General features: G+C 30.5%; 7 protein-coding genes across 12 annotated transcripts; 3 read left to right on the plus strand and 4 right to left on the minus strand.

Annotated features, from left to right (window-relative positions):
- Positions 1-3,640: 3,640 nt before the first annotated feature.
- On the minus strand, positions 3,641-9,014 carry LOC124823133 (protein CORTICAL MICROTUBULE DISORDERING 2-like). 2 transcript variants are annotated; one of them, XM_047295271.2, is made up of 4 exons: positions 6,928-9,014; positions 6,399-6,698; positions 5,636-5,727; positions 3,641-4,772 (listed from the first exon to the last, which is right to left on the minus strand). In XM_047295271.2, the coding sequence occupies exons 1-4, from the start codon at positions 7,891-7,893 to the stop codon at positions 3,905-3,907; spliced, it is 2,226 nt and encodes a 741-aa protein (XP_047151227.2). In that variant the 5' UTR covers positions 7,894-9,014; the 3' UTR covers positions 3,641-3,904. The 2 variants fall into 2 exon arrangements, with proteins under 2 accessions (XP_047151227.2, XP_047151226.2); XM_047295270.2 differs by having other exon boundaries at positions 6,916-9,012.
- Positions 9,015-15,222: 6,208 nt separating this feature from the next.
- On the minus strand, positions 15,223-17,526 carry LOC124823139 (RNA-binding (RRM/RBD/RNP motifs) family protein). 2 transcript variants are annotated; one of them, XM_047295279.2, is made up of 8 exons: positions 17,282-17,526; positions 17,117-17,200; positions 16,940-17,020; positions 16,426-16,565; positions 16,200-16,314; positions 16,052-16,112; positions 15,594-15,656; positions 15,223-15,514 (listed from the first exon to the last, which is right to left on the minus strand). In XM_047295279.2, exons 1-8 carry the CDS (start codon positions 17,341-17,343, stop codon positions 15,437-15,439), a joined length of 684 nt encoding a protein of 227 aa, XP_047151235.1. In that variant the 5' UTR covers positions 17,344-17,526; the 3' UTR covers positions 15,223-15,436. The 2 variants fall into 2 exon arrangements, with proteins under 2 accessions (XP_047151235.1, XP_047151234.1); XM_047295278.2 differs by having other exon boundaries at positions 16,200-16,317.
- A 1,993-nt stretch (positions 17,527-19,519) lies between these two features.
- LOC148201793 (uncharacterized) lies at positions 19,520-23,420 on the minus strand. Its single transcript, XM_088108981.1, has 10 exons — positions 23,316-23,420; positions 22,652-22,735; positions 22,355-22,563; positions 21,116-21,394; positions 20,968-21,026; positions 20,769-20,805; positions 20,609-20,680; positions 20,333-20,483; positions 19,975-20,106; positions 19,520-19,864 (listed from the first exon to the last, which is right to left on the minus strand). The coding sequence occupies exons 1-10, from the start codon at positions 23,418-23,420 to the stop codon at positions 19,520-19,522; spliced, it is 1,473 nt and encodes a 490-aa protein (XP_087965107.1).
- Positions 23,421-26,493: 3,073 nt separating this feature from the next.
- On the minus strand, positions 26,494-31,698 carry LOC124823140 (uncharacterized). Of its 2 annotated transcripts, XR_015785266.1 has the most exons (8): positions 31,148-31,698; positions 30,188-30,287; positions 29,539-29,598; positions 28,335-28,449; positions 28,093-28,175; positions 27,760-27,877; positions 27,152-27,213; positions 26,840-26,917 (listed from the first exon to the last, which is right to left on the minus strand). XR_015785266.1 is itself a non-coding variant. In XM_047295284.2 (7 exons), exons 1-7 carry the CDS (start codon positions 31,321-31,323, stop codon positions 26,809-26,811), a joined length of 705 nt encoding a protein of 234 aa, XP_047151240.1. In that variant the 5' UTR covers positions 31,324-31,692; the 3' UTR covers positions 26,494-26,808. The 2 variants fall into 2 exon arrangements, 1 of the variants encoding a protein (XP_047151240.1); XM_047295284.2 differs by lacking the exon at positions 27,760-27,877 and having other exon boundaries at positions 26,494-26,917; positions 31,148-31,692.
- Positions 31,699-32,294: 596 nt separating this feature from the next.
- On the plus strand, positions 32,295-37,218 carry LOC124823152 (U11/U12 small nuclear ribonucleoprotein). Of its 3 annotated transcripts, none has more exons than XM_088108427.1 (9): positions 32,295-32,534; positions 32,662-33,004; positions 33,110-33,193; positions 33,725-33,790; positions 34,223-34,295; positions 34,784-35,160; positions 35,409-35,449; positions 35,964-36,091; positions 36,359-37,218. In XM_088108427.1, the coding sequence occupies exons 1-8, from the start codon at positions 32,371-32,373 to the stop codon at positions 36,040-36,042; spliced, it is 1,227 nt and encodes a 408-aa protein (XP_087964553.1). In that variant the 5' UTR covers positions 32,295-32,370; the 3' UTR covers positions 36,043-36,091; positions 36,359-37,218. The 3 variants fall into 3 exon arrangements, with proteins under 3 accessions (XP_087964553.1, XP_087964554.1, XP_047151258.1); XM_088108428.1 differs by having other exon boundaries at positions 36,441-37,218; XM_047295302.2 differs by lacking the exon at positions 36,359-37,218 and having other exon boundaries at positions 35,964-36,245.
- Positions 37,219-44,868: 7,650 nt separating this feature from the next.
- Positions 44,869-52,862, plus strand: LOC124823145 (protein NLP8-like). The gene is made up of 6 exons (XM_047295296.2): positions 44,869-45,191; positions 46,104-47,182; positions 47,644-47,688; positions 49,987-50,724; positions 50,984-51,107; positions 51,436-52,862. Exons 2-6 carry the CDS (start codon positions 46,226-46,228, stop codon positions 52,473-52,475), a joined length of 2,904 nt encoding a protein of 967 aa, XP_047151252.1. The 5' UTR covers positions 44,869-45,191; positions 46,104-46,225; the 3' UTR covers positions 52,476-52,862.
- A 1,234-nt stretch (positions 52,863-54,096) lies between these two features.
- Positions 54,097-56,898, plus strand: LOC124823141 (peroxisomal membrane protein 13-like). The gene is made up of 5 exons (XM_047295286.2): positions 54,097-54,212; positions 54,542-54,766; positions 54,878-55,158; positions 55,742-55,834; positions 56,257-56,898. Exons 1-5 carry the CDS (start codon positions 54,194-54,196, stop codon positions 56,476-56,478), a joined length of 840 nt encoding a protein of 279 aa, XP_047151242.1. The 5' UTR covers positions 54,097-54,193; the 3' UTR covers positions 56,479-56,898.
- Positions 56,899-57,237: the final 339 nt, after the last annotated feature.

The raw sequence follows: 57,237 nt of genomic DNA on the forward strand, positions 1-57,237 counted from the left end.
TCCTTGTTTTAATTATTTTTTGTTTAAATATTTTGAGATACAATTGAAAATGTTATTAGTTAAAAATAGGAAACTTTCCAATAAAGTTGAATTATTGAACCTGACTAAAGACATTTTATTTTTCTTGAGGAATCTCTCACATTAAGTTCTACAAAGGTATTGCTTTTCTTTCAGAAAAGAAAAGTTGTAACCACATTTACTAAGTTTGGTTCAATGGGAAGATGGCTGCAGAGAAATATTGGTAAAGTGAGTTACATTGCTTTTATTAATTCAAATATATCTCCATAATTAATTATGTTACTTCAATGATTATTTTTAACATCTTGAATTATAAGTGATTAGTGCGGATTGGATTTGATAAAAAAAAACAATTAAATATGTTTATAGTTATTAAACTTTGTCGAAATTAAAATTTATTTTTATTTTAAATTTTAATATATTTTAGTCATAATTTTTTAAAATAAATAAATACATTCTTTTCAATTTAATATTTAAATTGAAAGTGTTAAATATGTAGACAGTTAAAATATCAATTTAAAACATATTAAAAATATTTAAGACGGTTGAGTTATAAAAATTATATATATTTATTTAAAAAAAATTAAATAAAAATACATTAAAGTTTGAGACAATAATAAAATCTAAATTTTATATCAAAATTTTGAAACTAAAATTATATTTATTTCTTAAAAAAAAATATAGATAAATTTGCAATTTCATATAAATTGATATATCTTAATGGATCAACCTTATCTGACAATGTGGTCAATAAATAAACTATCACTATCCATGTTCATCTGATAATAGATATATCATCCCAATATTCTAACTTGTTTATTTAATATTTTAAATATTAATTATAAAAAAATTGTAACGAATAAAATATGATGTTATGAGGTATTTAATGTTAAAAGGGTACAATTACTTTAATATCAAGATAGAAAGAAGTATCATTACATAAATATAAAAATAGTAATTAGATAAATATCAAATATTAGATAAAAGAGTAAAAATTATATTAAATATGTTTTAGATAAAAAGAAAGTTAATATAAGTAGTTTAAATCATAGTAAAATAAATTTGTTTTAATAATTTAGGATAGAAAGGAGAACAAAGACATATATGAATACGAGAATTATATATATATATATATATATATATATATATATTTCATTTTTAATTTAAAAATTATATTTATATTCATTTTCATATCTCGTTAATGATTTTTTATTGTTTAAATAAAAATAAGTTTGATAATACTTATCATAATATAGTTTTTTGTTATCTTAATGTTTTGTTTATTTGAATGGATTTGGTATAAATGAGAGTGGATTTTGAAATAAAATTTATGAGAATTAGTGTAGAATTTGATCGATGTGACAGATAAATAAAATTTGTTTAATTGATAGAAATTGGGATTACCAAAATGCCCCTAGTTATTAATGTAATATAAAATTATAATTATTAATGCTATATTTAATTGTAAAAAAGTTTATAAAGATGAAAAAAAATAAAAACTGTCTTTTAAAATAAAATAAATATTATTTAAGTAGAGTGAAATAATTATGTTTAAAAAACTAGTTAGAAGTAAATAACAAGTTTTATATAATAAAATATAATTAAAATTGATATAATATAATTAAATTTATGTAATACAATCATCTAATTATAATAAAATGAAAGTTCCATCTTCGTGAATTTACGTGACAACATTTGTGAGGTGTTAGCGTCTTATCAAGCCATGAGTTAGTGTGAAATTACATGCATATATTCATTACATAGCTGAGGTTATATAATTAGACACGGTGCAACACTATGTTGAAGAATAAGAAAATGAGGAATTGAAGAAAATTGAAATAGTTGAAGCACCACTACGAGACTGGTATGACAATCCTATAAGGGAAAACAAGAGATTTTCTTTTCATTCCCTTCAAATCGTTCCAAATCGTGGAGATAATGATACTTTGAGAACATTTTTTTACAACATTTTAATATCATCTACGTATCATTCTATGATTGGTCCATATTGGTATTTATGATTATTATTATTATTGATTATTGAGTAATTTTGAACTAATCACATAAATGATGTTGAAATGTTGTCAAAGTATCATTATCCAAATCGTGACATATTAGAATGGATGCGAAAAACCAACATTCGGCAGTTACTCGCTTTCAAAATTATTGAAAATAAACACGAATTTAATTTACAAACCGTGCGAGCAAATTTCCGTGCACAATAAATTCCTTAGAACACGTTGTAAATGAAAATATGCTTTAGTTAAATTTAGAATATTGGTAATTTTATGTTTCTTACTTTTCATTTTGGTAGATAGATTATATAATTCTTTGTTGATATAAATAAAGTGAATTGGAGTAAATCCATCACTCAATCCTTTAAAAAAATATGTTAATCTTTCTCGAATTTTGTACTCTTTTTAAAACTCATTAATGTTCACGCAATAATCAATTGAATTATGTTGATTAAGCTACAATCTTTTTTAATCTTTGTTAAAAATTATAATTTTTGAATATCTTTTTGTTATATTTTTTAAGAAAGTTTAATTAAATTTTAACTTCATGATCAATCTAAATGTTTTGAATTAAGTTTCTATTAAATAAATTTGTTATATCAAATAATTTAAGATTTTTATATTTTTTGATCGGGTTAACTTTATTTTGGATGACATGACTCTCACTTTATATTATCCTTTTTACATGTCTTATGAAAAAAAAAACTCAATTAACTTTTACATTTCTCACAAATTGAATATTTTTAATCAAATTTATATTTAAATTTTTTATTTTAATGAGTATCTAAAATCTTTGATTTTTTTTTTCAATTTAATCTTTATCACAAAAAATCACGAAACGTTGACCATAAGAAAAATGAAGTAATTGAACCCTAATTAATTTTATAAAAAATGACATTGTTTCCTTTTATACATTTAATATTAAAACGAAAACCAAATCAACCATGTGCAAAGATCAAATGATGACGTTTTGTAAAAGAAGTTCCATAACTTTAATTTTTTATTGTTTAAGTTTTTAGTGTTCTATTTGAGACCACAAAATAAAATGTCATTCAATTTAACAATACGAACTAAATTGAAAAGTATAAAGATTTTAAACATTCAATGGACAAAATTTGTTAATAGAAACTCATTTAAAATGTCAAAACTCAATTAAAATACTCAATATAACAGACTTTTTTAATAAAAATTTAATTAAAAATATCCAAATTTATCATAAATTTAAAAATTAATTAAACCTTTCTACAATAACGTTTAAAAGAAGACTATATTATTTAATATTTAAATAACTGAATAGTTTAATATTTCAAGAATAAATATTTAGTTAATCAAATGATGAAATAAATTTAGTAACATGAATATTACTATTGTTATTAATATCATTATTATTCAAATAATTTTAATGTAATTGAAAAAAAAAACGACTGCAATTATTGGGGTTGTATTGGATGGTGTTGAGACTCCAGCTTATACAACCTTATGAATATAGTGATGTCCGTCGTGGATTTTATATATATATATATATATATATTCGCAGATACTAGTATTTTTACCATTTCTAGTCATGATTTGATATCCATATAACAGTTATTTGAAGGGAATCACCATAATCATGCAACTGTAACTTCTGCTTATATCTGTCCACTGTTTCAATTTCTGTACTTTGATATGAGCAATAACTTAGTAAAAGAAAAAGAAAATCATCACAAATCACAATGCTACTTCCCCACATAAACATATTCTACATCCCAGATCACATGCAGGATCTATGTACAAAAAAATGAGTGAAAGGAGAGAAATTTTGTTGAATAAGTTCTGGTGACTAAATATCATAAACAATGCATCCTTAAGCTAAGCTATGTACCTATTCATCACTTTTTGGCTTTGATCTCTGAGGTTTGGATTCCAGGGGATGATTGTGATCCACCAGTGAGTGCTGCTGCTGCAGATTCCACATGTGTAAGAAGATATTCATATATCTTCTTCCTCAACCTGTCAATTGTCTCTGCTGGTATCTGCCATGATTCTCCTTCATTCTTGCTTGATCCTATCTCATCAAGCCAATCATTCACACTTTTTAGCTGAGTGAGCATACCTGCTATTTGCCCATTATTTGACAAGCTAGCAGTGTCCCCATCAGAGTCCAAGAATCTCTCAACAAACACCAGAAACCAATCTCTTGACTTCACTTGCAGCATGACAATTAAATCAACCACTTCATCAAACCCATTTCCTCTGACCCAATCCCGTGGTGATTGGACTAGTTGTTTGTGTCCATTTGATAAGGCATCACCTGATTTGCGAGGAGTTCCTTGCAAGGCGTGTTTGGAATTAGCCGCACGGATTTTTCCATGAGATTTTGATGAAGTATCTTCACTTGAATTTTCTATGACCAGCATTGGTTTGCTTCCCATGATATTCTTTTGGTTTTGAGAATTGGTTGATGCTGGAAGCCTGGATGATAGAGGTTCTCGGTTGTAAACAGAAAATGGTGATAGATTGGTGGATAAAGCAGCCTGGACCCAATAATTTGCTAGCTTTTGTCTGTCTGATTTGAGTTTTAGTTCTTCTTCTGATATGATTCTTTCATTGTCTAGAGAAGAATCATCTGGAATGGATTTGGATAACGAGTCAGCAATCATTCTTGCACTGTTTAGGCTACCATGAAGAGTTAGGAACTGCTCTATTGTACGCTGCTGGTTTTGTTCCTTTGCAGAATTACTTAGCTCTGCATATACACTGCCAGAAACATTGCAAAAGAAATGTCAGAAAAAATCTGGTATGCTGCATTGCAGAAGGGTAAGATAGAAGAATGGCTGTGTAAGAAGATGTATGGTAAACATCTATGGTTAAACCCCACTTTGAGTGTAAAACTCATTAATTAGATTTTACCTGAATGGATTGTATTACAATAACTTTAGTTGGCATGTGAAATGTTTACATCAAATGAACATGAAAGAAAATTGAAGTCATCCTTTTAAGTTGGCAAAATATAATGAACAGTTGAACATTCACTGCATTTATACGCATTGTTCTTCACTTTCATTCAGATATATCCAACAAATATAGAAAAACTATACACCATGATTGCAAATGCCAAGGGTCTTACGTATCAGAACACACAATAGGCCTCACATGATTCAACATTAACCCTAGCCTAGCCCGCAGTTTTTTTTGGATTATTAGTCTACTATACGGATTTACAAATAAACATTTAAATCTGTATTGTATTAAGAAGCACGCAAGAAATGATTAGCATAAAAAGACAAGACAAGTACTATATTTATATGACTCAATATAATGTAACTCCATATAACAAAATAAAAAGCAAATCCGTATGTAGCATCATTATTACTAATGTTTAGGATGCAATTTGCCATACCAAATTCCATAGTCATTTTGATAAACCACTTCGTTTTTTGAATATTCTCTAGAGGTGCTATGATTTAATGAGCAGCAATTTTACATAAACCATATACCAGTAATATATCTTGGTTCAAAGTCTAAATTTCAATTTCCATACATGAGAAGTCCAAAATGTCAACTGTATTAAGAATCACTAAAGTTCGGAAGTACTGATATGTCATTAAATATATTCATACCTTAGACATTGCAGCAAACTCTCAGCAGCAGCAGCCTCTTGAATAGCCTCAGTTGCTGCCATCTGTGCTGCATCTCTGTGCTTCATCACTTCCTGTGCAGGCATGACATTACAAAATGACGATGAAACCATACTTCTTATTCAAACAGAATGACCAAGAAGAAAAATAATCTAATAAATAATGCGTCCAGTGGGCAAGGAGATCATGCGCAGAAAACATTTTGCTATGGAAGACTCATAAAACAAAAGAATAAACCAATCGTATGATCTGACAGTTGACATAATACTTTTTGCATACTTATTATATACGCATTTATGATGTCATAACAATAGCTTTATAAAACTCATGATATTCATGTTTGTTTAACGTTGCAAAGAAGTACCAGGTTGACTTTGTCCCATTGGCAATACCCTCCTGAAATGATCTTAATTGAAAGTTGGAGAATAAATACAACACTTGCAAGGCATGCCTGACAACATCTTTGATCAGTTCTTACTATTTAACCAAGTTTAGAAACAACCTAGTGTATGAGGCTCACTGATTGGGGAGGGTATTCTCATAAATGATGTTTCTAGATTTAAACCAATTACTTCAGGTCATTAGGAGTATACCCAATTGCCGTGCTAAGGCTAAATTTTAAAAAATGTCAGTGAAAATCACTGTTGAAGATTGCATAAAATATATTAATCATTCAGCAGCATGCATATACAGCAAAGAGTAAAAAGCTACAACTGGTGAAAAAATGTGTTTTAAGAGGATATACCCTGCCAAGCTTTGCAATAGATGATGGCAGTGAAGCCCATTGAACACTTGCATCTGTCACTTTTCTACTGCTTGGAGAAACTTTCACCAAGTTTCCAGGGAATCCAGTGTTTGAAAATTCTGACGATTTCTTTCCAACAGATACTCTTGGCTTGCCTGTCTTTTCTTGTTCTTCCGTAGTTCCATTGGCAACAACTTTCTTTATAGTTGTTTGAGTCCTGTGCTCTTCCTTGGAGGACTTTGTCAGCTTGCTCTCTTCTTTAGAGGAAAACTTTTCACTTGAAGTACTTCTCCTAGGAGTCTGGAACACCACAAAGTGACAGTAAGAACATAACTGTTGGATTGCCTCAAAAGATAAAGGAAATTGAAAATGAAATGCAAATATCTTACAACAACACTATCCCACTCGTATGAAACATTTTTTTTTCTGGAATGAAGGAAATTAGATATAAACAACACTTGTGGTTTGAACTTTGAAGTTAGAAGCTGTTCTAGAAGAGAAATTACGAATCACTTACTGAGCCACGAACCTCAGGCTTAGGATCAGACTTGGCAGTCCTTGATTTTGATGTCTCTTTATTCTTGACTTCCATATTCCCTTCCCAGCTCTTACGCAGCACCTTAGCTCCAAGCTCAATTCCTTGAACCAAATTTCTAATCGGGTTTCCCATGGAAATTCTCTTCCCGGTTGGACTAGCTCCACGGACACCCTTTCCTATTTCCAGCACTCCCACCTTCGCAGTTAGCTTGTCCACTCCCTTGATGTTTGCCTGATGCTTGACCCCGTTGGCAAATTTCTCAAAGGAAGTAGGCAAAGAATAACAACTAGTGGGGGAAGAAGGAATGGCCCTTGAATTAAATGACTTCAATCTTGCCAATGGTTCCTTCTTCACATCAACAGTATTGGCTGTCACTGCTTTTGTTGTCTGAGATTTACTCTTAGCCAAAAGAGCTGGTTTCTTGTCTAACTGCTCTTCATTATGCAATCTTACTTTCTCCTTCTTCTCCTTCTCCCCAACGTGGTGATTCCCCAACACTTTCCTAGGAGACTTGGATCTCTCTAAGTCCAAGGGACCAGAACAAGCACTGTTCTTCTTAGCCTTAGCGTTACCAAGGAACCCAAGAGAGTGAGTTGTTGCAACAATGTCCTCAGGGGTTCCAACACAAGCGTGCCTCCCAGGAATAGGCCTAACCCCGTGAAGAATAGGAACTGGTGAAGCAGCCTCCAAACGATCCACAAAAACAAACTGCCCCAGTTGAATCTTGTCACTGAGGATGAGATCATCATGTTCATCAGGGAGAGAGACATAGGTGGCATGCAAGGAATCAGAAACCTTGAGATAAAAGCCTTGATTTGGGAACAACTCACCCCCGGCAAGAGCTGGAACAATGCTCACAACTTGCAACAGAGAGGACCTGTGCTCACCAGCAACTTTCACATCCGTGTTCATATGCTGCATAAGTTTGAGAAGCACCCCAGGAACAAGACTCGCCATCTTTTGTTGTTATGGCAGCTTCAATATGCATCACTCTCTTACTACCCAAATGGGGCTTTAAACACAGGAGAGAAAAACAAGGAAGCGTTTTGCTTTGTAAATGTAGAATTGTAGACGTTTTCTGAGCAAACTTGCAACTGATGGAATGCCGAATCTGAACTGAAACAATAAATGCTGCGATGCCTTCGGGGGATTCTACAATTGCAGAGAGGGAAATCTTGCAATAAAGTCGTAATCATAGACTATCCGAGTAAAGAGTAAATTGAATACATTGAGAAATATTTCAGATTTTGAAGAGGGAAGAGAGAAAAAACCACAGGCTTTGGCAGCAATTTTTAATGCTAGAAAAGAACACTACCCAACAAATAAGACACCAATAAGCTATCAAAAAGAATTCCCCAACCAGAGGATGAAGAGATTTTATATTCTGGTAAGTATCATTGGGTGGTACAGCTTGGACATGAGAAGGAGAACCCACCCACCTTCCTAGAAACACAAGCTAGACTGTGACAATCATAGAGCCACTGACAATTATGTGAAGCTCAGAAATGGGAGAATTATTTCCCCCTTGGAAATGCTTTGGAATTAGTGGCTTGTACATTTCACAGTGATAATAACAGTTTTGGTTGTCCACACCACACCACACCAAGAAGTAAAATTTAGAAGCCATAAAAACAATTCTTTTGTGGAAGCTACCTTTATTGGCACTGTGTCATGTTGGAGAATGAGATGAGATTTAGATAAAAGCCTTAAAAGGTTTTAAGGAAAATAGGTAAGGGGGTATAATTGGCACCATGCTTATTGCATGATTGATATCAAAAGAGCTGTCAGTGTCTGACAAATACATCTAAACACACATGCACATCAATTCATACAAGAATAAGAAACCTGAACTTGACCCACTTTCCTTTTGCCTGAGTTACTCATTCACACACAGAAGAAGAAAGAAGGGTACTTTTCTAAAACCAATCCAAAAGGGCATTAACAAATTCTGAAAGGGGCAATGGGAGAATCTCTGCAGAGCTACGATCACTCTACTTTTTTATGTGTTGGTATTGTTTTTCTCTTGAATTATGAGCAAGGTGAGAACTTTACAATGAAAGATTCCAAATTTTATAATGGGTGAATGCAAGAAGGTGCATGTGCGGGGTAACGCGGGTGTTAAGAACAAGGTAATGGTGTGTCGGCTACCTAAAAAAACAACACTCACGTTCTTCATTATTTTTCCAATGATTTTGTAAGAAAAACATTGATCAGTGTTTTAATGTTTAAAATGTTACTGCCACTTTTCTATTGTAATTGTTACTATTTTTAGCTGTTTGAAATAAGCAATAAACAAAATTTAATTCAACACTTTCTCTCTTGTATTTTCTTCTAAAAAATAAATAAAACTACATTACTTATAAATACAAAAAGTTAAATTTTACAATGAGAAAAGTATCCCAGAAATGATTGTTAAGTGATACATCTAATATGAAAAAAAAAAACATTTTTCTAATTAATTTTCCCAAACACGTGTGTTGAAAATGGTATAAGTTTGTATTATAGTAAATAAATAATGTGACAGTTTCTAAATACTTTTATCTTTTTTTGTCAGAGGATAAATGGAGAGGGACGAAAAAAAAAAGTATGACAGTGTAAGTTATTTAGGAAAGTTGAAATATAAAGGAATATTTTTATAAACTAAACAACATAAGATTGAACAAAATTTTAAAATGACATAATTATTATGATAATGTAGCTTTCCACCATTTTATACTCATTGATATTAGTTGATGTTGATACTAATTTGTGTTTCTTTTTAAATAATATTCAATTTTGAATAATGTCCTTTTAATATAAGAGTATCTTCATGCCTTCAAAAGCAAGTTTAGTATATTAGTAATGTTATTTTAGAAATTTAGAAAAATTAATTGAATTCATTTTGTTTTACATGTTTAAGTCACAAGTATCTTGTATTAACAAACAGAAAAAACATTTATTATATATTATTTAATAATTTTTTTTGGTATTCCTTTACATTTTTCTTCTTTCTCCCTCTTAATTATATACTTTATTATACGTATTGGTTTATAAATAATTTCAATTAAAAATTTCAGGCGTAATTATATATATATATATATATATATATATATATATATATATATATATATATATATATATATATATAATTGGATGTAATGTTTCTTAAGGCTGCTGAAAATATGCATGGGGTTTTCTTCTTAGGACAGAAATGTAGAAAAACTATTTTTTAAATTAAAATTAGTTTATAGATTAATTTGTATAAATTCCTAGTTATAGTTTTCTAAATTATTATTTTTAATTCATTTTAAAATTTATTTTATTTTTTCTTAAGTGGCGTTTTTATTTATTTCCTCTGTTTTTTTTTCAATTGTTTGTATTTTCAGTAAAATTACATTTAGTTATGCTTCATCGTGAGACAGTAAAACAAAACTATAATATATTTTTTTAGCAGGGGTATTTATTTTTCATTTTTTTAAAACTATGAAACAAAACATGTGATAACATTATGAGTCGACCCAACAACCTAATCAATATATATCTACATAAATAGAATATAAAAGTATATAAAATACCAATAATACAGTTTAAAAATATTATTTTTATTGCAAACACTAGCAAGTGTATCTCATGGTTGACCTAATTGGTACACAATTAAGTAAATATATTGCGAAAATAATTTATATAAAAAATTTGTATTTGATTTTCAATCTATATAAAACTCGTTTGATCAATAGTACTTAGCTAGTAGTATAATAAATCTAGAAAAAATCTTGATAAAAAAAACACTAATAAATGAGATTATATAAACTAGTTTGCTTTGCATTAATTTTGAAGTGAAGTTCAAAAATGGAAAACTCCTTAATAAATTAATTAAAAAATTAGAAGACCTAAGTTGTACACAAATTAAACTTAAAAAACGGAATTAAATTTATTTTTTCTATTTGTTTAAAATGTTTTCCTTAAATAAACAATTTACTCAAATGTGTTTTTCCCTTGTTTTTTTTTGGGTTATTAAAAAACTATTTTTAAAGTTGATGCGAAATTAAGATAAATATATAAATAAATTTTAATATGTAACTTGAAATAGCGTAAAGAAATAATAAAAAAAACATTTAAAATGTTAAAATGATGAAACAAAACACACTTTTATCATATTTAGAAAATTATCATAGCCCCGTAGAGTTGACACATTTAGCCTTTCTTTACTCACATTAACTGAGTTAGATTTGATTCTATTATGATTTTTTTTTTCAAATTAAGAGAATCAATCTTAGATAGGTATAACTTTATGACTATCTACTCAAATTTGATAAGAGCACATAACAATAACTATTTTTTTAAGACATTTTATTATATTTTTAAAATTATCGAAAATATATTTCGAGTAGAAACTAAATCCAAAATCGTGTGATACTTAAGGGACGAAAAATATATTTAACCCTAATTTATTATCTACTATGTAATTTTTTAAAATCTAGAACTTTCTATGTTCACTAATTCTAATAATACTAATAGAGTTGGGAAAAAAAACCTAACCATTGATTTAGTAGAGCTGTAGATTTAGATTAGTGTTAGTGATTGATTGTTAATGATTCCTAATCCAATAAAATTAGACATATTTGAGTGGAAATGTATAAACAATTTGTAAAATAGTTAAAGTAGTTGCAATTACTTTTTTAGGTGAAGAGGTAGTTGCAGTTATTAGTTGTTCTAATCAAAAGTTAATTATAGGAAAAGTATAAAGTTTAAGCTTCCACGGTACACTCATTAGAAGAAGACATGATTATCCAAAAGCAATTAAAGATAAATGCTGGTTTTAAATAATTACAAGAATCCAAAAGTAAGTCACATAATCTCAACTTTTCTCACCAACATGGATCTTCGCGTCATCAACAATCTTTCCTTATAAAAAAAATAAATCATCTGTTCTTAAAGCTTCAATTAGCTTATATTAATCATCACTTAATTGGTTAACAAATTATCATTTTATATTTTATGAATTAATGTATTAGTAAGACATTATGGTACTAGACATCATACACTCTTATATATAACAACATTTTATCTTATATAAATAAATCATTTTTTATTTTTGTATATAATTTTATTTGAGTTATACTTTAAAATTATTTTTTCATTCAAAATTATATTTTAAGAACTTTTTAAAATAATTTTATTTAAAATTAAAAGAAAACACATAAATATTTATAAACTTGTGAATATTTGTTTTCAAATACGAAAAATATAACAAGTAAGGAACTAACATTTTCTAATGACATAAATAGCAAACAAAACACTATCCATATTTGCTCAACCCGTTTCTACCTCTACTCATAAGTTTAATTATTCCTAATAAAAAAATTGTTAAATTTTAATTTTATTCATCTTTTAAAAAATAAAATAAATATCTTATTTTATTGTTGATAAGATGGTGTGATAGTATTATTTTTTTTTTAATTTAGTCGGTTGACAACATGAATGAATGTGTCTGATTGTTATTATATATCAAAAGTTATAGTCAACAATATGATTAATAAAATAAGCCTCTTATTAAATAAGTTGGGGAAAAAGTTGTGTATGATTGCTTTAGGTTTCCAAATAATTTATTCAACCATCAAAATTAAAAAACAGAGATATAATTAAAATATTAATTCTATTAAAAAGAATTAGGATTTATTGATTTATGTGAGTTGGTTAGGTATTGGTGAAAAGGAAAGATGGGTCCAGAGCACACACCGACGCATAGGTAACACGCTTTAATGAGTCATTTTGGACTCTTACAGTCGGATCAAATTAAAGCCATCATCATCGTATTTGAGTGTTCCACGTGAAACCGCCAAATTTCACAAAGTTCATGAACTTAGATTTTAACGTATTTTATTTTTTACAAGTAATTGTCTATTATCTGCTGTTTTAGTTTCAATTTAAAGATCAAAATGAAACAAAACTTGATTTCCAATGGACTCAACTAAAGATTATTCAAGAGGTTTTTTCCAATTTAATTTTTTAAGATTTCAAAGTTCCAATTCAGAACCCAACATGATGTTGTTCTATAGTTCAGTCCTTTATTTTGTTTCATTTGATATACTTTGAATAAGAATAAATACATTTTATTTATTTATTATATTGTAGTAATAGTTAAATAATATGTAAGATTTAAATCACTTTAATTAAATACTAGCATATTTAATCAAAAAATTTGATATGGCCACTAAGACTGCTCAAAATCTCAAATAGAGCTAAATGCACATAATTAATCTTTTAATGGTAATTCACAATGTATGTATATTTGTCACAAGATTTTTTTTCGCATGTTTTTTATTTAATAAGTATATAAAATTGAGAATATTTGTTTCGCATTTATATAATCTTCTGTTCAGCCTATTGTCGCTAGATTATTCATCATGAACTGTCTTAAATAAATAATTAATATTCTTAACAGGAGAGAATGTTTTGTAAATATTTGTATACTTTTAATTAGTTAGAAGTAATTTTAAATATTGTTTCTAATTGTTATTACTATACATAAAAATCAACTAAATTTATTATGTATGATGATTTATGATTGAATGATAATATATTTTTTTAAATATTAATACATTCAAAGTAAATTTATGTTTGAAGGCTGACATCTGGTTTAAATTTTAGCATTTGATAATTTTTTTAAAATTTTTTTAATCAATATAAAATGTTTTCTTACTTCATCGAGATATACAAGCATCACATTTAAGAAAGAGACAAAAATTCACGTGATTTAAGAGCATATAACAATGATGGGAAAACAAGTAATATATGTTCTTTGGGAACATCAACACGTATTACAACTACCCTATAAACAAAATAAGTTGACTGTAAAATGAAATTTAATATCAAGATATTTGCAACTGAAACCTAAAAGCAGTAAAACTTCAAATCCACGTTTTCCACGTCATAGAATAATAACATGAATGTGTGCATGCCACCTGCTACCTACTGTTTTCAACTATGTAACTCCATACAGAACTTTCTCTCTCTCTTTTTTTCCATTGATTTTATCACACCTAAGATTTAATTAGTTACATTAACTATCACAAGGATATTTAAAATAGATGTTTTGTTTGAATGGTGTGATTTAGAGCTAATTTGTTTCTTAGACACATGAAGATGGCATACTTTCCTACGTCTATTCACCCTACTCCAGTTAACATTCTGCAAAACTAAATTCATATGCATGATGGATGGATGGATGGATGCAGATTTTTCTATCCTTTGAAGAAAGGAGATTTTGAAATGCAAACAATTAGATCCTTGACACTCTTCCAACCAGGGAAGTTACACAGAAAAATGAAAAGGGAACTCAACCACCATACATGATGATGACAGTTGACTAAAAATAAGAATATATTAATATCTTCTGAGATTTAACGAAATACGTGCTCACTTTCTTTTGTTCATATAATAACATAACAAACCAGAATGTTTCAGATAATACCAAAAAAAAAAACCAGAAGGGTAAATTTTTACATTGTTATTATTTGGTAACTGAGGATAACAAACGACAAAAAGTTACAATGTCAAGAAGAGAACTCCCCTAAAATTGGCTTCTAGCATGCTTAGTACCTGCGACGGTATGATTTCAATTTCAACTCTGAAAATGAACTCCAGAATTTGTCCCCACCTTGTCTTTCTGAGATGAACCACATTTATCTCCCAAGTTATGAGAGTGACATATTTATGACACGGGTTCAGGGGTTGCTGTACTGATGAAACTGCCAGCAATGAATCAGATACACACAGCACTTTCCCGTGCCTAGCATTTGATTCCATTAAATCTTACAAAAAGAGAGTGTCCTTTTCCCAACAATTAAAGCTACAAACATACTCTATTCTAAAATGAAGACTCTAAGAGGATTAAAATCTCGCTATATTCTTCAGGTTCAGAAAATTACCCTGTAATGTAGTCGGAGTTCTATGTCAACCCTAGGAAGCTAGGATACTTTGTGACAAATCTAAAGAGAACGGTGAATTTTTTAGTAGGTGGGTCAAACATACACGGGAAACTGAAATGTTTGGTTCAGCACCCACCAATGTCATAGGAGTATCATCAGTTGGGCTGTGGCTACATAATCAGTGCATCATCAACGCATTAAGTAACTGGCACTAATCCAAATAGAAACCTTATTTGCAACTATAATTCCAATATTAAAATGTGATTTCAGTATAAGGTTTCCTATAAGAAGGCGGGGCTTGGTTACCAAATACCTTAGCAAACAAATTGCATGCTGAATGGGGATTTTGAAGTCTTCTAGTACTGTTACCTGGATAGATAGCAGATGTAGTACTACTTACATTGAAAAATAAATAAATCTTGGTACAGAGTATATGAACCACAATATAATTGGATGAGACAGTCCTTAGATTGCACTTGTCAAAATTTTCACTAAAGGCTAAGGAATTGAGCTTAAATACACCCAAAATCATATAGCTCGGTGACTTCAAGCAGAGTGGGTGAGAAAAAAAGAACATCTTAATTTACAGATTATATTCTCCTCCTATTATCAACCCGCTGTTTCTTGGACGCGGATCCAGCTTGTGTATGCTCACCACTTGATCGAATCTAGATTAGATGAAGAAACTATTTCAAACCTCAGCACAATAAATGATTCTTAAACTTACTATGAAGTAGGAGACATCACCTTATCAAGCTTATTCCGTACAAAATTTACTGTTCGATTCATGGACTGTGAAGCAAAATAATCCTGGAAATATAACATGTTAGGATGAGGTAATATACGAAAAGCAAGTGTCCATTTTTTTTAGCACATAACGTCTTAGAGCAAATTTATTAAGTATAATAGTTTGGGAAACTATAATATCAGATCCACCAATCAAGGCCCTATCATATTGCAATAAAGCTAATAACTGTAAAAATAACATCCATTAGAGAAATGATGAATCTGAACATTTGAAAAATACAACTGCATATAGGTGTCTTCTGATTGATCTAGATAAGAAAGATAAGAAACTCAAAAACTTCTGAATAATAGCTAACAGTTATTCATTCCCCACCCAAAAAATTTCCGTCAATTCAAAGGGGAGAGAGTAAGAAGACTAGCGTAAACTTTGAATGTGCATATAAAAAGAAGCAACAAACCTCATTAGAGGAAATCCTTGTTGGAAAATTACTGCGTGAACCTCCTTTGAATTCTACATCCCTATAGTGGAAAAAGAGAAACAATTACAAATGTTGCCTTGCTTCAGGTGAATTCTACGAATTGCAGAGCACAGAAAGAATAAATTACCAAGCATTAGAATCTAAATGCTGTGCACTAATGACATTTGATGTAATCATAGCATCAGAGCTTGTGGCTGGGGTCTCTTTAGAGCTTGTGGCTAGAGTCTCTTTAGATCTTTTAGCTGCTGTCAGAGGGAATGTACAAGTTTAAAATTGTGATTACAACAACTATTCATATAACAAGCATTTATGTGTACTGTGTAGTGTGCTACCACGGAACTGCTCTAACTTACGGTTCAATCGCGCTAAAACCTCCCTTCTTCTTCCCTCTAATTTATCTTGTGTGTCCGATAGGCTCTCGAATTGGGGGGCATATGAAACCTGCAGTTTATTCCCGAAGAAAACAAAATCATCCAATTTTCTTTTTGCAAACCTGAAAATTATAGATAGCAGGTACTCCCTCAATTCAAAACCTTCTCAAATATAACATTAAGAAAAGCTAATATCATACTCCTCTAACACATTTTTATTTTTATTCTCAAAGCTCTCGTTATTAAAATTGCACACTGATTCCACTGAAAAAAAATAAGCTCCAGCAATTTAGTACGCTTCTCTTGAATTTTAATAAAGTTATAAACAGTCTTAACAACCACAAGTTGCAAAAAATGGTTGAACTGCTGTATTCTATCTGCAATTCAATCTTGCCATTGCACCGCAATTTAACAACACTGGTTTCGAGTTTTGATAATAGTTTGTTGCTATTATATAACACAACTCCTCCATCAGCCAATAGAGAAAAAATGAAACCTAGCATTGCTGACAAGGCGGAATTTGATCCAATAGACATCAGTGTATTTCTCACAGTCTTCTGCATCCATGGGCTTACACCTGCAGAGGAAAAAACTCAAATAGATTGATGGAGATAAACAATAAAAGAAATAAACCGAATGAATACACAAATTGGGAAGTGATGAATGAATTTACTCCTCGACTTCTCCATAGGATGAAAAAAGTTGCAGCAAATCATCCCCACATCCTAATTCTGGAACGTTCCTCACAATCAAATATCTGCACCCTCCAAACCAAACAATTCATTTTTCTATCACTAAAAAAACAAAATTGAATTGAGGAAAGAATAAAAAAGGGGACCTGGATTCATCACAGACAGTGTAAACCCGAACTGCAGGGGACTCGTCCTTGTAACGAGGCATTTGAAAATTATTCGTTCCGAGGAAATAAAAAAAAAATGTTTATAGAAAGAGAGAATAACGCAATAGTAGAAACTACGGCTAGGTTAGGAAATTGAGAAATACAAAATTCTGGGGCTTTGTCTCTGCATCTCCATTTTTTCTTTTGCCTTCCCAAATTTTTTTTTCGTTTCCTCCTTATCTTATTCAAATTTTTTCACTTTTTTTCATGCTTCTTTTTAAGTCTTACAATCTTTAGATTCATTTATGTTTTTTGATTAATTTTTATTTTTTATTATTTTTAAAGGATCATCAAACTTTAATCAATTTATTTTTATATTATAAATTTCAACTTAAAGTACAATTATACTAATAAATCTCAAAATATATAAAAACTAAAATTATGTTTTTAACCTATTTTGATATTTGATAAATTTAATCATAACAAATTTTACTTAAAATATTTTTTTTAAATTACAAAAGCTAATTAAAAATACAAAATTAAAGACTAGACGAGATTATGTATTTATTTTAAAAATATTTTTTTAAGCATCTTCCAAATCCAATTAAGGAATGTAACAGATTTTGAAGTATGGTTTTTATTTTTTATATTTTTCTATATTTTTTAATTTACTTTTAATGGCTTATGACTTTGTTAGTTTTTATTTTATTTTATTTATTTTTGTTTGTTGTTTGTTTATTATTGTCTCAAAATTTAATTATTTTTTATGTGTTTGTTTTTTAGTTTATTATTTTTAATGATTTATGGTTTTGTTAATTTTCATTTTATTTTATTTATTTTGTTTGTTATTTTTTTGTTTTTTTTCTTCTAAATTTATTTATTTTTTATGTGTATTATTTTTAATGTTTGTTTGAATTTGTTAGTTATAAATATGGTTAGAACACGATGTACCTCACCATAAATATCGTTAGTTATAAATTTGTTAGTTATAAATCTGATGCAAGTCTACATAATCAGTATTGACACTACAGACTCTACAAATTTTGTATCCTATAGACATGAAAAAATGACCAACCCGAACTTCAGAATAATAACGAGTAGACAATATGATATCCATAATCGGAACTGAAAAATACTTTCATCCATTTATTTTAACTTTAGATGCATTGAAATTTGAAAAAAACATAATAATTTAAGAATAAAACATATTTAATCTTAAATTTTAAAATATAATAATTTTATTTATTTATATATTATTTATTCAGCAACATTGTTTTATTTCATGCAATGAAAGAATTTATACTTAAAAAATATAGAATTATTTAATTAATAAAAACTTAATTTAAATGCTATTAGTAAATATTCTACTAATTGAATAACTTTTATGTATGGATAAAAAAAATCTAAAATTCTATTATTGTGCAGCAATATCTATAGAGGATAAAAAAATAATACATTTAAATACAATTTATTAATATATATATATATATATATATATATATATATATAATTTCAATTTTAGTATTTAAGTAACTATTCTTTTTATCATTTAAGTTATTGTTAATTTCAATTTAATTATTTTTTAAGCTAAGATATTTATCTTACCATTTTACCCTTTTAAATAATTATTTATTTCAATTTAATTATTTTTATAAAAATTAATTAATTATTTACAATAAAAAAAGAGACATTAATATATATATATATATATATATATATATATATATAATATATATATATATATATATATACATATATCAATGTATTTCCACTATAAAAGAATAAAGATAAGAAGCAATAGGGTTTATATTCCAACATCATTCCACCACTTTCACTTCCTTAACTTCATATTCAATATTTTCTAAGGAAAGTTAAACCAATTTGTGTAAGAAAATTGTCTACCAAGAATGTTCAAAAGGTTTTTACCCTCTCCATATATCTTTACAAAAGAAAAAAAAAAGAAGAAAAGAGACACAAAAGCTTGATTACTTTTTGTAAAGGTCTACACCTCATTCCTCTGTTCAGTTCTTTGAAACTTGACATTTGCTAATTTTTTCTACACTAAATAGACCATGATTAAGAGATTTTGACTGATTGTGAGTAATCTCTTAATCTGCTCAAAATTCTGAGTATTGCCATGTCAAGACAGTGTTAGAGTATGACTAAGAGATTCTTGATTAATTGTGATTAATATCTTAATCTGCTACAAATTCTCAGTATTGCCATGAAAAGACAGTGTTACACAGGACAATCTGAACGATGACGACGACTATGGTCTTGGCAAGCCCTTATTAACCACATCACAAGAAAAAACACCATGAACACTGCAAGAAACATCACTGCTATCCATGTCATCCGAGAAAATTTCTTCAAAGGCTTGCAGTGTTTGAGAATGATCTGAGACAGTGCATCTTTTACCAACTGGCATTCTATCAACTGTTCCATTCTAGGATACAGATTCAGTATACTCTGAAGTAAAGTTGTGTAAGTCTCAAGTAAACTATATTCACCAACATTCATGGAATCTTTACTGCTCGTACATTTCTTTTTATTATCACTAACACAAGTATAATGCTTCAAAACCTACAAAACAACATTAGGGAAGTGATAGTAATCACAGATAACAAAAGTAGAATAACTGTAAAATTTATGGAAGAGACTTAGTGTCAGTGATTCCCTTATTTGTATCATACCTTTGGTATATCTCCTATTTTAACAGTACCAGGTTGGCACATTTCTGGCTGATACAAATATTCAGGTGGTGCTGAGAAAGGATTGCACAGAACAACACCTTTTGGAAGCAAAGACCCCGGCTTTGTATTCACCTAGAGTTTAGCCAAAGAGTAATAACATTAAATCATTTTCAGCTTATAACACGAAATATGAAACTTACAAATTCTTTTTAGATCACAGTGTTTACTTGCAGATTCTTCTCATTTTATAGTTTTTACTAAATTTTAACCAATGATAATGTGTCTCAGAAGGATAGAGAGTATTTGCTGCTAGCAATTCTCAAGAAGAAATTCATGTTTGAGACTATGCAAAGGTTACCTCATATACTATTTGGGAGATCCCTGCAGCAATTTTATGCAGAAATGTTTTTGCTGAGAGCAGCTTAGCACAAGGGAGAGCAGAGCTCAGGGTGGCGTTGTAGGGATTTTCTTCGAAGTTCTTAAGAACTATGCAGGTATCTTGAGAAAAACTGAAGAATAGGATAAGTCATTTAGCTATTAAACTCAATCTTCATCCCCACTAAACTTTTTTATAGCAGGAAAAATATTGATATAACTAGAAAATAAACACAACATAGAAAGAATTTGGTTATACTTTTCCAATAAGAAATATAATCCGAAGATTAGCCAGCATATCACTGTCATCAGCCAGCACAGTATAACAAATCTGAGAGAAGATCAGAGGAGAAAATAAAGAACCAGTAATTCATGGATGAAAATGTTAGTTCCAAGCAAAGACAATTTAGTTTACCTACACGAAAAATGGCCTCCAAAACATCTTTACTCCAAAAACTGTTCAACAGAAAGTTCCAACATGTTAGAGAATCATGCCTTGTTTATCAAAATTTCTAATTCAACTAGTTAGTTTATAAGCTTTTTGAGTTATTAGCTCAGAAACCAGTCTTGACCTGAATGTTATGTATCATCATATCATTGTTTACCAGTTAGACATACCTGACAAAATTGGTACGGCAACTAAATTCCAGGTTATGATCAGAATGGTGATTGTAAGCCTGAAGTTAAAAGCAACCAATCATTTTCATGAAATCAAGAATATACTTACATGTTTTCAAAATGAAAATAAATGGCCTAAAATTCTTACACTACTCTGAAAGTCTTGTTAACGGTGCGCCTATGTTTCCAAGTTTTCTTTAAAATTTCATCAACAGCCTTATCCATTCTCTTGGCTGTAGAGTTAAGTTTTGTAATAACGTCAGCAGTAATACCTGATTCCAATTGTTTTTGAAGGTCTTTTAATACTGTTGATGCATCGTGTACGATTGCTGCTGCATCATCTGCTATCTTGGCTATAACATTAACTGAAGTCCTTGCTTGAAAATTGAAGTTTGCACTCCCAACATAAACTACCACACTAGAAACCCTATAAAACCACCATTTTCCATTATCTGATGTGTAATAGTAAAGATCATTTTCCTTTGCATTTATGTTGTTAGTGTAAAACATTTTGACACATTCAATAAAAATCACCTTATCTACCGTATCATCATAAAGAAATAACTAACATGTTTTAAGTATCCCAAAAGGCAAAAGTCTCATGTCTTCATTTAACTTGTTTTAAGTGCTTACAAATCAATATGTTTCCCTTTTCTAAAATTCACAATGTTTTTTCTCCTCTCCTCCATGATATGTGATCTGAGCTCAACTCACATAAAAGATTAACATCACTTTCAATCTAAAACCTTAAGACATAAGTTTATGACTCTTCTTTCTTAAATGGTGATTCTTGATATGTGATTTGTGCCCAACTCATATAAGAGATTAACAACACTTTCAACTCAAAACTTTAAAATAATAGGTTAATGAGTCTTCTTTCTTATGTATCAACTTTCTTATTTTTATCTAATATGAGTCTTAGGTTAATGAGTCTTCTTTCTTATGTATCAACTTTCTTATTTTTATCTAATATGAGACTTAGACTCGCTTAGATTCTCAGCCGATTTATTATTTCAATATACCACTCAAGAGGATCCTGTTATGTCTAGTAAGACTTGCGCCATATATTGCAGATACATTAACAAAGATAGTGCTCTTGCATGCTTCAGCAAATTATTTTCTTCGTATTCTCAGTCTTTTAAAACTACACTAACATGGCAATATAACGAAATTTTATCAGATACCTACATAAATCTATTTTACATTAAGTGTATATAAATTGAAATCTTTTTGTTGTATGTTTCAAAACCAGTTTACATAAGATTACACAGGTGTGCCTCTCTATTTTGTCAAGTAGATCAACCATGCACATGTTGCAACAGTATAGAGAACCAATAATCAGTATATACTATATGGTGTATGTATGCAGAAAGGTTTGGCAGCTTACATGATTAATATGATGAAGGATATAACCAGAGGAATTGGCGAAAAAGAACAACTGTTACAATTACATGAAAGAATTTTCTTGAGCTTTCTTCCCCCATCTTGACTTTGGCAACACAAAGTGATTATTATCCAAAATAAGCCACAAATCATTCCACACAAAAGCCAAAGCACCCCAATTACATATCCATATATTCCTGTGAAGACAACTGACTACAAATATTAAAGACAAGTTAAAAGAATACCATGGATGTTAGGATTAATTAGACTCTGACAAAAAAGAAATGATAGAAAAACTTACAGTCCAATAATGGATATTAGTGATGTCAAATCCTCCTCTGTATTTTTTAAAATTATCAAATGGATCTACTCTAATAGTCTTGTCCTCTGTTTCAAATAATATGTTCCTGTCAGGACATTAAAAAACCAAGATACAAAGGTAGGGTATACAAGTTATATACAGAACCAAATTAGATATCTTGTGATAGAAATTTTCTTTTAGAAAGTAGTACAATTTTGTATCAATTTTACCAAACAGTGTTTCAAGTTTTAAATTTTTTACAGTTGGTAGGTAGCATTTGGTGAGACCTGTGTAGTAAAAAAATGTGAAACTCCAATTTCTTATAATCATATTGCCGATGATTAATTTCTCAATATAGTGTTCCATCAACTTTAATAAAGTCTTTTTCTGTTAATCACATCTTTTTCATTCACAAAAACTCAAATCTTAAGCCTTATCTGAGAAGAGCACACCAGATATTTCTTAAACAACTTATGCTACCCATTTCATGATCCAAGACAGTAGATGCTTTTCCAAAGCCTGATCATATGCAGATGCAGTCATTCTTGTATGCATTGTTCATGGTATTATAACATCCTAATTTTGACAGTTGCAAAAAATTTGGAATGACAAAATATCAAGATTGAAGAGACTTTTCACAAAAGCCTTTTTCATTACCTACAACAGATTCTTTGATGGAGACTACTTGTGCAACAGTTTGGGGGAGAATTAATGCTATAATCACAATTATATATGTTAGGCCAAGGGTGGTGCCTTTGGAGATAGCCATTGTTAATCTGCAAAGCCAGGCAACAACCATATTCTGGTTAACAAATATTTGCAAAGTTGATGACTAGAGACTGATATAGCTTAATGCATTTTGTGCATAGATACAAATGAACTGAAATCCTTGGTGGTTTATCAACTTATGTGCTTCATGTGTATTACATCGCAAATTTGCATGCATGCATGCGTGGTGTAATAACAAAACATAGCTGGTCACAAACTTACAATGAGAAAAATTCGTATAATTGCAGAGGTGCTAATTAATACGTATATAGCAGTATTTTGGATTGACTTTACCAGAAAAAACTGATAGCCGAAAAAGGATTTGGAAATTTTTCTTATGAATTATGGCCTCAAAAAAGCTACTCTTAAGGCTTCATTTCTGATCTATAAGGGTTTGCTAAATATCCTTTCATCTGCATATATAAATATGTGTGTGTGTGTGTGTTTGTGAAAATTGACAAAAAGCATTTTAACTTTCTAACTTATCTCTTGCCATGGAATAAAATGCAGAAAAGCCATTACCTTCTGAAGCTCTAATTCTTTGAACAGAAAACACATGGGAACTCAAGCTAGTCACAATGCACATGCCATCTTTCTCGTATTTTGTGCAGAGAAAATGAGCCAATTCCAACAAGAATTGAAACCCTTTAGAATTTTGTCTTCCTCAGAATGTGGAAAAGCTAAATCAAAACCATGAAGAAAGTGGTTAAAAAATATGATCGATGGTGAGAACGTAAACTGTTATCAGTTTGCTTGAAATGCATGGTATCAGAAGTTTTACCATTAAAAAGTGGTATTGTTTAACACCATGAGTTTATTTACCAAATTGTAAAGACCAAATAAAGATTTTTCTACAAGTCTAATAATACCATCGTGTTGAATTTTATATCAGAAAAAAGTTCTATAAATTACTTTTTCACCTGAGAAGGGTGGTGGCGAGTATTCAAATTTTCAGATGAATCCACTTCTCACACCATACAAAAGGTTTTGAAAAACTGCATAATTTTTATCAATTTGGTGAGAAACTTTTGAAAAAAGAAATCCTAAAGATTTAATAATTATTACCCAATAATGTCAACATTTTGGTATGTTTTGAAAGTTTAAATGGAAATAATTTTGTAAGAATAAAAGTTGAAAACTTGTACCATTACTTTTTAGTTGAGAAATTATGCAGTTACTTTTCTAATTATAAATGGTAATTGTTTTATCAAATAATGATTTTTTTTAATTTGATAAACATTAAACTTGGTTAAAAATTGTATAAAAAATCATTACAAAAATTGTGTCTTTTATATAATCATACATATCTTTCAGAAATTAAAAAAAAAGTCCAATTTATATTTATCTACAATTAAAAAAACTTATTTTTAAAGAGGTGGATGATTGTATGAGAGTTTATTTAAAACAATAGTAACCTTTACTTTAAACCAGAATTCTAATAAATTTTGAATATTTAAAAAATTTAAAAAGGTCGTAGTACTGTTTTAATAGCCTTTTTTTTAAATCATTCTTTAAAAGTGCAATTTCTATACCGTTAATTATTTTAAAAAATTATTATATTTACTCCTAAGGCGATCAATTAAGTAATAAATAAATCAGTTTAAGTAAATTGTACATTCTATATCTACTATAGCTGAACATTTTTAGGCCATATCCAAAAAGTACTGAAGTATCATTCATTTTGAAACTTGGAGTTTTTGAGTCTTATACTAAGGGTCAATTACTTCTAAATTATTTTTGTCATAACCATTAAATTTTCCATCTTAGTGGAAAACGTATGTCTGCAAAAGGGTAATGAGACTCAGAAAATGGAATACAGATGGCTGCTGGAGAGTGGAACGACCGGTTTGTAGAGAGAGTATATAATCTGAAATTTTAAAAGAGGGTTCTACTTTCTGCATGCAATCTTCTCCTCCAAACTTTCTGAACTCATTTTCTCCTCATTGTCTCTAACTTCTCTCTAAAATTATCATCTTTTTCTTCATTAATTCTCATGTTTTCTTCCACCTGATCATCCATCAGAGTGTATGTGAGGTTGCTGGTGGCAATGATCCTCCTTTTCAACCGATCGAGTAGTGGTTTGAACTGGTAGCAATGATCTATTATGTATGGGAAGTATTATTGGTATTCAAGTAAAAGTTTATGTTTCAAGTAATGTGGTAGAGAATTTCGGGAAGGAATGTCTCAGTGTAAGGATAATGTTGTGGTAAAGTATGAATACGGACAGTGAAATTCACGGAGTTCATCTTGATATTCTGATGATTACCTGTTCTCAAGTAGAGATGGGTAAGTCATTCTGTGAGAATGACAGGAGGTCCTAGCCCATAGGTTCTTGGGTGAGTTATAACGGACTAACCTCAGGTGGCAGCTGATGGTTTTTCAATTACTACACCACCCGAGTGCACGAACGACCTCAAGCTACGCATTCATACAATCCGGATGGTCAAGTCAAGTGTCAGTTGTACAATGAATCATGATATTCAAGTTATGTATGGTATTTTCGTTGGCTCTTGTATGCTATAACGTTCGGTTTGTAATGATTTGTAGTTTTATTACATGTATGAATGCATGCTCAATTGAATTATAGTAGCTTACCCTTATTTTCTGTTTTTATCCATGTTGTCGTTCGGTTTTCTATTGCAATGATCATCCTTGTTGGATGTGAGCAGAAGGGGAAGACCTTACGTTGGAACAGGAGCTGGACGATGAGATGAACGATCGGTCATATAATATATAGTTTTGGTAATAACTGTAAGTTTGACTTTATTATTGTAGTAACTGATCTATCATAGTTTTGTGCTATATTTCTGGGATGTTACAATTTCCATTTTAGATATTGAAAACAATTATAAATTTTATAATTTTAAGAAACTTTAAATATATTAGAATTTGAATTACTACAATTTAAAATGGTTTGATTTTTTAAAACATTTCATTTAAATAAGAAAAAAAATGAACTTATTGATCTTTTATTTGCATACACTATTTCCATTACCATGAAATATAAAAATCATTTTAACATTAACAAAAAACGAGGCATTCAGTGCAGGAGAACCACAAAGTAGTGAGCAAAGTGAAGGGAACAATATCTACCATTTATATAATAAAAAGAGAATCCAATTTACAAACATCTCCAACTTGTATATCAGTCCCTAAATTGAGCCCCAAAGTCATACCAACTACTTCCTATACTCCAATTAAGTTAAAAACTTAACAAGGCAAGAGCAGGATGAGGAAAACCAGTATGTTACAAAAATTGAAGACTAGTTTAGTTGTGTGGTGGTTAACTTATTTCATTCTCACTTCTTTAATGCTCAGTCCATTTGAATGCAAGCATAAATATGGTAGAAGCAAGCCAGATATCAATCACAATGAATGAGCAACCATCGCTATAGCATCTGGTGAATGGTGTTTGGAATTATGGAGCTGAATATCGTTTCATTGATCTTAAAAGGTAGAGGTGGCATTTGCTTCATTGCCTCTGACATGTCATTCATGCTGCCAAAATAATGAGACAAAAGCCAAATGAAAACAATAAAGTTAAATATCAATAAAAGGAGAGTTACAGAATTGTTATGTTTCACTTTAGTTTTCCTGTTGAGTATTGATCAAGGACTTGCAGTCATTCACACACCACGGTGTAAAAAGAAAAAAGAGAAAGATCACTTGGACTATTATGGCTTTGGTAAACAGAATATACTTTTGAACAACCAAAAAAAGCCTCTAGCTTACTCATTCAAAATTTTGATGATGTTGTCTCTCGTTTGGCTGAAAAGATTGATGTTCTCCTGAAACTGGAAACAAGAGAACAGAAAAGGCTTAGGGTCAGCGTTACAGTGACCAAGAATGGCTTAAGAAAGCAAAGGTATAGATATTTGAATCATAAATGAGTTTTAGAACAGTAAACTATACTAAGTCTATCAGAGACAATATAAAATACGCCAGCTGCAGTCATTTATTCAGTTTTGAACATCATAAGATACAATGATGCCAGGTTATCGACCAAATTTGCACATGATACCCAACAACAAAAGCATAGAGGGAAAAAATATTCATAGAGTAACTGAGTAAATAAAAGTATTGATACATCGCTCAGAGGATGACTGCCTGTGTTAAATAGAACACTTAAACTTCCCCCTTTACTCCATTAATTCACAAAGATGAATAAATCCATAGTGAACGATACCTACATAAGTTTATGAATGACAAACTTTGGTGAAATAAGACAGCAACCTTAGTGCCAGCACTGATACTTAAAAGTTGACTTTGTATTCATACACATATTTAAAGGACATAAACAAAAAATTTGAAAAGAACACAGGGATACACTTTATGCTCACATGTTTAACATTTTCTTTAACTTTCAGAAATGTTGTAATTGATAGATCTCTATAAACATAGGTTTACAAGCCTTGGCCGATAACTGGATGAAGAATCTAACACCTGTGAGTTCTCTACCTAAATTTTAAAAAAATGAAAGTAAAGAGAATAAGCTTAGACAAGTTCTCAACTCATCGAGGGAAATTTGGAAATAGAGAAATAGGAGGAAAAATATCTACTTCATACAAATGAAACCAACAAGGTTACTTCAGCAATTATGATTTATCCTTTTAGATGAAAAGTTAATTATTCCATGCATCAGACTAAATTAATTAAACAAGTAAAGAACTCGCCTGAAGAGCAGCAAGATTGGTAGAGATGTTATTCAAGGCCTGTGCATTTTTCTCTAAGAGCTCTCCTGCAGGGCCTCCAATAGCTACAAAAGGAACAAAACAAAGATCAAAGCAGACACTTCAACATTCAAAAGGAACATGCAAAAAAAAAAACATGAGATCTCCAAAGCAATGAAAAGGGCTACAAGACATAGATCATAAATGCAAACATCAAAATATTTACTGTTATGAAAGAAACGAACCTTTATGACAGATGCTGTCATCATTGTCCATCATCTTCATTGCAGGAGAATATGGGGAAACATTAGATTGAGCAGTAAAGTGAGATGATCTCACTGCAGGATCTGAAACCTTTTCCTGGAAAAAAAAGCAGTTTTCCGTAAATGCAATTATATGCTACATAGCTTTTGCTTCCTTTTTTCATCTTTTCAATGGTATTTCTTTCAAGCTAACCTTTTCTATATTTAACATGTAAAAACGAGAGAAAATTACAAGCTAGCTTTTTTTCAGTTTAGAACATTTAAAATAGAAGATGCTTGGCCTATTTCAAGATCGAAGGTATAATAATAACCAGCAGAATGCAATTCCATGGAGATGAACGAAATTCATTGGAATAATCTTTCCACCTGAATAGAAAAGACCAAACAACACTAAAAGGAGATGATATCATAACGGGCAGAACATGAAGATGCTTGCTACAACAAAAAAATAAAAGCCAAGGAGCTAATCCATTAACAATATGATAAGTATTCAAGCACTTGACGAATCCAAGCTCAAAAGCTGGTTACTAAGGGGAGTGGGAAGAACCAAACACTTAAATACTCCATCAAATTCCTATCATAGCAACACCTCTAACAGTTAACAACTTGGCAGCATTCAATCAAGGAAACTTCACTCGGTGACACTTCATTCAAGTCCTTGTTTGGTCAAACCCCTCCCTAGGTAGCTCTTTTCAAGACACCAAAAGTCAACACTGATACCAGTTGATAAGTACTCAAGCACTTGAGAAATTCACTCTTAAAGGGTAGCTCTTAGGGTGGAGAGTTAAACACCCAAATAGTTCATTGAACATCTCATATACTCGACATGGGACTTAGGCACCCAATAATATCCAAGTTTCTATCACAATTTCACTACAATAATCATTAACATATATAAAGTCTAACCATTTGCTTTCATATTTATTATCAGTTCAAAATAGTAAGTCGTATGATGGGGTGGTATTATATATTTCCCTCCTGTCAATATGTGTGGTTAAATGTGGGATGTAGGGTTGCCAGAGTAAATGCATTGGAAAACAACAAAAAGAAACAGAAAGATACTGTAGCATGCACATGACAGTGAAAGATGTTAAAAAGCACATCTACACTGGTATGCACAAGAGTGAGAACACAAAATACCCATTCAAATAATACATAGATGATATCAAATAAATGTAACTGGTACCTTTCTATCTTTACTTTTCCTTGAAAATTCATCCTTCCTTCTCTTGCAATTTTCCTTTTTCTGTAGAAAAATACAAGCCAGACAGGTCGTTAGTTGGAGAAAGTAACCAATTTAAAAATCTTTGGGACTTCTTTGGAACTTTATGAAATATATATTGAATATTTGTGGTAGATTTGTAAATTTAACTACTGTAGGTGCATACAACAACTTTGAGTTATAACAATGCCTTCAAAAGGAAAGCAAATAATGTTTGCTTAAAATAAGTGGCCAAAAAGAGGAGCAATCAATAACAAACTAGCTCAGCCTCTTAGAAATTGTGTTCATTTTAATCAGAGTATGCAGAAGCTAAGTGTAAAACAATCTCATCTTGTTTTATTTTCCATCAAGAATTAAAGTGTTGCAACTTGCAAAAGCTATGTAACTTTCCAGAACCATTCTAATTGTGGAAACTTCATAAATTAACCTTTCTTGCTGAAGGTAAGATGATTATCTTTAACCTTCAAAAAATAATAAACATAATGAAAGAAAAATAGTTTTATGCATCATCTCTAACAAAAAAATTAATAAACACTCTATCTAGGCTGAAAAACAGGTTAAGGCATTCATAGTGACATAAACGACTTGTGACAACAACACGTATGTAGCTTACATTCATCCACCTGACCCTCAGTGCTACATCCCGGACTGTCTTGTTATTTAGATTTATTGCTATCTTTGCATAGCGAGTGAGATTAGGTTCAGAAGCAAACCTACAAGTAAAAAAGAAAGTGTCTTTTCTTCAAACAATGACTAGCTACTGAACTTATTAAACACACTTACTCGTCAAGAAACAAATGTTAAAAGGCAAACAACATAACACTGAAATCACTGAATAAGCACAGAACGCAATTCAAGATTATCTGCTTACACATTAAAGTAAATACATGTAATAAAAATATTTGATTTCAAACTGCAATAACCAATCCACAACATTACAAGGTCACAAAAATACTTTAAAAGAAAAGGTGACACCAGAAAATATAGGTTAAAATACCCTTTTATACTCAGTTTTTCTTATGTTTCATTCTGGTTCCCTTAAAGTCTTTCTGTTGTACCATACAAACTTGGTCAATTTGGTAACATATGACCTTACAGACTATGAGAAATGTCACGTGAAATAAGTGTTTGTTATGTTCGCTATAAGTAAGATTGTTAATACAAAAAAATAATTAACGAAAGAATTAATTTGTTCAAACAAAGACATAAGATAAACATAGAGATTGAACTAAAACCAGAAAGAGTAAAATGAAGGACAACAAGCTTATAGAAAAAGAAAAAAGAAAAAAAAATACAAAGATACCATTACACATAATTGTTCTCGACAGATTCTAATGGAACTGCTTATCAGAACCTACTCCCATATCAAATACACCACATAGATAGCCAAAGTATTTATCAATATCATCAAAACATTAATACAGACACACTTTGAATTTCCAAAAACCATGTGCAAATCCCCCCACAGAACAAAAGGCTTTGAAAATAAAAATAAATAAAAAAGTAAAAGCTGAAACAACAAAGCAACAATCAACTCACAAAAAAGGAAAGAAAAGAAAATTCGGTATCATACAGAGAGAGTCCTTCTTCGAGAATGGTTTGTTCCCGAGGGGTCCAATCGAGGGCGATGCCAGAGTTGTGCTTCATGGCGAGCGCGGTGGGCGAAGTGTCGGCTGCCAAATTCCCGTTGAACGACGACGCAACATGGGTTGTCTGCTCTTCTTCGTGATTCCCAGAAGGGTTAGCCATTGAAAATTGATGCCCCTTTTTCCTTTTCTTTCCAAAGATTCCAAGGCTGAATCTTTACACGCGAATCTTTCACAATTGGCCAATTCCACGAAAAAAGGTATCCGAATTGACAGTTGGTTCCCGCCACTTACCATATAACATCAAAATACATTTGAAAATGAAACAAAAATTCAAAAAAAGAGGGAGTGAGGGAGAGAGAGAAGTTGATAACTATGGGCAAGTTACAGTGAAGAAGAAAGAAAAAGGATATGGATGATGGCAGATAGAGAAAGAGGAAAGGACGCACTGCTACTGTGAAAAATCATAGAGGAATTCTTTTCTGTCTTTACCAAAGCTTTAGCTTTTGATGAACGAAGAATCATCAAAGTATAAACATTTTTCATAAAACATGCTTTGTTTTTTCTATAAAATAAAAGAATTTATGCTTTAATAAAATAGAACCGGCAAAAAGAATATTGATTTTTAATCATTTTTAATACAATAAAAATATGTACATGAGATTAAAATCAAATTTTTATCTATTTTATAATCATTAAAAACATATTTTTGTCTAATTAAAAGATAGGCAAATAAAAAAATACATATAATTTACTCGTATAATCACTCATAACCATTTAAGATGAGCTTTTTAATTTTTTTAACTATTGTTTCTTAAATATTATTACATTTTATTTATACTCACCAGCACATAAATATAAATGCTGAAAATATAGATAAATGACACTTTATCTTCTTTTTTTTCAATAATCAATTTGCTTGTTAAATGTATAAAGTGGTGATAATTTAGTAGTTCAACGTCTGCGTAATGTGATAAAAAAAAATATATTCTTTCGTTATAAATCATGTAAAAGGTGTGACTTTTTTATTTATTTATAATTTAATACCAAATTAATCTAAAATATATAAATTAATTTTAAATATTATTATTTTATGACAAATAGTTTCATAGAAATTACATGTAACTGTTTAAGCTATTGCAATTTCAAATTCTTCTAGTTAGGTTGTTTTTTTTTTTGGGTTTTCTGAATCTCACACCACTCCGTAGTAATGAATCCGATTCCTTTTCAATCTGTAGCACGGCTTCCTCCGCCGCCGCCTTGGTTTCCGGTATTACCGTCGGAACCACCGAATTCGACTTCCTTTTGGGAGAACAGAAATGTCAGCGATCGCCTCAGGGAATTGCAACACACTCTCAATCTCGCAAAGGCAATGTATGTTCTTCTTGTTTTACACTGCGAAAACCTCTTTCAGTTATTTTATGATTGTAAGCTATTCTCATCGAAATTTCTTAGCAGGCTATCTGATATTGTTGAACTAGTTGAGTGTTATGTTGTGTAGGCAGAAGGAGCTAGAAATGTTGATGATGATAAAAGATGGTAATGGGGCTCTAGAAGGTGTGAAACTTGTCACAGATGAACCTTGCCTTTCTGGTTTTCTAAAATGTATAGAAGACGGAGGGGTTAGTGTAGAATCCCATGAATCATTTGCTGTGGAAGCAGCAAATTCTTTGATGTCAAAGCTAAGAGCTCAGCTGGAGCCTTTCCGGTATGTTGCTGATGAGGCAAGTCCATGGGAGGAGAAATCAGCTGTGGCTAGGCTTGCAAATAAAGTAAACAAGTCTAAACGGAATAAACTATGGAGGAAGAAAAAGAGGAAACGTGTTGCGGAGATGATTGCAAAGGTTGTTCTGCTTTGGTTTGGTTTGGTTTTGTTAGTTTTTCCCCCTTCATTGTAGCTTCTGTTTGAGACTGATTAATTAGTTGCTTTCTTTGTTGAAAAAATCTAGGAGCGTGAGCAATTTCAACAAATCGACAGGGAAGCCGATGATTGGGTTGCTAGGGAAAAGGCCAAGGAAATTGCTAACAGCAAGGTATTGAAACCTTTTCAAAATATGCCTACTTTTATTTTGATTGAAATTGGTTATTGTTTTTTACTTGAAGCTGAATGAAATAGCATGCTAGTATGATTTAAATTTTAATTACGAAGGGTTCTCAACAAGATATATGATTAGAATGGGTGCTTAAGTAAACATGAACTACTAGTTGATTATGGTAAAGTTCTCATACTTTATTATTATTGTTATTATTCCGATTTATTGTGCACTCCCTGTTGCTGTACTGTTTTTATGGCTATATACTTCCAGTTTCAGAGCGAGGTTAATTGAAAGGCATTCAGTTTATGAAATTTCAAATAACACATTTCTACATATTTGCTTCAAATCAATGTGTCTATTTGTCCGACTTGTTTCAAACTCTTTGCTGCTATGTTGTCTTTATTGTTCTCTGTGGAAAAATAGGGAAGGGTAACATTGATTCCTTGTTTTGGTAGTTGCCTATGGATATATTAGCAGTTACATTAGTTTGCATTGCAAGTCTTATCTAGGAAGAATTTCTATTTACAGGTATTGAAGATGAAAGAAATTGCGAAGTCTAAGGCCAAAGAAGAGAAGAAGAAACTAGAGGCTGAGGTAACTTTATTTTTTAACAAATGACTAGTAAACCATTGCCAATTTATGGTAGCTGTGAACTCTGAAGAACTTGGTCGAACATTCCATGCAAGGCAATATAACATGTTCTGACTTTGATTTGCACTTGTTAACTACTAAATCATATAATTTCTACCTTTATTTTTCAGTGCAGTATGTTTCTTAGCTCCTCACCATCAAATTCATTTTGCTGTCTTGTGTTTCTATTTTTGTCGTTTTTGTGGCTGCCGTGCCAAAGGGTTCATGGTTTTTTTTGGTATGTGTCTCTTAAAAAGCATATGCATGGCTTTCATCTGCCTGTGTGTTTATTTGCTGAACAAGAATCATGCCATTTATTTGCGTTCCTCATCATTTCCTCTTACTTTTCCATTGGGTGATGATTAATTGATTCTCTTACATTACTTTATATCACAGCTTGAGCTGCTCTTGGTAGTGGAGAAGCTTCAGGAGTTACGCTCCATAAGAATACAAAGGTTGAAAAAACAAGGTATATATAAGAAAACCACTCTGCTTCTTGTTATCTGTGCTATGAACTTATGATTATTATAGTGCACATTATTACTTGGTCTCTTTGTCAGTCTGCTTGGTTTCTTTTTCTCCATCCTTGTTGCCATTTGTACCATTTTAACTTGTTATTTACTTTTTTTACCTTCGCAGTACTGAATACTGGTTTATGATTGATTGATTTGATTTGATCATATCTATAAATTATGTGTGCCAGAATTCAAGCTCTGATACTTTAGCATTTTGATTCTAAATAGATAACTATTCACCTTATAAATGTATCGTGAGAAATATATAATCAACACATTTGCTAATTATCAAACTGAAACTGTACATTCTTAATGGTTTTAGTTGTTTTTCTAATTGGAAAATCTTCAATATTCACATTTTTTGTGCATACAAGAGTTTGTAATATTCATATATTTACATATTTAACGAATACTTTTCTTATGAATTTTTAAAAATGATCAGGCCATTTTCTCCCAGAGGAGGATGACAAGTTTCTTGAGAGAGTTCAAGCTGCAGTGAAAGAAGAGGAGCGTGAAGCTTTGGCTGCAGTTGAAGCAGATGCTGCTAAAGAAGCAATTGCAACTGCTGAGGAATCCAGGAAAGCTATTCAGAATCAAGGGAAACTGTCAAAAGAAGGCAATGATGATAGTGAAGTAAAGGAGAACAAAGAGCAAATAGTTCCCAGTGTGACTGAAGACGGATCTGGTCCATTGGATGAGAATAAATCCAGTAAAATAGAACAGATCAGTGGAGGAGCATATGATCCTTTGGCAAATTTACCCATTGAGTTCTACCATTATTATCATGGAAGCAACAATGATATGGGTACACTTATTGAGGTAAACTCAACTAATTTTGTTTTTAAATTCTACATTTTCTTGGATAACAGCACTTTTCTTTTTGTTTTCTTAGAATAATTACATAACTAGTCAACTTTTCTGTGTTTGAAGACTGCTAGTTTTACCTGATTGGTTCACTATTTGCCTAATGAACTTTTTTTTAATTACCAGCTTATGTTTAATTCACTTGCTTGTTCATTATAATTTTTTTATTGTTAATGTTATGGCTGGCATACAATCTCATGCAGGTTAGAAGAGGATGGGATGCCTATATCAGACCTGGTGGAAGGTAAGAATGATGAAACTTTTGTGGTAATGCTTAATTCTTTGGGTGGGGTGACCATGGAGGGGTATTTTACTTATAGATCTCAATGCCCGAAGTAATTTCACATATAAATCTTATGAATATTTTACCTCATTTCTTAAGTGCATACGAAAGTTGCTTTTAGTGAAATATTTTTATGTTTTATGCATATCTATGATTATATTTCAACAGAGTTAAGAGAGAGAACGTTGGGTGTTAAGTTCTTAAAATATATTTATGAGAGGTCTAGACTCTAACTAAAGTACCAGACTCACCACCACCTTTTATTACACTAATGATCTGTACACTCTATATTAGATATCACACAATCTGTTCCACTGTTCTTACTTCACATGTTTGTGCTGTAGTTACGTTTAGAATGTATTTTCATAGTTGCTTTCACTCATTTTGGTTAGTGTCTAGTATGCATGTATCGTAATCAGTGTGAAAAATGAAAATCAATCATTTATCTTATTTGATATTTTTTCCTTGCATCCAGCCGCATACCTGGGCACTGGGTTCAGCCTCCTCCACCAGCTAATGAGATATGGGCATCTTACTTGGTGGGGCCTAGATGATTAGTTAACAAATCAACAGTTTTGTACAAAGATGTTATCCCGTCATATGGTAAGTTTTGAAGGTTTGACCTATGTTCCTGACCAACCTCAGCTATACGCTTTGTGGCGGCATGTTTACATATTTGTAACTTGCTCATCATGTATTCAGTTCATACGTGTTATTGTTAAATTTACATGAAGATAAAGAGAAAAAATTACTTATACTTCCTTTTTCTAAACAACAATGGCAATTTACATTGAAAGGAAAGCTATGCTAGACTCGTCGATTTACAGTTAAATCACATTTTATTGTTAAAACGTATTTACATGCTTTCAGAAACCTTGTTCTATATTAGTTAAATCTTACCGTGAGGTGAAGGGGAAGTCATGATGGAACACTTTTCTGCTTCGTGTGGTAGAGTTAAACACATGGAAAATACAGAGGTTCAGAAAATAGCGATGGCATGTCAAAATTCAGGCTGTTTGGTTGTGAAGAAATTGGGAGCAAAGAAAAATATCACACGTGGCTCTCACAACAAAATTAGTAAAGTACTTAATGGTTCCAGAAAGTTATAGACACTTGATGAGCTCCTGATTTTTTATTTATTTTTGGATGAGTCCTTGAAAAAAATTTTCAACCAACATTTTAGTCCTTCTGTTAGTAGGAGTATTGACAGAAGTTCAAATCATTAATTATAATAGTGACGACTCCTTTTTCATTCTTAGATGACTCTTAATTGTCAGTTACAATGTAGAGTAGACTTTTCAACTCTAGTGGAAGTTCAAATCCTTGATGCTTTTGTTAGAAAAGTACTTCATCAACTGCTGAGTGTTGTGGACATGAAAGACAGCACGATGAAGTTGAGATCCACCCTGGAAGAACAGAAGTCCATCATTGAAATAGTAGAACCAGTGACTGAGTAGATAGATTATCTTAACTATCGATTGTGTTTGATAAACAAATGGCAGAAAAATCCTCAAAAGGTGTTGCTTCGGGTGGCTTGTATATAAATTTTTACTGGCAACTCTAATCCTATGAAATGGCACATGCATTAGATATGAAGTGAAACATTCAAGTGTTTTGAATGTGAGAATATGCAGCAGTAGGCCCATCTGCACTAATGTGAGAGGACATGGAACTCTATAGAAAGTTGCATCAGAAAAACATCAATCAAATAGTTTATTTTATTTTATTTATTTGCATTGCAATACTGAAGGGACGGAGTTAAAAAACCAAATATGGATGGTCTGTATGTTGAGGAAGGATATTGTTAATATAAGCTTTGGGTTATATGCTAAGAGTTGCATTATGGTTCCAATTCTTACTTTTAATTTTTAAATTTTCTTATCAATTAAAATTAATTATTATTTTTTTATAAATTTTATATAAACCATTAAATAATTAATATGAATTAAAAATTTAATATATCTTTTACTATTTATTTTGTAAATATTATTGATTTTTTTTTCTAATTTAAAGTTATGAATTTTATTATTATTTTAATGAATTCTATTTTTAATATTTATTTTAATTTTTAACTTAAATTATTTTGAAAAAAATTAATATATTTAATAAATACATATTTACAATATTAATTTAAATAATTTATTTAAATTATAACTTAAATTTCAATTTATGATCAAATTAACTTATCATTATTAAAAAGTTACAATGTTATTAATGTTAAAACATAAAAAATGTAATATACAAGAAAATAATATTTTTCAGAGTATTATATTATTTTAAAATAGAAAATAATTGTTATTGCGATTTTCCAGAAACCCTTTGTAATAGGGGTGGTTTTCGAACCCCGAATAGTTTTGATGGTTTTAGTTTCGGCATATTTAGTAGAATTTCGATAAATTATTGTGATTTTTCAGAAAAAATAGACGCGGTTTAACATATTTTTCTCAGGAAACATATTTTCTAAGAGTTAAAATTATCAATAACATTAAGAATAACTCCCGAAAAAATTACAAATTTTTTAGTGTTGATTAGTTTTTTACATAGAAACAATCCCATAAGCTATCAAAATAATTACATGTTAATTTAGACTTAAACATCAAATCAAACATACAACAAAATATTACTTTAATTAATACTCTTATTATGATAATTGATTGTGTTTAATCTTTTTAACTATAGCCTAGTGATAACATGTTTGGGTAGAATAATTGTGTTAATCATGTTTTTGGTTTTAGATTTGAACTTAAAATTAAAGTTTTTTTCTTCAAAATTTTAATATATTTTCTTCAAATTTTAAACATAAACAGATGCAGTTTTTCTTTTAAAATTGAATTGTGTTAAATTTTATTAAATTTATTAAGTAGTGTTCTAAATTGACATTTGTTAGCTGTTAAATAATTCAAATATAATATATTTAAAGTTTTGAAATTAAACTATATTAAACATGGAGAAAAAAAACGAATACTAATTTTATATTAAAATTTGAAAATTAAAAATATATTTAATCTTTTTGTTATTTATCATATTTTGCATCTTTTCTTCAAGAGGTATCAATACATTTTCAGCAACACTGCTATAAATATCTCTACTCATATTAATTGAAATTTATTTAAAATAACAAAATTTAGTATTTAAAATTTAGTGTTTCTACTTTACAAAGCATGTCGTTGGATGGAAACTTATGTTTATGTTGTCATTCATCGTTGTTGGTTTTATTCATTTTCATGGATTCTATCCTTTTCATTTTTTTGTACAATTCTATTATGTTATTCTCTAAAGTTAACTCTTTGACGTCTTTTAATGTGAAAATTATAATTAATATTAATTTATATATATAAATTACATTTAACCATTCAAATTTATAATATTTGTTCATAGTTAGAAGGTTAAGGGTTTATTTAACTTCTAATATAATATGAAAAGTTGATTATATTATAAAAATTTTGTAGGTTATTTTAGGAAAACACTAAAAAGATTTATATAAAAGATCAATATATTAGTTTTAACTTAAAATCTTAAACAATAAATTTATGTGAGTCCTCTTGCTTAAATATTGTGTATTTTACTTACTTTTATTCATTATAAATTTTTTAACTCATTATAAATTTCTAACTAATTTAACAAACGAATAATAAATTTTATTTTATGTGATGTTTTAATATAAATGTTTTAGACTTATATTTGACATAAAAGACTTTTATGAGAATATCTTATGTTAAGATGGTAACGTGAAATAGTTTAAAATTATGGTATTTTGCTTTTCGTCTCACGTATGGGATTTGATAAACAATACGTACAAGTTTTCCTCTTGAAGATCCATGACAACGAAATCAAAAACTAAAAAATATTATCAACATAAGACTAAACCATATATAACATCATTTTCTATTAATAAATAATTACCCATGAAAACTACCTTTTTACATAAATAATTTTAAATAATTATATTATTTGATTGCAAATGATTATAACTTTTTTTTATGTCATATATTAGTACATAATTAATATAACCATACAAGGCACTTTATTTTTTGTGGTTGAGGACCTAGAAAAAGAAAAAGAAAATATCTCATATATATTTTATAAATAAAATATACAGTTAACATTTCATCAATACAGGAATATGACTTCTCCACACTCTTTATGGATATCTTTCGTATATTTATATAAAAATATTTTTTTTATTCATAATATATGTTGTATGGTTTTCAGAAATATTTTAATTATTATATCTGTTGTGGAAAAAGCGTTTGCAATTTTTTTTTATTTCAGTAAAACCTTTTATTTCATAAATAGTTGCAAAAACAGTGGAAATGATAAAATCACATGTTTTTTATTATTATTTTGTATAAACATCTTCAAATAGAATGATAATAAGGTGATGTTTTTTCTATTTTTTATTAGAATATAAAAATATTTTTCCCTCAATCTATGACTTTTTATTATTTTATTTTGATATTATCAATCTGTTAAATTTTATTTAATATAATCGCCTTTTCTAAATCTTTTAAACAAAAATCCAAACATCAACCTTTGGTACAAGTATTAGTCTATAATGATTAATGATATGGATTGATTTTTTTAACTGTTTAAAAATATATATAGTTAACTATTATATTTTTTTATCTAATTCACAATTTTTAAGAAATTATTAACAAAAAGCTAGTAATTATTGTGACAAAAGATTGCAAGTGTTTTCATTGTGTAATTATAACATTATAATAACATAAAAAAAAAACTCATTTCGTAACTTTTTTTTATATATACATACACATATTTTATAAATGTAATATGTATTTTAGTAATATTTTGTATTTTGATAATTATCACAATAGTTATTTTTTATTTATGTTTATTATTTTAAAAGAAAAGTAAGCACATAACACATTACGGGCAATTTTTTAATAACCCTAAAAAAAATAGATATATTTACATCTATCCAACATAAAAAATATACTTTTTATGCTTTAGATTAGTGATCAAATGAATTACTTTCATATTCTAACAAATTAGTTTAGTAAATTAAAAAAATTAATGTAAGTTACTTTTGTTGATAATTTTTACAGATTAACTGTGGTTAAATCTTTTGATGCATCAAATAGATTAACTTTTAAAAAAGTACGTAACCAAACCATTAAAAAAAATAAAAACAATCAATAATAGTTATCTTCTCACTATAATACTTTGTTGGTTTTAATAGTTATACTTTGCATGGATGATTTGAGGTTTGGAAACAAAAACAATGTTTTTCCATGATTTATATTCTTTGATAAATATATTCCTGTACATATTTGACTATGGGAGTTTAATATATATATATATATATATATATATATATATATATATATATATATATATATGACAATTTTTTTACAAAAGTTTATGTGGTAATTTGTGATTGATCTATTTCAAATATACATACCAATAAAACAATAACACATAATCTATTGTTAAAAAATTGTTAACATATCATGATCATATATAATATAATATAAAATCACCAAGACAATGTAAAAATAATAAACATTTCATCTTTTACACTAATACAAATCTTGACAATAAGATAATGTTATTTTTATATATAGGATCCATAATCTACTTTATAATTTCACAAAGAAATATAACATTGTTTAGAAATAAAGTTAAATTATGTTATTAAAAATTGCATATAGTCTTCCTCTTCAAGACACACCTTATTTCTTAGAAATAATATGAGAATAAGACTACCATAGAACATACTATTTAAAATAAAAAAATTATGATAAGTTAAGTTTATGTTTATTAATTTTATATTTATTTGAAATTATATTTAACATCAATAATTATATAAAAGGTATTGTCCATTTTGAAATTAAGATTTTATCATTTTTATCTTTAAAAAATATCTCAAAATATTAAAGATTTTTTTTAATACGTTAAAATATCACAAAATATTATTTCATATATTTAAAGTTGTTAATAGGGTTATACATATTTACAAGAAAGATTTAAAATTTAGCATATAAAAACTTATATGTTATGTGACAAGTTAATGTTGCGAGTTTTTAAGCAACAAGTTAATATATTTGAAGTCACTTTTTGTACTTCTCCCACATCTTTATGTGATGCATATGTTGAAATGAGTAAAACTAATTGACAGTTTAACTTACAATTATATGTAATATGTTGTTAACCTTTAATATTTTTTTATATATGTTTTATATTATATAGTATTAATTGTTATCTGAGTTATTGTTTTTTATAAATTATGTTTTTGTTAATTGAAATATTTTATATTTAATTTATCACAACTGTGGTTTATACTTTTTTTAGATGATAAGTAGTGTCTTTCCCTTTAAAATTTAATCTCTCTTCTTATTATAGAGTTAGATCTTTAAATTATTTTTGCTTGACAAAAAATTTATCCGTTAATTTTCCATTTTATTTTTTATAGAATTTATCTATAAAAAAAATAGAATAATGAACTTGTAAATTTAAAATACTAAATATAGAATGAGAATTAGCAGAAGAACATAGAAACCACTTCCTAGGAAAAATAAATTTTTTATGAATGGTTTGTTTAAAAATAAAAATTACAACCAAATAAAAAGGAGAAATGTACAAGTGGTAAAGAATAATTTGTTTCAATAATATATCCTTTTAAAAAGTAATTATTTTAGCAGTATTGCAATTTTAAAACACGTTCGTATATCCTAAAATTCCTCATAAAAGTTGAAGTCATCTTATTTAAATTTGTTATGGTAAGAGATAATATATAGAATAAAGACAATAACTAAAATTAAACTAGGAACATTAATACTTTAAACAAATATTAGAATAAAACATTCTAATTCTTTTGGCACAGTTATTGATTTGATCTATTTTTTGTTTTTTTTAAACAATTCAATTTAATCATTTTCATTATGTTTGAATAGAAGTCATTAGTTAATGATGACATGAAGAATATACAAATGACAGAAATGTTAAATTTGGATTGTATTTAATACTTTAATACTTTAAGATTATTTGTTTTTAACTTGTTTATGTAATTTGTGGGATACGAAATTAAACTTTTTTCTTTCGTGGCGATGGCTCTAGGGTTTCGATAAAACACTTACTTATAAATATGAAGAACTTGTTGTATAGAAAATAACTAGGATGGTTAAAAATGGTGTAAGACAATTTTGAATTATCCAAATTATAAGGTTAGACTCATGAAATTTTTGTTATTATTAGTTTTTGTTGAAGTTTGTACTTAAATACGAAGTTATATTTTCATCTTATTTTTGTGATAATAAAGTGAAAGTAAAACTGAAGATGATAGTGATGAAATGGACGTTACTATTGTGAGGCAAATGAGAGAAATATATAATATAGTGAAAGAGGTTAAAGGTTTTGAGAAGGTGATCGAATGGAAATATAAAGAAAGACTTAACAAAATAGAAAAGCACAAAACAACACAAATATATGGAACTTAAGGTAAATAGTCAAATGGTTCATAGATGACCAAGAATTAGAACCATGAAAACACAAAAGATGAAATGGTAGAAAAGCAAGACAAGTAAAGAACACATAAGAACACAAAAAAGCAATAAAGATAACCAAGAACTGAGAAACTTAGCTCTTTTAAAATCAAAGCTCTTGATACCAAATGATGGTAGACTCCTCCTCCAGCCTATATGACTCAAGTAAGGTGGGTGAACCCAAGGATGAGATGGTGCGCGAAAGCTACAGATGTGGGGGATATATTGGCTCAGTTTTAGTGATTTAATGGTGACGAGAATATGGTATTTAGGTACAGTCAAAAGAGGTTGAGTCAACTCTTAAAGAAAGGTGGCTAAAAGAAACCTAGAAGAGATGTTCTAGTCTTTGGTGACCTAAGTGAGTAGTATGACACAAATATGGTAGCATAACAATACTTAAATCAAAGGTGAATTTACATGAAAAGAGATACATATTTATAAGCTTAAGTAACTTTAAAGGTCTCTCTAAATTGTAGAAGCAAAACCCAATACTCTAACTTGGAGACCAAGATATAATCATCTTCATTAGGAGGAGAATGACACATTACAAGAGCATGTGCCTCACAAAATAGAGCACTTAGATATCACTCTAGCCAAGGACCCACAAACTTCTAGAATTTCAAACTTTTGTTTGCATAAGTTGAACTTCTTCTAGAAGGTTTATGCTCCAAGGTAGGGTTTTTACCTTAGATCTATGTGTTTTCTTAGGGCCAACCTCCTTTAGGTCCAAATCCCTACGCTACAACCTTAGGCCAAAATACAATAACCAAAAGAAAATATATACTATTTGACTTATTATACAAGGTCTAAAAGGAAAACCCTATACTATTAAACTCATAATACAAAGCCCAACGAAACATATTTTATTAAAATATCACTAACACATAATGAAAAAAGTTTAAGTCTACCTTCCACGAATGATTTTGACTCTTCTTAAGTTTGTTTGGCCATGCTTAAGGGATATGTCATCGATAAATAAAGAATATTAAATTTTTTTATAAATTTTATAGGGATCAAAATATAAAAAACTTCATTAATACGAAAATTTATTTGAGAAAGAAGGTAAAAGAAAAAATAATCAAACATTTTACTCAAGTAGTAAGATGTCATATAAGAGATAATTAATCATTTAACTAATGTTAATAAACAATAAAGACTAATAAACAATAAAAACCAAAATAGAAATATATTTTTTTTATCAAAAATAAAAACAGAAAATAATTACGATATGCAAAATTGGGAAGTAAAAGGAATTTACTTATGTAAAATTAATAACACTGAAAAAATCTTACAGAAGCAAGATATTAAGTATGAGCCATTAAAAAGGATAAAAAAACGTAGAAATGGTTCTAAAATGAAAATATGACCAAAGCAGACAGCTGAGGGTTCGAAAAAAAAACAAAAAACAAAAAGCGCATCATTCTCAACATCTGCAATCCGTCACCACAATTAATATTTTATTTATTTTATTTATTCAAATATAGTTGTCTATCCATCCACAAGATTCTGATTCCACACCAATTCTGGTGGTTAGCTAGTTTCATGAATAAATTAATAATTAATTAAAATACAATTAATTATTACAAAGCATGTCTGAATATATATATATGTATATAATTTGACACATAAATCATTTACATTTATTTTACATAATTTTTTTTTTAAAATATAAAAATTTATTTCTTTATAACTATTTTATCATGTTAAATGGAGGTAAATATGGGTCATCTCAATTATCATAAAGAAAGAAACTCTTAGCATAGTTAATTTTTTAATTTATTTTTTCTGTTCTAAAAGTCATAATCAGATTCGAACATGCAGATAAGATTATTTTATTGTGTTCCTGCCTATATTAAGAACAGAGGCTTAGACAAAGAAGGGTAGATCACCACCATTAACGGTTTTCTATTTTTAGTAAACACTTTTTGTACTTCTAAGTAAACAGTTTATTCGAAAACTGCTGCAGAAGTCATGCACTACTCAGTTCTGTTGCATTTCCTTTTATGGAATCTATTTTCCACCTACTCTTTGCTACTGTTAGCTTCCATCAAGGAAGAAAATTCCTGGGTTTGTGAAAATTCTGAATTTTGACTTGCAAGTTTCAAGCTTTTGGAATTTTAGAACAGTTGTTTCTTTTGGGTCGGAAAGCGAAAGCTTGTCTGATAAGAAGACAGGCATCTTAGTTCAAAAAACTCTCTCAGGTATTTATAGATTGCTCAATAAAGAGGTTCTTACTTGGTTAGTAGAATTTGAACTCATGTTCTTGTGAAGAGCTCGCATTCACACAGACATTAAGTGCATTAGACAACTGGGAGTTTCTCAGTATCATAAATGGTTGACACTATTTATGAATCCTTGTTCTTGATGCCTTAATTGTGTGTTAAAATTTTCCATTGATGCACTTGCTTGGATGCAAGCATTCAAAACCCAACTTCATGTTTAAGTTTGGCTTTTGTTTTCAATCTGTTTCGTGTGTCGTGATGTTTTAAACACCTTTTGTGCTGAATTTGTTGTTATATACAGTTGTTCCTAATTTTAAGATTGGATTAGATAATAGCTTTAGGGTAGTTGGCGGCTACTCATTAGTTTGGCTGTCAAATTTTGACTGTAGGATGTGATGATTTGCTTATATTAATTCCTCTAATTAAAACTTTTACTAAAACGAGGACTTTGAACTAATGAATGATTCTTGAATCCTGAATTCTAATTCCCTGAAGTTTCAAATACCAGATTTTAAGTGAGGTGATGTTTTTATTTACTCGTTATTGTTACATATATTTTCTCTGTTGGGTTCTTCTACTTCAAAAATTATTTTTAAGTTGCTGTGAAAAACACCTTTTACTCCTTTTTGTCAGAGAGATAAAGAAGAATAAAAATGATATGAAGAGACAGCAGAGATTAAAACTGTTATGTGGAAGGACTAACAGGAGATGTTTTTAAGTATGAAGATTATAAGAAAAGTATTTGTAGCCATAGACAGCAAACGAATGATTTAACTTTTTTTAGTCTCTGTTTGATTTTGTTGTTTTTCTTTCTGTGATGAGAAGACTTTTGTGTGATGATTTTAAGTTCCTGGGTTCTGACTTTTTCTTGAGATTGTGCATGCCATGCAGTGTAAACCCTGGTGGCTTTTAGGATGTTGGTCAACTTGGAAGAAGCCTCTGGTGCAAATTTTGATTCAAAGGGACTAACATAGGTCAAATTCTCAACTTAAATTTTTCTCTTGAACCAAACCATGGAAGATCATTTTTCCCCAAAGGGAAAGGAAACTGGCTATTGCACATCTCCTTGTACCCAGTTGGAGGAATCAACATCGGTTGATGGTGGGATGAAAAAATCTGCTTCAGAGGACATGTTTAGCAACTTCTCTGAGCTCATGAACTTTGATACCTATGCTGGTTGGAGCAATAGTTCATCTATGAATTATCAGAGTTTGGCAAGTGTGTTTTCATCATTTTCCTCAGCATCATATCCACCATCCGATGGATTGAATCTGGTGGAACATGGCAATGGTCCATGCTTTATGACAGAAGTCAGTGAAATTCACAATGGTATAGAAAGTTCTCCTAGTTGTGAAGAAAGAGGTATATTTCAGCAAATGGACATCCAACTTGGTTTCTTAGATGAAGCAAATGATTCAAATAGCTTTGATTCAAAACAAAATCGTAATGGTTTATATCAGCAACTTAATACCTCAGACATGTGCAATTACATGATCTCAAGGTCATCAGGGAGGCCACTTGCTGATAGAATGTTGAGGTCTTTGTCCTTCTTTATGGAATCAGTTGATGAGGGAATGCTGGCACAAGTTTGGGTACCTATAAAGCATGGTGATGAATTCATCTTATGCACAAGTGAACAACCTTATTTGTTAGATCCAAAGCTTGCAGGGTATCGAGAGGTGTCAAGGGCATTCACATTTTCTGCAGAAGGAAAGAAAGGATCATGTCCGGGGCTTCCTGCACGAGTGTTTACATCACATGTTCCTGAATGGACTTCCAATGTTGGCTACTATAATAAAACTGAGTACTTAAGGTTGGACCATGCATTGAATCATGAAATTCGTGGATCTATTGCTCTTCCTGTTTCTGATATGCATTCTCATGAGCCATGTGCTGTATTGGAACTGGTCACTACAAAGGAAAAACCTAATTTTGACAGAGAATTAGAAATTGTTACTCAGGCACTTCAGGTGGATTTTTCTTCTGCTATTTCTAGTGTACACTTTAATTTATGCAGTTTCCTGTCTCACTGCTTGTCATATTATGTCTGTTTAAGAAAATTTCTACCTTGCTGCCAAAGTATCTTATCTTGTATTCTGTATATAGTTGATGTTTATCTCTTGCTGTAATTGAGGAGAAGTTAGGAAAGAAGATTTTCTAAGCATGTGCATAGTGCTGGTGCAGTCATATTTCTTGTGATCAAACTAAGATTAGTTTGCAAAAATTGGAGCCTTCATATTATACTAATCTATTTCTAGTCTATAGTCATCATTTGTCGGCACATCCTACATTCATTAGTACAGGGTTTACTTGTATGAGAAACCTCTACAATTACTAGGAAAAGTAGCCTATTTCTATGTCTTAGATATTTCCATATTATGTTATCATCGAAGGTGCTAATGATAAATATCCTTATGATGACATTATGCAGCTTGTAAATTTAAAGACTACTATGCCTCCACGACTTCTTCCCCAGGTAACGATAATCCATACTCTGATGATTTATCATATTGATCTTTCCCCACTGTAAAGGCAAAGCTCAGCTTTCTGAATTTTCAATGGAGGGGAGGGGCTTGGGAAGTGTTATTATCTGGTTTTCTCAAGAACTTGTTCAAAGGGTTTAATAATAATTGTTCCTAACCTAATGTTTTTATCCATATAGATCCAAAATGCATATCACAACCACCTGTTAATCCTTAATGAATTCATACACTAATTCATTATGAAAATAGAATGCAAAAACATACCCTAAATTTGTCACTGAGATTGATGTGGATGATGTATAACACTGATGGTATTTCTCTCCTGATAGGATGAAGATAAACAAGACCCTAATATAATTGTTAGATCTATTAGATATCTTATATAGATATCTTATCTTTATATTTTATCTTTATATGTTAAATACAGTGAAAATTATGTATGAGATTAATTTTCGTTGGGTTGAATATACACATAAAGTATTCTATTTATAATAGAAGAAATATTAATATAAATCTTTATTATTTCTTATTTGTATATTGAACTTAGCCCATATTTATTCTAATATAAATAGAGGACTCTATGTGTATATTCAATAAGGGGAGATTAATTCTATATATAGTTACCACTATATTCATCATGGTATCTAGAGTAAGGTTCTTTTGAGTAAAAAATTATTGTTGCCTCTACCACTGCACCCGCCGACGGCACCATCTACCGCTGTCGGAATGGTGTCGTCGGCGCCATCGTCTACAGTTGTCACTACCGAAGTGCTAGTTTTGACCGACAATCACACAATTTTGATTGTCTCGGCCAGGCGCCCACCGTGTCATCAAATACCTTCATCGGAGCTCTTATGCACTCTTAGTGCCTTTTGAAGTTGCAGATCTACTCCCTTTTCCGTTGTACGTGTGACACATCTCGTCTCCTCTTAGGCAGCGATTCAGAGTGTCGAGGTCGCTCTTTTTCCTCTTTTAGGTTCATCCTGTTTCCTCTCAAAGCTTTGAAGTTGCTCTTTTTCCTTTTTCAAGTGCCTTGATTGGAGAATCTTGGATTTTTAAGGTTTCTCTCTCCTATTCATCCATGACTTTTTCTGTCTCTTCTGACCTCTCTTTTGTCACCATTGCGTTTGACCCATCCATATATATTTTTTCTCTCATGGCAAAGATAGTTTTTGTTAGTTTATTTATAGCCGTGGTTGCTCTTCAACAATGACCTCTTTATTCACTAGATGACAACAATGCATTCCTTAATGGCTGCAAGAAGAGATTTGTTGGAACAATTTTCCAAGAACTTAGGGAAACAAGATGAAAAACAATGTATATTTGATATAATCTTCTAGGCGTGAATACACACTTTCCTAAAAGCAATATTTCGTCCCTTATAAGAGTGAAAGGGATCACGAAATCCGCATTTGAGATACAAAGAAGAAATACAACAATGATACTCACTCTTAGTATTAACGTCAAACAAGAATAAAATTCTCACAAACTGATTTGTGTGTTAAGTGAATGACAGAATGTAGAGAAAAGTCTCATATATGTGTACATCAATAGAGCACAGGATCCCTTTATATAGATGATTGTAACTTTTCATGAATGATTGTAACTCTTCATGAATAATTGTAACTCTTCATTGGTTATAACTCTTCATGAATAAATGTAACTTTTCATGAATCTAAAAATGGTCTCTAATACTCTAAAATTCCAACAAGATTTACATGGAGCAACCTCCATATTTGTTGTTAGAGGGAGTCTTTTGGGTTGATATTTCGTCTTTTACGTCGTCTTCGCAAATCACTAATAATTTGGTGTTTCTCTAATACAGAAGGAGATATTTTCACTGTCTTTATTGATTATATTAGTAACAAGCTTGATATATATGATTTATATGCATCAGCTTGAGGGGAGTATTAGATATATTATTTTTATCTTTCTTTTATCTTTTATCTTTAGTTAGTTTGTTATTATTTCTTATTTATATTTTGAATTTAGCTCATATTTCTTTTGTTATAAATAGATATTCCTATGTGTATATTCAACAAGAAGAGATTAATCCTATAGATAGTTTTCACTATATATTCATCAATAACTATGGTCACATTCTAGAGTTTGATAACTACAATTCAACCTCTTATCAAGTCAAAATATTACTTTAGGTATCTATGCAATAATCTTTCATAAGAGTTGTACTCTTAGTGATAACCTTAATATTAACAGACCACTGACACATTTAAATAGTATATATGTGAGCCAAAATATTTTAACACTTATTAGTGGCTCTTTTTCTGCAGTGTCTATCAAGTAACAAAAGAGCTGCTTTAACAGAGATAGTTGATGTGTTACGTGCGGTGTGTCACGCACATAGATTGCCACTAGCACTGACATGGATTCCCTGTTGCTACAGTGAGGGAATAGGAGATGAAGCTGAGAGAATACGAATCAAAGAAGGTCATACAAGTTCTGACGAAAAATGTGTGCTATGTATTGAGGAATCAGCTTGCTATATAAATGATGCAGCAATTGGAGGGTTTGTTCATGCATGCGTTGAACATCATCTTGAGGAAGGGCAAGGTATAGCAGGGAAAGCTCTTCAATCAAATCATCCATTCTTCTACACTGATGTGAAGACATATGATATTAGTGAATACCCCCTTGTTCATCATGCACGCAAATATAACTTGAATGCTGCAGTTGCAATTCGGCTAAGGAGTACCTTTACCAATGATGATGATTACATATTAGAGTTCTTTCTGCCAGTGAACATGACAGGGAGTTCAGAACAACAACTTTTACTGGATAATCTCTCAGGTACCATGAGGAGAATTTGTAGGAGTTTGAGAACAGTTTCAGATACTGAAATAACAGGAATAGAAGGATCCGTAGCTGGGTTTCCAAAGGAAAAGCTCACATATTTTTTTCCCATGTCCAAAAGGAACTCTCAGATAGCATTTATAAATGATGATTATGATTCGAATCAGAAGATGTCCTTGAAGGCATCTAACAATGGAATTGAAGCTGCTCATGGCCAGGTACATCTTGGCCATTTCCTTTATCCTTTACCCTTGTGAAATTTATTAAGAAATAAATACTTAGTTTGAGAAAGCATAGAGTTATTGTGATAAAGGAATTAAACGGAGGAGAAATATTGATTATTGTTCATCACATTTCATTTGTCACAATGGGAGTGAGTTGATGTAGAAAAAACTTTATGGAATATGCTTCAACTTTTGTACCCTGGTGTGATGGTTTTGGGATTGAACTTTGACATCGTAGGATTTTGTCTTGTAGGTAATGAATGGACCAAGAAAACAGATTGAGAAAAAGAGAAGTACAGTGGAGAAGAATGTTAGTTTGAGTGTTCTACAACAGTACTTCTCTGGTAGTCTGAAAGATGCTGCAAAAAGCATTGGTGGTGAGACCCCGATGTTATTTCTGTTAATTTCTTCATATATTTTTAACTCAGATTAGTGTTTTTGGGTTATATGGGGATCCATGTTTGTCATCAATCAGATTTGTTTAATTTCATACGCGTAAGTTCTGAAACTAATGTATATTTTTGTTCTCTCCCGTAGTTTCTACTTACTAAAGAAAGTAATGAATGCAATTTCACAACCCTTACTTTTTTTCTTTGAATTTGGAAGATCAAAAGAGGATTCGCTCTAAATTTAAAGGATCAAAAACACAATCAAGTTTTCTGAGAGGTGATTCTTGCTAACAAAGTCAGTTTTTTCTTCGAACAGTTTGCCCAACAACTCTAAAAAGGATATGCAGGCAACATGGAATTTCAAGATGGCCATCTCGGAAGATCAATAAAGTGAATCGTTCATTAAAGAAGATACAGACTGTGCTTGATTCTGTCCAGGGAGTGGAAGGAGGGTTGAAGTTTGATCCTTATACTGGGGGGTTTATAGCTGGAGGATCACTGATGCAAGAAATTGACACACATAAATACATTCTGTTTCCTGAGAAAAGTGCTGTGAAAGACCCTAAGCATGCAACACAAAAGCCAGTTTCAGCACCAGGCAGCACTAGTGAGAATTCAACAATTAAGTTGGATGATGATGATGATGGTGTTTGTTTGGTGGAAAACAAAATTGTAGACTCAAGAGGTGCACTTTTATCTAATACCAGTGAGGGAGGATTTAAAAAAGACAATGCTTCTTCTGATGATTGTTGTGAAGATTCAAAATCAGTGGCCATGAATGATGGATCAAGCCAGAAGGCCAAGAATCAGGATTGTCCTGAACAAACTTGTTCAATATCCTTGGTTACAGATGAGGCTGAAGTTGGAGTAGATGGGGGAGAAGGAATTGAAGAACATAACAACCTTATAAATTCTTCAAGCACCACAAACTCATCCAATGGCTCTGGCTCGATGATGCATGGCAGCTCATCATGCTCTCAAAGCTTTGAGAACCAAAAGCATTCAAAAGTAAAACCAACTTGTGTTGATAGTGAGTCAAAAATGATTGTGAAAGCTAGCTATAGGGGAGACACTATTCGTTTCAAGTTTGATCCATCCGCAGGTTGTTTCCAGCTATATGAAGAGGTTGCAACAAGGTTCAAACTCCAAAACGGGTTATTCAAGCTCAAATATCTAGATGATGAAGAGGAATGGGTGATGTTGGAGAATGACTCAGATTTGCAAGAGTGTGTAGAAATTTTGCATGACATTGGCACACGTTGTGTGAAGTTTCTGGTTCGTGATGTGCCTTGTGTTTTAAGCAGTTGTGGCAGCAGCAATTGCTTCTTGCCAGACAGCTCACAGTGTCTGATATGATCAATGGCTTCATTGAGGTCATTACAAGCCTTGCTTCAACAATATCATGTGGGTTTTGGTTCACATTTGATTCTAATAGTATGTTGGTTGGAGGAGTTGACCTTTTAAGCCACCAATGCCACATGCAAATTTCTTCATTTTCTGTGAAGATGTTGCAGGTGTCATTTGTGGCCATTGGGTCAAATATTTGTTACAATGCTATCTTCTAAGGGTGGCTGTTTTCAGTAGATAGAAAGATAAACACTCACATGATAGCACTACCATGTTAAATATGCTGTTCTCTCTGTATGCTTGATTAAAGCTCCATACACGTTTGTAGCTGTAGACAAGAGTAAATAGCTCAATCTTCACTTTTATCACCAGTTTAATAGAAATTATATATTTGAATTTTTTTTTTCTTTTTTCCTTTGCAAATGATATCAAGTTAGGAACATAAAGAGTAGAATCATAAATGTTTGGATTATAGGGTCATGGTCAAATCTTCTCCTTAATACGATATTCAAACTTTAAATACAGATCAAAGTCTTTTTTTCGCTTCACACTCGTTACCGTTTGATCAAACTGGAAAGTTAACTACAGAAAACACTTCGATATTAAAATCAGTACAAATCCAACCATGTTAGCAATAAATACGTAATGAATGTAATTAACCTATCACAATACCTCAAAACTGTAGTTATAGATATTGGAATAGACTTCAAATTAGCATCGACCTAATTACTGACACACTAGTAATAATCTTGCTTAGCTTTAACCGTAATCATCTTTAACATTAATCTTTGTTTAATCCAACTGCTCGGTTAGTCCACTAAGTCTTTTAAGGTTTCATATTGATGAAACCGTATCCTCTTTTGCCGACAGAATGATTCTACTATCTAAGAAAAAAATTTCTAACAAAAGCATCACACAATTGGATATTACTTTGATTTGATTATTTTGATAAGTGAATATAAGCTGCAGGATGAGAAGAGATAGGAAAGTTGTTTATATAAGAATTAAGATCATATAATTTAATGTCTTAAAGACTTTATATTAAAATGGTATCAATTTGTTATATAAGAAGCATGAATAAAAATTCATATTAAGATATATGCATTTAAAATTTAATATTATCCTTTTAATATTTTAAATGGATATTTTATATCAATTATTTTCATGTCTGTTTTAATCTAAATAATATTTTTACATCCTCTAAAATATTAAAAAAATTTAAATTATTAAAGACAAAATAATTGATAAATTAAAGCTTTGAGACCACTGAGTCAACCTTTTAAAGAATTGAGAATTCACATGGTGGATTCGAAAGGGAAAAAAAACGAAAAACACGTTTGAAGGAAAAAGGTTGGAACAACATAGAAGAAGCTTCGTGGGATGAGTAATTAAAATTATTTTATTATTTACCATAAGAAAATTCGACATCCTTAATCAATAAAATACTTTTTAAATTTTAATTATTTTATTAATATCCTTAATTAAATGAATTCACACCATATTTTACCTTTTTATCACACAAAAAAAATGAAAAATAAGGAAATGTTTTCACCGTCCAGATCCGTTCCAGCGAACGTAAATCAATGGCTGAAATCCAAGTAATTAATTATTAAAAACTATTGATTGACTAAAACATAGAAGCTAGCAATAGGAAAAAATTGTACACGTATAAATCGCGTTGAGTTGTTATCTGGAAGAGCTTATGCTCTCTGATCGCAATTTCTAGCATGGAACCATCAGCTTCAGGTTCAGTTCGGAAAACCCTCAAATTTTTAAATTTCTTGGTTTTCTAATTTCGTTGATTAAAGAAAAGGGGTAATTACTATTGCTGTTGTTCTATTTTCGCTTGGTGAAGCCACATAAAAATAAGAAAAGGGTACACTGATTTTTGTGTGGAGATTATTAGTGAATTAGATTTCATAGTTTTGCATATATTGATTTGGCAATTCTAGCGGTTCAGTGAAATGGGATTAATTACGATGTAGTATTCTGAACATTATGATGATAATGGAATCTGTGTTTCATCCCTCTTCATGGGATCTCCATTCCAACAATTTTATAGTTTTGTGTTGCAGCTCCACCTAAACCGTGGGAGAAAGTAGCATCCTCATCTGGGACTGCACCTTTTAAACCCCCATCAGCAGGTAGAACGAGTGATGTAGTTGAGTCTTCAGGAACTGCAAAACCAGGGGAAATAGTTTCAGCTTCCAATAACTCTGCAATTGTCAATAGGAATGCTCTTGGAAGACCCCTTCCCACAAGGCCTTGGGAGCAGAATTATGGAACTACCAGCTATGGAGGTGTGTTTTTTATGTTAAATTGTTTCTAGTCTCACATATTTGGCCTCCTATCCTTTTGGCTCTTTCCTTGCTTTACCTATTTTTATGAGTCTTTTCGTTTATGATTTACAGGTTATGGTTCTACAATGAATTACAATTCTGGATATGGATCTTATGGTGGAGTGGGAGGGTTTAGTGGTGGAGGAATGTATGGCAACAACATGTACGGGGGAGGATATGGGGGGCTTTATGGGTCCTCTGGGATGTATGGAGGGGGAATGTATAATGGTGGTTTTGGGGGTCCTATGGGTGGTTATGGCCTGGGTGGTGGTCCTTATGGAGCTGAAGATCCCAATAATCCATATGGTGCTCCTTCATCGCCTCCAGGATTTTGGATTTCTTTTATACGTGTGGTGAGCAATATAATTTTCTGCCCAACTTAATTCCTCTTTTCCTCACTAATTGATTTTGGTTCTCATATTCTGGGTTACTGTAACTAATTACTAGATCATAAAGTAATGTATAATTCCTTATTGTACAAGAAGAAGCTTAATGGGTCAATCCTGTCTGTGTTCCATGTTTGTGATAATTACTCGTCTCTTGGGACTAGATGCAACAGAAACTAGGATATTATTAATCTTTGGACAAAACTTAGATGTAGTTCCATGTTTTAAGTACTTTCAGTGCTGTTCTTTGATTAAAATTGGAATTTAACATCACCAATTGCGTAATAAATGTCTGCATTAAAATTGAGTGCAGGTTTCTGAGGTAAAACTATTTCCCCCTTAATCTTAGTATAAATATCTTATGAAACTTCTTTTCTTTAGGTGTATTTGACCATTCAATCAGCATTCTAAAATGGACACGTTATTTTAAATCATTTTCTTGGTGTACTGCATTCACTGTTCTCATTCTACACTGCGATCTCAACCACATTCTCCTCCTTTGAAAATTTGCTTTGCATTAGCTTATTCTTTTTTCCCTTTAAAATTGTAGATGCAAGGCGTGGTTAACTTCTTTGGTAGGATTTCAATTCTCGTAGACCAGAACACGCAGGCTTTCCATATGTTCATGACTTCACTTCTTCAGGTTTTACATTCATCTTTTTCTTTCCATTTTTTGTTCCTTTCCTTCGTTAATTTGTTATATTATATTCTATGCTCTAATGGCTGTTTGAAGGTCACAAGTAATCATTCATCTATCCTATCCTTTTTAATTCTGTTAATTTGAAAAGCTTATTAGACAAAATAAAAATCAAGTTTGGATCTGGCTTGTCCAGTCCAAGTTCCAAATTAGTAAAATCATTCTTAATGATGGATGTATTAGTTTCTATTGTTTACTTTCATTTCACAGGGCATGTTTCCAACTCTGATAGTCCATGCCAAAGATCACTTGTGTTTTCCCTCCTTTCAAATAAGAATGCAGATTTGCCGAGTTTTTTGTGTTGTCCCTCTAATGAACTTTCAAAATAGTATATTGAATTTTATTTTAATGCGATCGTATCTTGACAGCTTTTTGACCGGTCTGGTGTATTATATGGAGAGCTAGCTAGATTTGTGTTACGGTTGCTTGGAGTCAAAGCTAAACCCAAGAAGATGAACCCTCCAGGTCCAGATGGACTTCCACTGCCTGGGCCACACACTTCCTCTGTAAATCAGAACTATATTGAGGGACCAAAAGCTGCTCCAAGTGGTTCCTGGGACAATGCATGGGAATATGATACCAGTAAGTAATGAAATGAATCTGTTTTGCTGATAAGAGCGAATCCAAATACAGTATAAGGAATTGAGAAACAGCTGAAGCAATGCAAATGAAGATACTGAAGATGTGCAAGTCATGCTTAAACTGGAATTTTCAGTATGCTTTGGTTGGATGGGTTTGTTTTACCGGAAATGGATCACAATGGTAAAACAAACTGGCTGGTAAAACAAACCAGTAATACATTTACCTTTAAAGCATCTGCTCGGAATTTTGTAGGATGCTGTTTGTATAGATAGTTGTGTTACTTTGTATTTCAAATGTTGCTTAACCTATTGGGGGAGACAAATAGAAATAAGTAAATTGGGTGTAAAAAAATATAAAGGCTTGTTTGACTCTCTTCAATTTCTGGTTTTAGAAACTGATTTCTTAAGTAATTTTGCATTTCTGAGCAATCAATTTCATATAGAAGTTCTGATAATAAGTGTTTTAGAATGAATGACCTCGCGCGCGCGCACACATATATATATATAACAAATAAAAAACATTTATACGTACTGTAGTAGTTATGTTTAAGTGTTTAAGAAGTAATTCCTTAGAAAATAGAAATGTGTTTGTGGCTCAAATGCTTTTAAGAAAGAAGAAAACTTTTTTAAAAAACGATAAACATGGAAGGCTAGTTTGACGTACTTGTAAAAGCAATTCTTTCAACTGTGACAGTGTCTCAATAAAAATAGTGGTTCAAAAATGTTTCAATGTAAAATTTGTGGCTCAAAATAATTTGGTTACTCATT

This window comes from Vigna umbellata, chromosome 3 (genome assembly GCF_029865625.1).
Source record: "Vigna umbellata cultivar VRB3 chromosome 3, Vumbellata_1.0, whole genome shotgun sequence".
In the NCBI taxonomy this organism is placed as follows: Eukaryota; Viridiplantae; Streptophyta; class Magnoliopsida; order Fabales; family Fabaceae; genus Vigna; species Vigna umbellata.

Coding starts and splice junctions, on each gene's coding strand:
- LOC148201793 (XM_088108981.1), bottom strand. CDS start 23,420: ATGGCTATCTCCAAAGGCACCACCCTTGGCCTAACATATATAATTGTG. Junction 21,027..21,115: donor AACAAGACTTTCAGAGTAGT/GTAAGAATTTTA, acceptor TTTTAACTTCAG/GCTTACAATCACCATTCTGA. Junction 20,107..20,332: donor TCTCCCAAATAGTATATGAG/GTAACCTTTGCA, acceptor GCTAAACTCTAG/GTGAATACAAAGCCGGGGTC.
- LOC124823141 (XM_047295286.2), top strand. Junction 54,767..54,877: donor TGGAACTACCAGCTATGGAG/GTGTGTTTTTTA, acceptor TATGATTTACAG/GTTATGGTTCTACAATGAAT. Junction 55,835..56,256: donor TCATGACTTCACTTCTTCAG/GTTTTACATTCA, acceptor GTATCTTGACAG/CTTTTTGACCGGTCTGGTGT.
- LOC124823133 (XM_047295270.2), bottom strand. CDS start 7,893: ATGGCGAGTCTTGTTCCTGGGGTGCTTCTCAAACTTATGCAGCATATG. Junction 6,699..6,915: donor AGCCTGAGGTTCGTGGCTCA/GTAAGTGATTCG, acceptor GTGGTGTTCCAG/ACTCCTAGGAGAAGTACTTC. Junction 4,773..5,635: donor AGTTTGCTGCAATGTCTAAG/GTATGAATATAT, acceptor TGTTTCTGGCAG/TGTATATGCAGAGCTAAGTA.
- LOC124823145 (XM_047295296.2), top strand. CDS start 46,226: ATGGAAGATCATTTTTCCCCAAAGGGAAAGGAAACTGGCTATTGCACA. Junction 50,725..50,983: donor TTGAAGCTGCTCATGGCCAG/GTACATCTTGGC, acceptor TTTGTCTTGTAG/GTAATGAATGGACCAAGAAA. Junction 51,108..51,435: donor TGCTGCAAAAAGCATTGGTG/GTGAGACCCCGA, acceptor TTCTTCGAACAG/TTTGCCCAACAACTCTAAAA.
- LOC124823152 (XM_088108427.1), top strand. CDS start 32,371: ATGAATCCGATTCCTTTTCAATCTGTAGCACGGCTTCCTCCGCCGCCG. Junction 35,161..35,408: donor ATATGGGTACACTTATTGAG/GTAAACTCAACT, acceptor AATCTCATGCAG/GTTAGAAGAGGATGGGATGC. Junction 35,450..35,963: donor TATATCAGACCTGGTGGAAG/GTAAGAATGATG, acceptor CCTTGCATCCAG/CCGCATACCTGGGCACTGGG.
- LOC124823139 (XM_047295278.2), bottom strand. CDS start 17,343: ATGCCTCGTTACAAGGACGAGTCCCCTGCAGTTCGGGTTTACACTGTC. Junction 15,657..16,051: donor CAAGGATTTCCTCTAATGAG/GTTTGTTGCTTC, acceptor TTATATTTCCAG/GATTATTTTGCTTCACAGTC. Junction 15,515..15,593: donor TACGGAATAAGCTTGATAAG/GTGATGTCTCCT, acceptor CATCTAATCTAG/ATTCGATCAAGTGGTGAGCA.
- LOC124823140 (XM_047295284.2), bottom strand. CDS start 31,323: ATGGCTAACCCTTCTGGGAATCACGAAGAAGAGCAGACAACCCATGTT. Junction 30,288..31,147: donor CTCGAAGAAGGACTCTCTCT/GTATGATACCGA, acceptor TTTTACTTGTAG/GTTTGCTTCTGAACCTAATC. Junction 27,214..28,092: donor CCAATCTTGCTGCTCTTCAG/GCGAGTTCTTTA, acceptor TCTTGTTTCCAG/TTTCAGGAGAACATCAATCT.